General features: G+C 47.8%; 4 protein-coding genes across 7 annotated transcripts in view; all 4 read right to left on the minus strand.

The window, feature by feature from the left end:
* Positions 1–2,823, minus strand: part of ppib (peptidylprolyl isomerase B (cyclophilin B)) — a 7,796-nt gene extending 4,973 nt beyond the window's left edge. The window contains exons 1-2 of the mRNA XM_056281301.1: positions 2,653–2,823; positions 1,490–1,603 (exon numbers count right to left, since the gene is read on the minus strand). Of these exons, the coding sequence (XP_056137276.1) occupies positions 1,490–1,603; positions 2,653–2,787 (249 nt within the window). The 5' untranslated portion in view covers positions 2,788–2,823. The remainder of the gene's footprint in view (positions 1–1,489; positions 1,604–2,652) is intronic.
* A 2,200-nt stretch (positions 2,824–5,023) lies between these two features.
* Positions 5,024–23,851, minus strand: adpgk (ADP-dependent glucokinase). 3 transcript variants are annotated; one of them, XM_056281299.1, is made up of 8 exons: positions 23,731–23,851; positions 19,316–19,559; positions 18,387–18,612; positions 16,937–16,999; positions 16,209–16,329; positions 11,478–11,674; positions 10,377–10,475; positions 5,024–8,146 (listed from the first exon to the last, which is right to left on the minus strand). In XM_056281299.1, exons 2-8 carry the CDS (start codon positions 19,540–19,542, stop codon positions 7,586–7,588), a joined length of 1,494 nt encoding a protein of 497 aa, XP_056137274.1. In that variant the 5' UTR covers positions 19,543–19,559; positions 23,731–23,851; the 3' UTR covers positions 5,024–7,585. The 3 variants fall into 3 exon arrangements, with proteins under 3 accessions (XP_056137274.1, XP_056137273.1, XP_056137275.1); XM_056281298.1 differs by having other exon boundaries at positions 5,024–8,149; XM_056281300.1 differs by lacking the exons at positions 16,937–16,999; positions 18,387–18,612; positions 19,316–19,559; positions 23,731–23,851 and adding an exon at positions 16,737–16,828 and having other exon boundaries at positions 5,024–8,149.
* Positions 23,852–30,340: 6,489 nt separating this feature from the next.
* On the minus strand, positions 30,341–42,506 carry snx22 (sorting nexin 22). The gene is made up of 7 exons (XM_056282574.1): positions 42,346–42,506; positions 36,836–36,919; positions 36,071–36,175; positions 34,257–34,345; positions 33,472–33,504; positions 31,145–31,212; positions 30,341–30,761 (listed from the first exon to the last, which is right to left on the minus strand). The coding sequence occupies exons 1-7, from the start codon at positions 42,406–42,408 to the stop codon at positions 30,625–30,627; spliced, it is 579 nt and encodes a 192-aa protein (XP_056138549.1). The 5' UTR covers positions 42,409–42,506; the 3' UTR covers positions 30,341–30,624.
* Positions 42,507–51,444: 8,938 nt separating this feature from the next.
* On the minus strand, positions 51,445–58,089 carry LOC130114419 (dual specificity protein phosphatase MPK-4). Of its 2 annotated transcripts, XM_056282293.1 has the most exons (4): positions 57,741–58,089; positions 57,512–57,592; positions 55,512–55,696; positions 51,445–53,913 (listed from the first exon to the last, which is right to left on the minus strand). In XM_056282293.1, exons 1-4 carry the CDS (start codon positions 57,823–57,825, stop codon positions 53,062–53,064), a joined length of 1,203 nt encoding a protein of 400 aa, XP_056138268.1. In that variant the 5' UTR covers positions 57,826–58,089; the 3' UTR covers positions 51,445–53,061. The 2 variants fall into 2 exon arrangements, with proteins under 2 accessions (XP_056138268.1, XP_056138269.1); XM_056282294.1 differs by lacking the exon at positions 57,741–58,089 and having other exon boundaries at positions 55,512–55,767; positions 57,512–57,522.
* Between the last annotated feature and the right edge of the window lie 13,294 nt (positions 58,090–71,383).

The following is a 71,383-nucleotide window of genomic DNA, read 5'->3' on the forward strand; positions in this document are numbered from 1 at the left end:
TCTGCCTTTGTCTGCTGGAAGGATGATGATGTTCCTGTCCTTACCGAGAGTCGTGAGAGCTTTCCTCTCGTCTCTACTGATGTTGGACGGCGGAGCCTTCGCATTGTCTAAGCAGGCTGAAACTTTTGTCCGCAGTTGCTCCGCTTCCGAGTCCGTGATGTTTTTACAGATCACTGATTTCGTGGCTGTGATCAGTTCCACTAGCGGGATTTGCCTCGGCGTGACAGCGAAATTCAGTCCCTTAGCAAGGATGTCTTTCTCCACCTGGGCGAGTTGTCTGTCGGGCAGATTCTTCTCCCACTTGTCCACATCGTCGGCGTGTGTCTCCATGTCCATGTCTCCATTGAGGGCGCTGTCCGTTGTCTGCCGATGTCTCCGTCATGCAGTGAGGTCAAATTTCTTTTGCTGCCTAGTTTTGGACTTTTCGTGTTGAGCTAGACGAGCCTTACAATGCTATGATTGTAAACATTCCCAAATCCTCTGTGACTAGTGCACATGGCCATTGAAACTCTAGTTCAGGGGTGTCAAACTCCAGGCCTCGAGGACCGCAGTGTCTGCAGGTATTTGTTGCAACCGTGCAGTACACCACCTGATTTAAACCTGATTTAACTAATAAGCTCACCTCCTGGATCAAGGAGGGAAAGGAACTAGTTTAATCAGGTGGTGTAGTGCACGGTTGCAACAAATACCTGCAGACACTGCGGCCCTCGAGGCCTGGAGTTTGACACCCCTGCTCTAGTTAACGGTCACTCCTATTTGCACATGAAACCGAATGTTGTTTTAGGTCGTTATGCCACTGCATGTTTATAAGGGTGGGATACCCGCAGTCAGTTTGGACCGAAGAGGTCACTTAGACGAGTGAGGAAACGTTTCTGTCATTAAACGTTGCGTCCAGGTGAACCGATTCAACCTTCTGTGATTTTCTTACCTGGATTAGAGCATGCACAGACATATAGTCTATATGCAAATGACCATTTGTGAGTCAAAAGATGGAGTAAAGCATCATAGTATCCTCTACAGTTCGCCATTTTAGGAATTGGTTCCAATAAATTTCAACTGTTTTGTCATCCTCACGTGTAAAAGCTCCTCACACAGATAGTTCAACGGTATATCCCTCAGCCATTTGGCAGCTACATGTATTGCAAAGTGAATGCTTGCTCGATAACCCTGGCAGTAAGAAACACACGTCGCATGTACGCTGAACTATCTCCCAACCGTGCAACTCCTACTGGATCACATACACCTGGAACATAATTGTGCTTTTCACTGGTCAACTCCTGCCTCTGTTTCAGCAAGTCCACGTCTTCCACTCGAGCATGAAAATAAAATCAAGTTCATGTTTCTTTACTACAAATCCATTATAACAACACACGTGACAAAACACTTCACACATTTTGACCCATTATTCAGCCGTTAGTGACACGTGATCCCAACGTTTGAAAGAGAAGAGAAACTTATGGAGACGTGACGTCAGGATCCCAGATCTCACCTCTCCCGTTGACAGCGCCGCGAAGTTCTCCACCGTCTTGGGAACCGTTTTCCCGAATAATCCGATCACGATTCTTCCCACGTCTTCATCTCCAATTTTCATGTCGAAGTACACCTAGAAATTCACAAGTTAGTGATCTCACACCGGTGCAAATCCTGACTTTCACATCCCATTACCCCCACCCTCCACCCTCATCATACAGCTGTGTTCATCAAGTGCGCCCCGCAGTTACACTGGAAACATAACGCATGCTAATGTTGGACTTGACGACCTTGTTTGACTCGAGCTGGTGCAGATTATGAGAAATCGTTTACAAGTCTGAGCCTGGGCGGGGGGGGGGGAGCTGGCGGGTGGGGGGGGGGATGAGCTCTCTGCTGCCGGAATCCGGCTGTGCAGACGTGGCCGCAGCAGAAGCAGGGGCCCAGGCTGAAGAGGCACGGCAGCAAAGCCAGCGCGCCGGTACTTTGCCACCCCGTTGAGGCTCAACAGCCTGCAAGATGAGCAAACTGCCGAGATAGGGTCGTTCGGAAAGGACACCTGGAAAACGGGCGTCCCGGTGGCTCGGCGAAGCCTCACCGCAGGGACCTGGTGGCTCGGGACAAAGGCTGCGAGTCTCCCGCATGCTCCCTTCCTTTGTCAGCGTGCACCTTCCCGTCTCGTTTAACACTTCAAAACGTCAAAACCTGCATTAAAACAACACCCCAGAAACACCAGGCACCCGCATCCACGATTAGCCCTGCAACTCGCTAGCGAGTTGAGGGCTACCAAGGCCCCATTAGCTGGGAATGGGGAACGGGTAGCTAGCCGCTGGCAGCTAGGCGAAGGCTTCCCGGTGCACCAACAGTTGGTTGGTGGTTAGCGCTTCGCAGCTAGCTGGAGGCTAGCGGCCACTGACGTGGCTTCTCACAGTCCGAGGGTGGCTAGCATTAGCGGGACAGGGAAGACTACTGAGGCGGCCTGCCCTGGATTTTAAAGATCAGCGGCGGGGATCGGAGCCTTTATTCGTCGGGACAGATGGGAAGGAGACACTGGGCGAAGAGAGCGGGGGAGGACATGCGGCGAAGAGGGTTCCGGAGCCAGACTCAAACCGGGTCGCTACAGCTCAGGCCTGGCTGGAACCCCCGCAAGATCGTACGGTTTCTGGTCCGCAAAACTGCGCCCACCTTGGCGGTGACTTTCGGGCCCTTCTTCTTCTCGTCGGCGTCCGAACCGTTCGGGAAGAGCAGAAAAATCACCGACCCGACGATGACCGTGACAGCGACCAGGAACTTCATCTTCCTCTCGCAGATCCGAACCATGAACGAAAAAAAAAGGCACAGCGCGTCCCTGCTGCCCTTATAAGCGCCGGCAGGAGGCGCTTCTCCGGGGAGGAGACTGCGGCCGAAACTGCGCTGCGGGGGCGGGGCTACTTCCGGCCAGGGAGACGCACGCGATGGGGATTGGGCCTCACTTCGGCCCGTTGAGCCAATCAGATGCGTCCGCGTAACGCACCTCTCCTGAGCCCTGATTTTGCATCAACAGAGATTTTATTAGCTCATGTTTTACCAACCGCTTCTAGTACACTAACACATAGACTCCTGTCTTTACCAACCGCTTCTAGTACACTAACACAGACTCCTGTCTTTACCAACCGCTTCTAGTACACTAACAGAGAAAATCCTGTCTTTACCAACCGCTTCTAGTACACTAACACATAGACTCCTGTCTTTACCAACCGCTTCTAGTACACTAACACAGACTCCTGTCTTTACCAACCGCTTCTAGTACACTAACACAGACTCCTGTCTTTACCAACCGCTTCTAGTACACTAACACATAGACTCCTGTCTTTACCAACCGCTTCTAGTACACTAACAGAGAAAATCCTGTCTTTACCAACCGCTTCTAGTACACTAACACATAGACTCCTGTCTTTACCAACCGCTTCTAGTACACTAACACATAGACTCCTGTCTTTACCAACCGCTTCTAGTACACTAACACAGACTCCTGTCTTTACCAACCGCTTCTAGTACACTAACACATAGACTCCTGTCTTTACCAACCGCTTCTAGTACACTAACACATAGACTCCTCTTTACCAACCGCTTCTAGTACACTAACACATAGACTCCTGTCTTTACCAACCGCTTCTAGTACACTAACACATAGACTCCTGTCTTTACCAACCGCTTCTAGTACACTAACACATAGACTCCTGTCTTTACCAACCGCTTCTAGTACACTAACACATAGACTCCTGTCTTTACCAACCGCTTCTAGTACACTAACACATAAAATCCTATCAGATATTATTACCAACTAGTTTGTTTTACCACATAAGTTTTTAACATCAGTCTTTCACTCCTCTGATCCGTTTCTTTACCTCGCTTTTACTGCGGGTCATAAACTCCACTGAACCCAGTTTACATCAACTCATCACATTTTGGATTACTACTGGTGCCAGCGCAAAGAAGAAAGGGCTCAGAGCCGATCCTTGACGTAATCTCATCAAGGATCAGCTCTGAGCCCTTTCTTGTTTGCAGTGGTGATGGACAGGTTGACGGACGAGATCAGGCAGGAGTCTCAGTGGACTATGATGTTTGCGGATGACATTGTGATCTGTAGTGAGAGTAGGGTGCAGGTGGAGGAGAGCCTGGAGAGGTGGAGGTATGCACTGTAGCGAAGAGGAATGAAAGTCAGTAGCAGCAAGACGTAATACATATGCATGAATGAGAGGGAGGACAGTGGAATGATGAGGATGCAAGGAGTGGAGGTGATGAAGGCGTTTGAGTTTAAATACTTGGGGTCAACTGTCCAAACTAACGGGGAGTGCAGAAGAGCGGAGAAGAAGAGAGTGCAGGCAGGGTGGAGTGGGTGGAGAAGAGTCTCAGGAGTCATTTGTGACAGAAGGGTACCAGCAAGAGTTAAAGGGAAGGTTTACAAGATGGTAGTGGGACCAGCTATGTTGTATGGTTTGGAGACAGTGGCACTGATGAAAAGACAGGAGGAGGAGCTGGAGGTGGCAGAGATGAAGATGATAAGATTTTCACTGGGAGTGATGAAGAAGGACAGGATTAGGAACGAGTATATTAGAGGGACAGCTCAGGTTGGACGGTTTGGAGACAAAGCAAGAGAGACAAGATTGAGATGGTTTGGACATGTGTGGAAGAGAGATGCTGGGTATACTGGGAGAAGGATGCTGAATATGGAGCTGCCAGGGAAGAGGAGAAGAGGAAGGCCAAAGAGGAGGTTTATGGATGTGGTGAGGGAGGACATGCAGGTGGCTGGTGTCACAGAGGAAGATGCAGAGGACAGGAAGAGATCATCCGCTGTGGCGCCCCCTAACGGGAGCAGCGGGAAGTAGTAGTGGTAGTAGTAGTAGTAGTAGACTGGTGCCATTGCAACACTCAAACATCTGCTAAAGCATTTGGAGCTAATGTTCAATTTACTTGCCAAAGATGTCTTCATTTTCCAAAGACTTTTAGTCTCCCCAACGTTGACAAAGACGCACATCTGTCCTCATCAAAACACTAAACCCACATCCATCTCTTCATATACATTTTAATGGCAAACTACAAGGAACTAAACATTGACAGTTTAAACTGTTAAAATATTAAACATGATATATCAACTGATAAGTAAACTTGACAGATTGTACTTGCTAATAATAATTATTAAAAATGAATTGGGGTTTCAAATGTTAAAATATAAGGCTACATTCACCTTTTGCAGATGCCCCTTTGAGCAGACCTGCCACTTCCTAGTGCAAAGAATTGGTTCTGCTAGGTAAGATGACATACATACATATTTGTACAATAAGACTCCATCGCTGCATGCCTTCAGCGGCCATTTGAGGTATACAAACACATAGTTCTATCAGTAACACAACATCCCAAAAGTGTGGTCATTTGTCAGTATGTGTAATTTGTGATCTTGGGCTATACAAATAAAATTGACTTGACTTTACTGGAAAAAAACAAAACGGAGAAAGCTCATTTACCTCTATTACAGTACAATTACATCAAACCGGAATCAGAAACTGTGCAGAAATTCACATTAAATAACTAGCGGTACATTAGGCTGGCCAGATTATTGCATCTCTCAGCTAAAGTCAGTGTTTTACTCATTCACAATCAATTCAATTAAATATTTACTGACTAAGAGGTGGAAAGAATGGTACAAACAGCCTTGCTGCAGTGGATTTTGGCCCCGTTACGATAGTCTACACCTCGCTGATGAGACATGAATTCAACTCTTAGCTGAATTAGCCGGTTTCTAATTCAGTACTAGGTTCTACTGCATGTGTGTCTCCCATCCCACCCAGAATGATGTTTAACACTTTAATTTCTAAAGTTCCTCAGACAGATGGATCATTTCAGGATTGCATCGGAACGCACCAGGATGCTCTGAACATCTGGCCCAAAACCCACCAGGATGCTCTGAACATCTGGCCCACATGCTGCTCGTCTGTATGTTCTGCTGTGTGGACTTCACAAAACTCAAAAAAAGGTTTTTATAATGGAAGTGTTTATGGCCAAAAAGAGACAACATTAAGTTTTCTTCCCTAGTTTTCTTGTTCTTCTGAGTATTTATCTTCTGAACATCACTTAAGCCTCCTGCAGACTGTGTGATTTTAGCAATCCTATAAGTTTACTGGAAGCCACACTGTGCGATATGGATCTAATTAACTTGGGTACGACATCGAGTGTGACGTATGTAGACTGTACAATGATAACACTACTGAATCGCAGGCTACGACGCAAGTCCATAAAACGTCATCGGTGTGTGTGCTGCATCAGCGTGTCATCAATCTACGCCGCTGGTAGAGCAACATGACGCCAAGCAGGAATCGAGTCCTTTCAATAGTCGCCACAGCTTGTTTTGTTGCTCGTTTTGTTGAATCCATGACATTTGGGTCACAGATGCTAACAGTGTGTTTGTGTTTAGCACCAGCAAAGATTCTGCATCGCATTGATAGTGTGTCATTTCGTGCTGCATTTCTATTGGTTGGTCAGTAGACGTAGGTCGTAGCAGCGGTCACATTGTGAGATGGTCGTCCTAAATTTCGGACGCTGTCAGACTTTTGTCTCAGGTTGTCTTCAGTGGCAAGACCATAATAACGGCCGTCTTTGAACCTGTCTCACAGTGCGACGTAGGACCGCCGTTTTGGAGCCACGACCAAAGATATCGCCACGTTTAGTCATCTTTCATCCGAGACGGCCCAAATCACAGTCTGCAGGAGGCTTTAGAGAAAGAACAAATACATGATGTGCGGGGAGCTGATCCAGACCGGAAATTCTTAAGACGATAAAGACATTTGTTAATTTAAGCTCCCAGGTGCGGACACGGGGGTTGGACAGAGAGGAGTTTTATTCCTGGGCCAGAAACACTTTTTCAACACTTGACCTTTTTACGGCATATTTCATGTGAACGAAACAAAAGCAGTAGACAGGAAAAGTTACCGGCAAAGAAGTATTTTTACCCCTGGCATGAACCAACCACTGACTGTAGGTCCCATGACAAACAGTGACAGACTGAGGAGGGCAACACCTTGATGAGGACACAGCTATACTGACTGGGTGCTGTGGTTCCACGGCCTACAATTTACTTCAAGATTTCTGAGGAGCTGTTTGTTTCCATCCGCCATGGTACGAGCTGATGAATGACTGACTAAAACACGTTTTTCTTTTAGATGAACTTTTTCCATCAAGGCACTGCATAACGAAGATATGCAAGACAACAAAACCTAAGATGCGCCAACAAAACTCTTTGGAGTTTGTGAGAATGGCTTTAAACTGTGCCCAATGCATAGTTCCTCCCAAATGCATCGGCCCGGTTCCAGGATGTTCTGTTCTGGATTCTGTGTCCAGAGGGAAGCTCACAGGAGGAGGGGAGACCCGAGGAGATCGATGCAGGCTGGAGCCGACATCAGGCAGGATCCAAAACAGCCAATCACGATTTGAAATGCACTGGACAGAACTTTGGAAGGGAAGACAAAGAACCCGGTCGGACCCGGAACCTGCCGTACTAACTTTGCTGGGGGGAGGGAGCGGCTTTTTTTGCGCATACGTCATCTTTATAAAGAGGATCGGAGCGCAAGGTATAAACCAGCTTTTACAAATCCTGCCCTGGCTTTAACTCAGAATACACCAGTCCCTCCGCTGAGATGGCGTCCCCGAGCCCTACTGTCCGCAATGGCTGTTTACAGACCAGCACCGGCGTGAGGTGAAAGGTCACATTCCCACGCCGCCACACGGTGACGGGATCTTCCGGGTTTAACGACAGCTTCTCTCTGGGCTCGCTGTCGGAGCTGTGGAACTCCATTGGGGCTTTCAGCTCCACCTTGTAAACATCAACAGACCGGAGCCCGCAGGCCTGCGTGCTCGCCACACGCGCCCCCGCCATAACGGCCGCCGCCTGGTTTCCCCAGTAGCCATCCACCGTGGCCAGGATGTGGTACGCCAGGGTGTGGAAGTGGATCCGTGTGAGGTCCGCCTCTGAGGAAGGGTCGCTGTGGCCATGCTGATCCAGGATCCAAAGGAGAATGTCGCTGACCTGGCCCACGTCTGGGATCCCCTTCCAGGAGGTCAAGTCCGCATGTGGACCCTTTCCTGCCTGGGCAAGGAACAGCAGCTCCTGTTCATTCAGACCAATGGAGCTGACAATGGGCATGAACTGCTAACAGGAAACAGAAAACAAACAATTAAATACAGAGATAGAGACCAGTAGAATACAGACAGATACATTAAACACACAACCGCCAGTAAATCAGGTTGCTCTGATGTTTGCCCACCCTCTTCATACATGACGTCAACATGCATCCTGCGTGATCCGCAGTCTACAGGTCATACTTCATTTCAGCAGCAGATGTGACCAGAAAACGTCCTACAACTCAACATTTCAAAGACTTGTTCATAAATCCCTTGGTACAACTGAACACACCCGACTACTAAAATAACCACCAGAGAGGAGGTGGAGGTGGGTATCTTGGCATCACGCTGGACAATAAACCATGGATATTCATAGACGCTGTCAAGCAGAGACGAGCTAAGAAACTAGCCGGTCCACCTCCTCTTTCTCCTTCTCCATCATAGTACTGTTATTCTAATACTTCTCTATGGGGCCACCTGGTTTCTCAGCATGCTGACAGTAGTCAAGTGATAACATGGGAGGATGTCATTAGGAAGACCTCCATGTCATACTGCCATGTTACAAGAGAAGTATGTAGGAAGATGCAGAGGACAGGAAGTGATGGAAACAGATGATCTGCTGTGGCGACCCATAACGGGAGCAACAAAAAGTAGTAGTAGTAGTAGTAGTAGACTGTAGTACAGTACAATGTCTGATTTACTGGGTTATGTATCCCGTGACCCTGAGAGCAGGATAAGCGGTTTGGATAATGGATGGATGGATGTATCTATTGATTTATATGCACTACAGTGGGACTTGCATCAACTGTGAGAAATAATAATGTCCTCTCTGAGGACAATAATTTATGTATGATTACAAGCAGAAAAATCAAAACTATACAAATCGGAGTGTGATCTCCACAGCAGAGGGCCAGTTCCTCTCCTGTCCACACACAGTAACAACGTAAACGGAAAGAAGCTCAGTGAAACTTAAGTGAATGGATCCACACAGAAAGCAAACATAGACAAAAACATGACCGGTGATGGACAGCGTCCGATACTTTCCAGAACAAGCTAGATCAACGTGAACGTAAAGCACGTGAAATATCATCAGAGAAAGTGATACGCTGTGATCCGCCTTTAAGCGAAGGAACGAGAAAACAAATTTCCATGTTCCAGTCAGAAATGACGAGACAGTCTGGATGCACATGAACGCCAGGTGTAGTGAAGACCATCCACTCGCTATCAGAGACAATCCCAACCGCTCCATCCAGCCAGCCATCCATTATCAGAACCACTCATCCTGCTCTCAGGGTCGCGGGGAGGCTGGAGCCTATCCCAGCGGTCATTGGGTGGCAGGCGGGGAGACACCCTGGACAGGCCGCCGGGCCATCACACAGGGCCGACATACACACATTCGTACCTAGGGACAATTTAATACGGCCGATTCACCTGACCCACATGTCTTTGGACTGTGGGAGGAAACCGGAGCACCCGGAGGAAACCCACGCAGACACGGGGAGAACATGCAAACTCCACACAGAGGATGACCCCCCAAGGTTGGACTACCCCGGGGCTCGAACCCAGGACCTTCTTGCTGTGAGGCGACTGCACTCACCACTGCGCCACCGTGCCGCTATCCGAGACATGTCTGTGAATGTTCTCATTCATCCAGGTCATGGTTATCCAAAGGAATTGAATCGAGTGCAACATATATATACCAAGTCCAGTTGCACTCGATTCAATTCCTTTGGATATCCGAGACATGTTTCTTAATTCTATCACATTTGGGGAAAATTGTGCTTTTTTTCTAGTTAATGTCTTGTCATGTGACACGTGATACAGTTTTAAGACATTTGACTTCAGCTCTGGCGGCACGGTGGTGCAGTGGTTAGCACGGTCGCCTCACAGCAAGAAGGTCCTGGGTTCAAGCCCCGGGGTAGTCTAACCTTGGGGGTCGTCGTGGGTCGTCCTCTGTGTGGAGTTTGCGTGTTCTCCCCCTGTCTGTGTGGGTTTCCTCCGGGTGCTCCGGTTTCCTCCCACAGCCCAAAGACATGAAGGTCAGGTGAACCGGCCGTACTACACTGTCCCTAGGTATGAATGTGTGTGTGTGTGTGTGTGTCCTGTGTGATGGCCTAGTGGCCTGTCCAGGGTGTCTCCCCGCCTGCCGCCCAGTGACTGCTGGGATAGGCTCCAGCATCCCTGCGACCCTGACAGCAGGATAAGCGGCTCGGATAATGGATGGATGGACTACAGCTCTACGCCTCAACATGTACCTCCTTCATGATGCTGTTCATGTAGTCTCTGTCGGTCATGCTGGCCAGCTCCAGGTGGATGGGAACCTCTCTGGGGATGTCAGATACGGCCACCACAGCCTGCAGGAGCACACATTTGCACAGCATTAAGATACTACCAGACACAAAGCCCACTTGATTTCAGGCACTGCCATGGTGCAGCTCCTGAAGCTACAAGAGCGCAATCCAATGGCAAAATGGTGTTGCGCTGCCTGTCTGCCTTTAAAAATATTTTCTGTTTAAACATGACTGACTTATGTTTGTGGGTATCCAGGGAGGGCGTTTTAGATAACTGTGATCATTTTGTTATTCTAAAAATGGACAGAGTAATAAATTCCTAACAAATGTGTAGCTGATGTGCCAAAAACGTATATTCAAATTCCTATTCAAGGAACAACACTTCATTAGCTTCAAAATAAAAAATATTTTATTAATTCTGATGTGTGATGAACAATATTCACAAAAAAACTCATCTCCACAATAATTTTTTTCTTTGTGGAATTTCCCCCTCTCTTTCTCCCTAGTTGTACCTGGCCAATTTACCCCACTCTTCTGAGCCGTCCCGGTCGCCGCTCCACCCCCTCTGCCGATCCGGGGAGGGCTGCAGACTACCACATGCCTCCTCCCATACATGTGGAGTCGCTAGCCGCTTCTTTTCACCTGACAATGAGGAGTTTCACCAGGGGGACGTAGCGCGTGGGAGGATCACGCTATTTCCCCCAGTTCCCCCTCCCCCCCGAACAGGCACCCCGACCGACCAGAGGAGGCGCTAGTGCAGCGACCAGGACACATACCCACATCCGGCTTCCCACCCGCAGACACGGCCAATTGTGTCTGTAGGGATGCCCGACCAAGCCGGAGGTAACACGGGGATTTGAACTGGTGATCCCCGTATTGGTAGGTAATGGAATAGACTGCTATGCTACCTGGACGCCCTTCCACAACACTCTTTTACTTTGCTGCACACCTTCCTTTTGTCTACTGGTCACACAGGTCATGCTGATAACAGTGGCCATGCTGGAGTTTAAACCTACTCTCTGCTGAGAGGCTAGTCAAGTCTTAGACTGTAAAATGGAACGTGACCTCCTTCAGCCTCTCCTCCCAGAGCTGTCTCCCCTGGCCTTCCATCATGTGCAGGCCCGACAGAACCACCAGGTCGGGCTGGAACTCCTCCAGGCTGGCCACAAACGTCTCCAGAGGGCTCATCTCCCCGTTGGACACGTCATGAGAGAAAATGAAGCGGCTGGCCTGGGGTGCCTGAGTCGAACCCCACCGCTCACCTGAGGATGTAGACGGAGGATCAGATTCATTTCTCACATCAGGCGTCGCATCTGAGAAGACCGAGTTTGCATCTGTCTGGCATGAACACCTGTCACGTCCATGTCCACCAAGACATCTGGGCTGCTTCCTGAAGGTAGCTGTATCTTAACCCAGATTCAGATTCTCTACTGTAAATGTACTTGTACAAAGGCATAAGGCACATATCATAAGCTGGCAGTTTATGATACAATGCAAAAATAGAGAGATTAAAAAAAATAGACAAAGTGCAATGTCTCGATGCATGCTCAGTCATCCAGGTGTGGAAATGGGAATGAAATCCAGTTCATCCAGATACCAAGTTTAACTAATTCAACTTTTATGTGCAAAGTTATAAACAAGAACAATGGTGACGTGGTTTTTATTGAGTGAGGTTTAAAACAGGATGAAAATATTTGCACAAGTAAAGGTTTGGACATGAAACAGTACATAGATATGCTGCAGTAGAAATAGATTATGTAATCAATATATAGATAAATAAATATGATGGGCAAGATTCAAGCTGAGTGTTAAAATGTCCGGCCTCTTCAGAGCTCTGCCTGTGGCTCAGTTCCAGGAAGAACCATAAATCTTGATGGAGTGCCTTTGAGCCATGCAGACGTGGAAGCGCCACCTGTTAACATTTCCTGTGCTGGTCTAGAAGAAAATACTGCTGGTCTAGAAGAAAATACTGCTGGATGCGTAGTCCAGTAGATTGACCAAAGTATTTAAAATGTAGAAGGACTGAGGCAGATTTCACACAGAGAGACAGATATTCACATTATGGGAAGATTATTTCCCTCTAGAATAAAGAGGAAGCCTCCACACGGACAGTGATGGAGGGAGGAGAAAGAGGTGGTCCTCCAATTATTCAGGTGAGGAAGAAACTGTTGTGGCTGCCATGGAAACACAAACCAATTGAAAAACTGATCTGATTTCAAAAATCATACTAATAATCCAAGTTTACATATTTAAGTGAACAAGCATAATTAAGATTCATGGAGAATGCAAGCCAATCACTGGTTCTGTGTAAAAACAGCTTTAGATGTAGGAGGTGAAGCGTGACCGTCTGTCCATGTGTGTGTGCATGTGTCAAACCTCCTGACTGGATTACCGTGTCCAGAGGGATCACCACATGCGGTCAGAAACACAGAAACATGAACTTTGGAGCGTGAAATGTGCGCACACTGATGGATAGTGCAACCAGTGACAGACCGGAGAGGAGAACCGCGATCATTGCTAGAGAACTGAGAGATGCCGGATTGGCATCGCTGCCCCTTCTGAAACCTGATGGGCAGACGAAGGACAACTGAAGGAGGAGAAGGGTGGCTACACTTTCTTCTGGAAAGGAAAAGCTGCTGATGAGCCCGGGATCCATGGTGTTGGATTTGCCATCAGCAACCAGATCATCAGCCACCTATCTGAACTTCCTGTGGGGATCAGTGAGTGTCTCATGACCATCCGCTTGGTGCTTGCCAACAACCAAATGGCAACAGTTGTGAGTGCCTATGCCCCTACTTTAGACTCTGAAGAGGAAGTAAAAGAGACCTATGCCTGCTTAGATGAGACACTGTCAAGAACCCCCAAAGAGGATAAGATTATTCTCCTAGGAGACTTCAACACCAGGGTTGGCTGGGATCAACATCTCTGGAAGGGCACTATAGGAAAGGAAGGCATCGGGAACATCAACTCCAATGGAGTTCTGATTTTTAGCAAATGTGCTCAGTACAACTTCAACATCACTAACACTCTTTGCCAGAAAAACAAATTTAAGGTATCTTGGAGACATCCCCGCTCCAAATAGTCGCATCTCCTTGACTATGTCATTGTACAAACCAGGGATTGCTGTGATATGAACATCACCAGGGCCATGATCAATGCAGATGACTGCTGGACAGATCATTGCCTCATCTGCTCCACGATGTCCATCAAACTCAAGAGGAAGAGGAGGGTTCAAAAGAAGCAGATCTGGCCAAGACTGAACCATCAAAGCCTGAATGAAACTGCCACCCAGCAGCGACTTCAGGTCTCTCTAGGGGAAACCCCCCAACAGGAATATCCTGATGACACTGAGAAGCACTGGAGCCTGCTGAAATCCACCATCCTCAACACCTGCAAAACCGTCCTTGGGTAGAAATCCAGAAAAAACAAGGACTGGTTTGATGAGAATGACACAGTGAAAGAACAGCTCATCTCCAAGAAAAGGAAAGCCTTTCATGCCTGGTAAAAGGATGTAACCTGCAAAGATAAGAGTGGCTCACTCCAGAGCCGAGGTGGACGTTCAGAGACAAGTGAGGGAGCTTAAGCAGTCTTGGTGGACAGAAAAGGCTCTGAAAATCCATTTACTGGCAGACCCGGGTGACACTTGAAGCTTTTTCAGTGCTACTAAGGCTGTCTATGGTCCAAGCAACCGTGGCTTAACCCCCCTGTGCTCAAATGACAGGCAGGAGCTGCTGAAGGACAACAATGCCATTAACGCCCAATGGAAGGAGCACTTCTAAGAACTCCTCAACCGCAACAGCACAGCTGAACCAGACATTGCCAGCCACATTCCGCAAGAGTCCTATCAGAGAAGACATTGGGGAACCTCCCACCATGACAGAGGTTCACGATGCCATCAGAAGCCTTAAGAACAACAAACACACCAGTCCAGATGGGATCCCAGTTGAGGTCTTAAAGGAAGGTGGACCAGAGCTCCTGTAAGACATCCATGCCCTCCTCCTCAAGGTCTAGGATAAAGAAGAACTTCCCTCAGAGCTCAGGAATGCTCCAACAGTGGCCATATTCAAGAAAGGGGACAAGATAGAATGAAGAAACTTACACAGGCATCTCACTCCTGTCAACACCTGGCAAAGTCCTTGCTCGGGGTCTTGCAAACCGACTGTTACCACTGGCTGAGGAAGCATTTCCAGAATCTAAGTGTTGCTTCCACCCATCCAGAAGTACAGCAGACATGATGTTTACAGCATGCCAACTCCAGGAAAAATGTTGTGAACAATGGCAGCCTTTGTACATGGCTTTCATAGACCAGACAAAGGCCTTTGACTCAGTAGACCACCAGGCTCTGTGGAGCATACTATCAAGCTATGGCTGCCCTGGCAAATACATCAGAATATTGAGGCTTCTACATGACGGCATGTCAGTCACAGTGCTCAGCAACAGCAACTCTGAGTCAGAGCCCTTCACTGTGGAAACAGGGGTCAAACACAGATGCATCATTGCACCCACCCTGTTTGTCATTTTTATTGCTGCCATACTCCATCTCATTGGCGAAGAGCTGCCACAGGGGAATCCCAATCCGATACAGAACTGACAATAGGTTCTTCAACCTTAATTTGTTCAAGGCCAAGAGCAAAGTCTGCAACATCACCATCATGGAGCTTCAGTATGCAGATGACAAAATCATCGCAGCACACTCCGCAGAAGACCTCCAGGACATTCTGAATGCCTTTGCCGAGGTATACAGAGCCCTGGGTCTAGCATTAAACATCAAGAAGACCCAGGTCCTATATCAACCTCCACCCAACTAGCCATCTACCCAGCCTATCATAAAAGTGGACAACAAAATTCTTGAAAACATTGATCACTTCCCCTACCTCGGCAGCCTTCTCTCCTCAAAAGCTGACATCGACTCCGAGGTCAACCATCACCTGAGTTGTGCCAGTGGTGCTTACACCAGACTCAGGAAAAGAGTCTTCGAAGACCAAGACCTAAAGACCCAAACAAAACTCCTGGTCTACAGAGCTGTTATTCTCCCCACCTTGCAGTATGCAGCAAAGTCATGGACCACCTACAGCAGACACCCGAGAGCCCTGAAACAATACCACTAAAGATCCTTACGAAAGATCCTGAGGATCAGCTGGAAGGACAAACGCACCAACATCAGCGTTCTGGAGGAAGCCAACATGACTAGCATCACCATCACAATAACGCAGCACCATCTCCAATGGACAGCCATGTCCTCCGCATGTCCAACACATATCTCCCTAAACAAATCCTTTTCTCCCAGCTGAAGGAAGGTCAGTGAGCTCCTGGCGGGCAAAAGAAACATTTCAAGGCCAATATCAAGACCAGTCTGAAGAAATTCACATCAAAATCACATCGAGCAACTGGGAACACGTTACACTGGATAGGCGCTGCTGGAAGAAATCCGTGCAGGAAGGAGTGGTACGTCATGAAATGGAACTCCACTGTGCTGCAGAGGAAAAGCGACAGCACCACAAGGAGAGAGAAAAAGGCTCAACCACCACCACCACCACCACTTTCCCCTGTCCACACGGCACCAAAGTATGTGGATCATGGGTGGGCCTCTACAGCCATCTGAAGACACACAAGTAGACAACCCAACGGAGAGGACAGTCATACTTGCTAGGAGTGACTGCCGAGGATAATTATTTGTGTGTGTCTGTGTGTGCGCGTGGTGTGCGTGTAGGAAGACGTGTGTATGTTCATGTATGTGTTTGTGTGTGTGCGTAAGTGTGTGTGTGTGTCTGTGTTCATTGTCTTGTTGCTCTTCACCTGCTTTGTATTCCAGGATGAGGTGGTATTCATCAGTCTCTTGGAGGGACTCTGGGGGAACCACAATCTGCTCATCCAGCATCTCGTGAAGTTTGGGACCGATTGGCGCACACAACAACACCTGACGGACCAGGAGCAGTTTGGTTCACGCTGACATGGCTAAGCCGGTTCAGGACACAGACTGTTTTAGTACGTTCTTTTGTGGGGTTTATTGTATGCAAGCAGATTTAATTATGTTCTGATGGGAATTAGGCCTTTAAATTAATGTCTGGAGTTGCAAAATAATGCCCAAGAAGTTTATGGAGGATTTCGTTTCTAAAATGTAATTAGATTTGTAGTCCACAGAGGTTTTTCATGAAAGCTGAATTAACCTGTCAGACCATTCAAAAAACATTTTCCCTTGATAAAATGCAGCCTCTTTAAAAATTAGTGCAGAGATTATGATTTGTTTATTTTCACTTTTAAACAAATTCTGCATTCCTGGTTTCCTGTATGAATTATTGTCAAGTGAAGTTCTGTGAAACTTACAGGCCCCCAAACTGACGAAAGTGGCTGACTTGTACTGAAAGGCATTGTGGGTGAAAAGTTACCACATGGCTGATTCTCTGTAGAGGAAAATGCATTTCACATCCTGGCTGAATATTTAAACGGGCCTGAAAAAAGTCTGCTTACCAGCTCTCCAGTTCTCTTTGGTTTGAAGAGTTTTAAAATGAGGGTAAGTGACTCACCATTAAGTCAGGGTATGAGGCAAGTTTCTGACCGATGAGGGCGGCATTCCCTCCGACGTACAGCTGAGACAGACAATGAGAATACCAATGAGAAGCAAAAGTGAATTAAGAATCAACACTTTTGCCCCTCTTCCACAACATGGTACCGGCTCAACTCGACTCGCAGTGTCGTTTTCCATCACCGTAGCAGTACCCCCTCAGTGTAGCTGGTCTGCATTGATTTTGGTACCCGCTCCAGTTTTTTTGGAACCTTGACAAAGGCGGTACCAGAAAAGTGGTAACAGTTACCAAAATGCTGGTACTTTCCAGTAATGGAAAAAGAAAAAGTCGAGTCAAGTTGAGCCGGTACCATGTAGTGGAAAAGGGGCATTTGACAACACAGACGTGTTTTTTTAAACTTTAGTTATCCAGAGAAAGCCGATCGAGGCAATGCCTAGCTTAAAGTAACATACGGGAACACATACCACTCGATAAAACGACAACTCTGAAGCTGCTGATGGTTTGGTGTCCAGCTCAAGGGCACGTCAACCTGTTGTAGTTACTCGGAACTGTAGCGTTCTGGATTTGAGCAAGCCACAACGTCCGTCCACTGTCTGACCTTTAACCTCTAGGTCAACTCCAGAGATTTACCCAGAGCACTAACCGACATCTAGACGCCGAGAGAGGTCTATGTAGCGGCTCTGACTGAACCGGCTTGCTTAAATCCTCTAACAGCCAAACATCACTGGGCCATTTCTCGCCTACTTTCCAGTCACGCAGTTAAATGCAACATAAAAGTTAGTTCTTCTGCCTTCTACCACATTTAAGATTAAATAGATGCTTTTTTGGTCCCCCCCCCCTTTTTCTCCCCAATTGTACCTGGCCAATCACCCCACTCTCTGAGCCGTCCCGGTCTCTGCTCCGCCCCCTCTGCTGATCCGGGGAGGGCTGCAGACTACCACATGCCTCCTCCCATACATGTGGAGTCACCAGCCGCTTCTTTTCACCCGACAGTGAGGAGTTTCACCAGGGGGACGAACCACGTGGGAGGATTATGCTATTCCCCCTAGTTCCCCCTCCCCCCCGAACAGGCGCCCCAACCGACCAGAGGAGGCGCTAGTGCAGCTACCAGTACACATACCCACATCCGGCTTCCCACCTGCAGACATGGCCAATTGTGTCTGTAGAGATGCCCGACCAAGCCGGAGGGAACACGGGGATTCGAACCGACGGTCCCCATGTTGGTAGGCAACGGAATAGACCGCCACGCTACCCGGACTCCCAAATAGACGCATTTTATAAAATGTCTTTGTGCACTGGGGTAATCTAACATCTATCTACACTGAGACTACAAAGAATGCTGCCCAACACATCTGGCAAACTTCCCCTTTTCAACCAAATATTGTCCGGCTGAAGTCTAGACGCCAAGATGTTTTCCCACCCACCAGCTCGGCGAGTAACAGAGTCTCACCTTCGCCCCGGGGTACTCGGCCGCTGCCTGTGCTATTCTCTGAAATGTCTCCCGATCGCTGAAGAAACGCTCCGCGGCTGCTCCCCGCGCCATGAAATGGATGAAGGCCTCCTTCAGGTCCTCTTTTGAGTGCAAGACTTCATGATCTAGACCAGAACCGGGATCCATGGCCAAAGCCTGCAGCAGTCCAACCCCAGAGACGACCACATCCACACAGGCGTTGACCCTTCAGAAAGAGAAGAGAGACAGTTACGTAAAAATATGAAGCAAGCCGGGCACTCAGGTGACTGACCCGGCAACGTCACAATGCCGAGTTTGACTGTTCAAACCCCGGTGCTGTCTTCCGGTTCAGCCAGGCATCACACTTGTCAGTGTTCTTGGGGGGGGGGGGGGGGGGTGGTAGGGGTACTGTGTCCCAACATTGTAAATAGTGTCTCCTATAGGTGGTGGGGTATCTGTACAGCTGGTGGAGGATCTGGGGGGAATAGTGTGAACCTCCACATGTTACGTTCCCCGGGAAAAACCTGCTACTAGCAGGTGAAGAGGAGCAGTCAGCGACTCCGCGTGACTCACAAGTCACACAGATACTATCAGGATGTGAAGTGTTCCCTAGAAAGCTCGAGAATTATGGGGATTGTCGTAGCCCGTTTGTTGGCTATGCAACAGGCACAGTGTATAAGCTGTTATAAACAACTATGTCATTTGCATAAATCAAATAAAAGCAGTTCATTGTAGAATGGACTCAAGAAACTTGAGTTGGTGATGGGGAACTGGCTTCAGGCATTTGCTTACACCAGAAATATCTTCCATCTAGTTGTCACGTTCAGCGCTGAAAGAACGAGTAAGTAAATAATCAGGAAGACAGACAGACAGACAGACAGACAGACAGACAGACAGACAGACAGACAGACAGACGGACAGATATTCACCCTACTGCCACTCTGCTCCACTGCTGGGCAGGCAATTTTATCAGGGTGTCCCAGGCGGTGGAGATGACCTGCTCAAAACTGGGCTGCTGGCTTTGGTGGTCTGGGGCAGACTGGGAGGCTGGCAGGGTGATGTACTGTAGGAGCTGCTCCGGTAGTTCAGGGCTGGAGTGGTACAGAAACCCCACAGCTAAGGCCAGCAGGGCAGCTGCAGATGCCCTCCTCCACATGGTGCTGCACCACCGTCCTGAAGAGAGAAAACAACCTGGGCTCAGCGGTCAATACATTTCTACCTTCAGCAGGTTCTTCATCAACATTAAGGCCTCCTGCAGTCTGGGGGTTTTTCTTGTGGTCCTGGACATTCATGTGTAACATGAACAACCCTCCCACGGATACAAACCAAGACTCTTCAGATTCAATCCTATGATGCAGGACTGGGGAATGATACAATATGATCATTTATCATCTTTCAATGGTGTTGTATTAGGATGAAATAACGATATTGTTTTGAAATTGAAATGAAAGCCACTTTATTCGACATTTGTGAGAGCAATTCATATGTGATGTTTGCTTACATTTAATCTGTCACCATGTATGACCTATACCACCCATCCATCCATCCACCCATTATCTAAGCTGCTTATCCCAATTGGGGTCACGGGATGCTGGAGCCTATCCCAGCAGTCACTGGGCGGCAGGCGGGGAGACACCCTGGACAGGCCGCCAGTCCACCACGGGGCCGACATATTCACACCTAGGGACAATTTAGTACGGCCGATTCACCTGACCTACAGGTCTTTGGACTGTGGGAGGAAACCAGAGCACCTGGAGGAAACCCACAGAGACATGGGGAGAACATGCAACCTCCACACAGAGGACGACCCTCCAAGGTTGGACTACCCCGGCGTTCGAACCCAGGACCTTCTGGCTGTGAGGCGACCATGCTAACCACTGCGCCAACATGCTACCTGACATATACCATGTTTAATTTTGTTTTACATTGCTGAGATAGATGCTTAAAGTCCAGGTGTAGCAGAACAAAGGTAGTCTTATAAGGCGTCTCCTCCAGGTGCACAAATAAAGGCCTGCTGTTAACTGTTGGTTGATAGCAGAGGAGACTCACTGAGTGTGGCAAGTGTGTACACATTAATTGGAGAAGTGGCCTTGGTGGGATGAGAGCTGGAAGACATGAGATAAGGAGGGGAAGAACAGACAACTGCCCTATAAGAGAGACTGTGGTCTATTGATCGGCGCACATTCAAGCGTCCAGGCTTGGATGCGTCCGTTCACTGAACATAAATCAAAATCATGCGACAATACTGTAAGAGGGCAGCAGGGTGGCGCAGTGGTTAGCACAGTCGCCTCACAGCAAGACGGTCCTGGGTTCGAGTCCCGGGGTAGTCCAACCTTGGGGATGGTCCCGGGTCGTCCTCTGTGTGGAGTTTGCATGTTCTCCCTGTGTCTGTGTGGGTTTCCTCCGGGGGCTCCTGTTTCCTCCCACAGTCAAAAGACATGTAGGTCAGGTGGATCGGCCGTACTACATTGTCCTTAGGTGTGTGTGTGTGTGTGTGTGTGTGTGTGTGTGTGTGTGTGTGTGTGTGTGTGTGTGTGTGTGTGTGTGTGTGTGTGGTGGCCTAGCGGCCTGTCCAGGGTGTCTCCCTGCCTGCTGCCCAATGACTGCTGGGATAGGCTCCAGCATCCCCGCGACCCTGAGAGCAGGATAAGCGGTTCAGGTAATGGATGGATGGATGGATGGATGGATGGATGGATGGATGGATGGATGGATGGATGGATGGATGGATGGATGGATGGATGGATGGATGGATGGATGGATGGACGGATGGACGGATGGATGGATGGATGGAATACTGTAAGAGATTTTTGTCTCGCTCCTCATTTACTGTCAGAGTGGAATTAAATAATTGCCAAGACAACATTATAGTCTTACAGTGAGTTTGTCTTCTGCATGTAACCCACCCTACTGTACAGGGGCAGTGGGCAGCTGCAGCACCCAGGGACCAACTCCAGTTCTTCTTTCCATCGCCTTGCTCAGGGGCACAGGCAGGAGTATTAACCCTAACATGCATGTCTTTTTGATGGTGGGAGGAAACCCACGCAGACACGGGGAGAACGCGCAAACTCCACACAGAAAGGACCTGGGACGGCCTGGGGTTCGAACCCAGGACCTTCTTGCTGTGAGGCAACAACCACTGGGCCACCGTGCCGTGGTCTAAACTGATGATAACGAGAATCTTTCTCACACAATGAGATGAAATATCTGAGGGAGTATTAGTTTTGATTTGATATTGTACTTTACAATTCCGATCAGTTCGATGTGAAAACCATCAGTTGGATTCTTACACATGGCATCGTTATTCCCGTAAGCAGACATCCTGACATATCAGTCAAGTGCCCTGTGATTATCATCATGATATTCTCCATATTGGCCTGCATTACTGTGATGTCATCGAGTGTTTAAATCTGAGAGGAGGTGCAGCACAGACTTGGGAGCGGGAAACCTTCTACAGGTTATTTTTCTTTTTCCTATAAATACCCGAACTTACATACACACAAACCTTTTAGGTCACAACAACTCAGACAAGTTGCTGTGAATACTTCTGGTTATGAAATCTGAGTACGCTTCTTTACATCATAGTATAGTATAGCATAGTATAGTATAATCATCATAGTAAAGTATAGCATAGCATAGTATAGTATAGTGTACTAGTATAGTATAGTATCATTTTCCCTTCTACTCAAAAGAATCCCTCATAGTTTTCCCAACTACTTTATCCGTTGTTTTCTTCACTGAGACATAGTACACATTTTAACATCCCAGTTTCAGACAGCCAGTCAGCCAGCTGGTCCTGGTCCTGGTCCGGGACTGCTGAATGTACTGACTGGCTGGAGCTGCGCTGTCCACCATGGAGGGGTAGATGTGGATAAACCGCTGCTATACTGCCTCCTCTCACCGCTAACTCCTCTCACCGCTAACTCCTCTCACTGCTGCCTCCTCTCACCGCTAACTCCTCTCACTGCTGCCTCCTCTCACCGCTAACTCCTCTCACCGCTAACTCCTCTCACCGCTAACTCCTCTCACTGCTGCCTCCTCTCACCGCTAACTCCTCTCACCGCTAACTCCTCTCACTGCTGCCTCCTCTCACCGCTAACTCCTCTCACCGCTAACTCCTCTCACTGCTGCCTCCTCTCACCGTTGCCTCCTCTGAGCAGTTCGTGTTGCAGTAACAGGCTGTATTGCCTTACAGTTGTACTACAGTATTACCTTACAGCTGTACTACAGTATTGCCTTACAGCTGTACTACAGTATTGCCTTATAGCTGTACTACAGTATTGCCTTATAGCTGTACTACAGTATTACCTTACAGCTGTACTACAGTATTGCCTTATAGCTGTACTACAGTATTACCTTACAGCTGTACTACAGTATTACCTTACAGCTGTACTACAGTATTGCCTTACAGCTGTACTACAGTATTGCCTTACAGCTGTACTACAGTATTGCCTTACAGCTGTACTACAGTATTGCCTTACAGCTGTACTACAGTATTGCCTTATAGCTGTACTACAGTATTACCTTACAGCTGTACTACAGTATTACCTTACAGTTAAGGTGAGATGCCTTACAGCTGTACTACAGTACTACCTTACAGCTGTACTACAGTATTCCCTTACAGTTAAGGTGAGATGCCTTACAGCTGTACTACAGTATTACCTTACAGCTGTACTACAGTATTGCCTTATAGCTGTACTACAGTATTACCTTACAGCTGTACTACAGTATTACCTTACAGCTGTACTACAGTATTGCCTTACAGTTAAGGTGAGATGCCTTACAGCTGTACTACAGTGTTACCTTACAGCTGTACTACAGTGTTACCTTACAGCTGTACTAGTGTTACCTTACAGCTGTACTACAGTATTACCTTACAGCTGTACTACAGTATTGCCTTACAGTTAAGGTGAGATGCCTTACAGCTGTACTACAGTATTACCTTACAGCTGTACTACAGTATTACCTTACAGCCGTACTACAGTGTTACCTTACAGTTAAGGTGAGATGCCTTACAGCTGTACTACAGTGTTACCTTACAGCTGTACTACAGTATTACCTTACAGCCGTACTACAGTGTTACCTTACAGCTGTACTACAGTATTACCTTACAGCCGTACTACAGTGTTACCTTACAGTTAAGGTGAAACCCCCGGGGGGGGTGCTGGGGGGCTAGGGGCTGCAGACCTGCAGCAGTATCTTTAGCCTGCTGGGATTAGCGAGCGACCTAATCTGGAGACCAGCACTGTGAGCGTCTCTTCGGACTCGGTCGTCTTCTAAAGAGACTCTCATTTATAAAGCGGCGGCGGCGCCGCGTCAGGAAGCAACGCTACTTAACAGCACGTACCGGAGTTCAGGCTTCGGGCTGGACGATCAGGAAGGGTCCTGTTTCCTGGCGCGGCGGCGGCGGCTGCTGGTGCTGGTGCTGGTGCGGCTCCGGGACTTGGTGGCGGTGTGCGGACTGCTCGCTGCTGTTGCTGCTTACCAGTGTGGCTGAAGTCAACGAAGGTGCGCTGATTGACAGACAGGCTGCGTGGAGGGTTCAGCGTACAGGACTTCCGCCTTTCGTCCCCCTGGCGCATGCGTACTGTGTGAAGCCAATTCGAAACGTGTAGGTCCTCAGCAGCGGGCGGCGATCACCGGCTTAGTCCGGGAAGAAGCCCCGCCTTCTCCCTCATTTCAACCAATCAGCGCTATGGAAGGCTCCGTCTCAACCAATCAGACGTGTGGCAGGCTCACCGCGGTACGTGTCGGGAGTTCGAGAGCGAAGAGAAGGGAACCAAGCCACATTTGCTGCACTAGACAATATAGCGCCACTTTACTTCCTCTTAAAAACAACAAAGCTGTCAAGACTTCGAGTTACTAGGCGAATTCAGCATGCTGCATGTAACCCAAACTCTGGCACTGCAAGATGCGTTTTATTTTTATCTTTATTTTCTGCTGTCTGACTTTGTACGATTGTATATGGAAACGTGTTCCATAAAGAACGGAGAGAAAACAAGTTTTCAATTTATTTTCCAATATTTTCAGTTTTAATGCAAATGTTTTTCTTTCTTTTTAATTTTATTACTTTCTATTCAGTTTATGTATTTTTCATCATCTAGTCCAGTGTTTCTCAACCGGGGGTGTAATTGCAAGGGGTCCGTGAAAATAAAATATCTTTTAAAAAAAAGATCCTATGACATTTATAGAAATAGGATTATTTTACTCAGATGTGACCGAGACCTTTATCTACCTAAACTATAAAGGGTAACAGGACTTTTTTCTCTAATTACATCTGTTTCACAAGTGTAATCTGTTGTATTTTAATAAGAGATCTCGCTCCCGTTTGCATTGTTGAGTTACTGCATACATATTCTGTTTTGTTACATATATCTGAAAGTTACTGAATACATATTCTGTTTTGTTACATATATCTGAAAGTTACTGCATACATATTCTGTTTTGTTACATATATCTGAAAGTTACTGAATACATATTCTGTTTTGTTACATATATCTGAAAGTTACTGCATACATATTCTGTTTTGTTACATATATCTGAAAGTTACTGAATACATATTCTGTTTTGTTACATATATCTGAAAGTTACTGCATACATATTCTGTTTTGTTACATATATCTGAAAGTTACTGAATACATATTCTGTTTTGTTACATATATCTGAAAGTTACTGAATACATATTCTGTGTTGTTACATATAGTATCTGAAAGTTACTGAATACATATTCTGTTTTGTTACATATATCTGAAAGTTACTGCATAAGAATTCTGTTTTGTTACATATATCTGAAAGTTACTGAATACATATTCTGTTTTGTTACATATATCTGAAAGTTACTGAATACATATTCTGTTTTGTTACATATATCTGAAAGTTACTGCATAAGAATTCTGTTTTGTTACATATATCTGAAAGTTACTGAATACATATTCTGTGTTGTTACATATATCTGAAAGTTACTGCATAAGAATTCTGTTTTGTTACATATATCTGAAAGTTACTGAATACATATTCTGTTTTGTTACATATATCTGAAAGTTACTGAATACATATTCTGTTTTGTTACATATATCTGAAAGTTACTGAATACATATTCTGTGTTGTTACATATATCTGAAAGTTACTGAATATATATTCTGTGTTGTTACATATATCTGAAAGTTACTGAATACATATTCTGTTTTGTTACATATATCTGAAAGTTACTGAATACATATTGTGTTGTTACATATATCTGAAAGTTACTGAATACATATTCTGTGTTGTTACATATATCTGAAAGTTACTGAATACATATTCTGTCTTGTTACATATATCTGAAAGTTACTGAATATATATTCTGTTTTGTTACATATATCTGAAAGTTACTGAATACATATTCTGTTTTGTTACATATATCTGAAAGTTACTGAATACATATTCTGTTTTGTTACATATATATGAAAGTTACTGAATATACATTCTGTTTTGTTACATATATCTGAAAGTTACTGCATACATATTCTGTTTTGTTACATATATCTGAAAGTTACTGAATACATATTCTGTTGTGTTACATATATCTGAAAGTTACTGAATACATATTCTGTTGTGTTACATATATCTGAAAGTTACTGAAAACATATTCTGTTTTGTTACATATATCTGAAAGTTACTGAATACATATTCTGTTTTGTTACATATATCTGAAAGTTACTGAATACATATTCTGTTGTGTTACATATATCTGAAAGTTACTGAATACATATTCTGTTGTGTTACATATATCTGAAAGTTACTGAATACATATTCTGTTTTGTTACATATATCTGAAAGTTACTGAATACATATTCTGTTTTGTTACATATATCTGAAAGTTACTGAATACATATTCTGTTTTGTTACATATATCTGAAAGTTACTGAATACATATTCTGTTTTGTTACATATATCTGAAAGTTACTGAATACATATTCTGTTTTGTTACATATATCTGAAAGTTACTGAATACATATTCTGTTTTGTTACATATATCTGAAAGTTACTGCATAAGAATTCTGTTTTGTTAACTATATCTAAGTTACAACTGAAAGCTCTTATTTTTGCCCCAAAGAGTGAATAAATGCTATAATGCAATTTAAAATGCAGTTTCTACTGTTTCTATCAAATTGCAACCCCCCTCCCCCAAGATCAGGTGGAGGGGTCCTCAGGGTAGATCAAAAATACGCAGGGGGTCCAGGACCCCAAAAAGGTGGAGAACCACTGCTCTAGAACATTGCTGTGTTTTGAATGGGGAGTGTTTTGTTAGTTGTGAGTTTCTGTTTACTGTTTGAAGTTGTGTGTACATTGTTGTTATCCTGTATGTGTATTTTTTGCAATTAAAAAAATATTGAAAAAACCCCCCAGTAAAACAAAGAAAAGAAGTAGTGTTCAGTAATATTTGGCACACACCGGTACAGAACTACACGTAGCTTTAGGTTGAGGGGTGTGATGATTTGGCAGGGGGGAACTGGCGTGTCACTGGCTGAGAGGAGGCGGAGCAGTTTGTCTACGCCCTTACAAAAAATAGTCTGCTTCAAGTTTATCTTACCAAGCAAACTTCAAGTAAAGTTGAAGTATATGTACTAGCAGTATACTTGTAAGTACACTTAATAGATTTTGGTTAGTATATCTCTGATTAGTACTTAGAAAGTAAAGTGAAAGTACTCTCAGTGATCTTTAGTTTAAATAAGCATACTAATAGCAGAGGGGAATGCTGGAAGCTGTGCTGGAAGCTGGGGAGAGTCTGCAGCGGGGTTGGGAACACCGGGAGCTGTGAGGGGGAGTCTGCAGCGGGTTTGGGAACACCGGGAGCTGTGAGGGGGAGTCTGCAGCGGGGTTGGGAACACCGGGAGCTGTGAGGGGGAGTCTGCAGCGGGTTTGGGAACACCGGGAGCTGTGAGGGGGAGTCTGCAGCGGGTTTGGGAACACCGGGAGCTGTGAGGGGGAGTCTGCAGCGGGTTTGGGAACACCGGGAGCTGTGAGGGGGAGTCTGCAGCGGGTTTGGGAACACCGGGAGCTGTGAGGGGGAGTCTGCAGCGGGTTTGGGAACACCGGGAGCTGTGAGGGGGAGTCTGCAGCGGGGTTGGGAACACCGAGAGCTGTGAGGGGGAGTCTGCAGCGGGGTTGGGAACACCGAGAGCTGTGAGGGGGAGTCTGCAGCGGGGTTGGGAACACCGGGAGCTGTGATACAGCAGAAAGGGTCCCCGTCAGCAAGCAGCCTTTCTGCTGACTTGCCCAGCCGACGCTGTGTTGTTCCACTTGCACCGGGACCGAGTGCAGCGGGGGTAATCTTACAGGCCATAACGAGGGAGTGGACTCGGCCTGTGTGAGACCTGCAGAGAGGCCAACGCAGACCGGCCGCCTGTCTGTGCCTGCACAGGTATGTGGCCCCAGGCTGTCTGGCTGGGAAGGACTGCAGAGAAACGGTCTCGCTCAACTGTGCACTGAAACCTCTTCATACCAGTCATCCATCAGATCTGCACCCCAAGTAAAGACCGCCCCATCTTCCTGTACCCACAATCAACCTTTAAACAGTTCCCACAGTTTCACCTTTTGCTCAACAAGTTGCCAAATTCATTTTGCCTTAAAAATGTGCGCAAGGTTTTTTTCAAATGAACTATATCACTGAGTGAAAATCAGCAAACCTCCCCCAACTACCGACAACTGCACCACTTAAAATATTCACACCGCCCATCCCGCTCTCAGGGGGGAGGGGATGCTGGAGCCTATCCCAGCAGTCACTGGGCGGCAGGCGGGGGGAAACACCCTGGACAGGCCGCCAGGCCACCACAGATACCCTGGACTACCTAGTGCTAAACGACTGCAGACGTGGTGGCCTAGCGTGGTGGACTGACTCTACGAATTCAATTGCACTATGAATTAACATTCGTCACTCGTGTGCTTCCCCTCACTACATGCACTCCAGCAAAGGCCAAAAGTCACCAAACCTGTTTCAAATGAATGCTCCACCTAAGGCGCTCCGTCACAACAACAAACAAAGGGTCTCCCGGCTGGCTTTACCTTGGGCACATACGCCAAGGCTGAACAGATGTTTAAAAAACCTGCGTCATGTTAAAGGAATGTGGCACTGGTAGCCATCCACCCATCCATCCATTCATCCATCCATCCACCCATCCATCCATCCATTCATCCACCCATCCATCCATCCATCCATCCACCCATCCATCCATCCATTCATCCACCCATCCATCCATCCATTCATCCACCCATCCATCCATCCATCCATCCATCCATCCATCCATCCACCCATCCATCCATCCATTCATCCACCCATCCATCCATCCATCCATCCATTCATCCACCCATCCATCCATCCATCCATCCATTCATCCACCCATCCATCCATCCATCCATCCATCCATCCACCCATCCATCCATCCATCCATCCATTCATCCACCCATCCATTCATCCATCCATCCATCCATCCGTCCATCCATCCATCCATCCGAACCGCTTATCCTGCTCTCAGGGTCGTGAGGATGCTGCAGCCTATCCCAGCAGTCACTGGGCGGCAGGCGGGGAGACACACTGGGCAGGCTGCCAGGCCATCACACACACACACACACACACACACACACACACACACACACACACACACACACACACACACACACACACACACACACACACACACCTAGGGGCATTGTAGTACGGCCGAGTCACCTGACCTACAGGTCTTTGGACTGTGGGAGGAAACCGGAGCCCCCGGAGGAAACCCACCCAGACACGGGGAGATCATGCAAACTCCACACAGAGGACGACCCGGGACCACCCCCAAGGTTGGACTACCCCGGGGCTCGAACCCAGGACCTTCTTGCTGTGAGGCGACCGCGCTAACCACTGCACCACCTGGAATTGTTATGTGATGGTGAAACCGTATTTAAAACCCTTCATATCACCTCCAACCCTTTACAAGGCCACCGGCCTGTCTCGCCACATGACGGCTGAACTGCTCCACAAACTGCCAGGCTGAATCATGAAGGACTAGCCGGCACATCGGTACAAGCAGGATATAGTTTGGCTTTGGGATCCAAGAATCCCAACACTCGGGTGGTGGAATTACCTTTCCAGTACAGTAAAAACAGTGGTATGGTTTGTCTACAGCACCCAGTGGGTTTGGAGCTGCGGTTACAGCTGGACTGGGCCATGTAACTGGACTACCGTCGTTGTGCCAGTACACAAATCCACTTTGTCCAACATCATGTAAAGGCAGTGACTCGCTGTCCTCCCGTGAACTGCCGAAACCCTGAAACCCGGACATGTCCTGCGGGGCGACAAGGTTGACCCGGATGGTTCAAGACAAGAACAGTTTTCCTCTTTATTGAAGTTTCATAACAGACGAGTCCAGTAAAGGTTCTGTGTCCATCCATACACCGACAACACACATTCAGCAAATCCTGAACCTGTGGACTGTTTGGCACCGTGGAGGTTTACATCCGGCTATTAGGTGACAAAACTCCCAGAATTCACATCACAAAGCATTTCACAAGGGGGTTTCAAGACGGGGGAAGAGTCACTCGTCCATCACACCGCTCAGCAAACGTGATATGAAGAACATGTCGGACATGGCCGCTTCCTGCCAAAACCAGCTGTTTCTAAGTCCCATGACACGCCAATATAAATCAAACATGATTACTCGATGTGGGGAATGCTGAGGTCTTCTGCCTCTTGGTGGTCCTGATGAGTAAAGAAACAGTGTGAGGACTTTCTACAAAGTGCCAGCATGTGAACACGTTGTGTTGCGTTTCTGCAGCAACGACGAGAGAAGCTGAGGAGGAGTTCCTCTGGAGACAAACCCAGAAGCTTCCATCAGTGGCTCAGTGGAGGAGCCATGAAGTGCCGCCTATGGCCGGGAGTCTCATATCACACACACACACACACACACACACACACACACACACACACACACACACACACAGTATTCTGGGTAAAAACATGTGAACAATGGCGTATGAAACAACATTCTCGGGTAATGGCTTTTCAATTAAAAATATTATGGGACATTTGACAGCATGGCTCAGTCAGACTGGGGGGACTGGGTTCAGTACAGCTTCACTTAGACTGGGAGGACTGGTTTCATTACAGGTCCAGTCAGATTGGGAGGACTGGTTTCATTACAGGTCCAGTCAGACTGGGAGGACTGGTTTCATTACAGGTCCAGTCAGACTGGGAGGGCTGGGTTCGGTGCAGGTCCAGTCAGACTGGGAGGACTGGGTTCGGCGCAGGTCCAGTCAGACTGGGAGGACTGGGTTTGGTACAGGCTGTGAAGCGGACTGTGGTGTCTCTGGGGTAAAATCCCTGAAGAACTCCATCGACCACCACGTCTGGGAGATCTGGGACATAAAGAAAACAGGATATCAACCAACTCTCCCATGTTAAACACATGTATTTACACATGTAGTATGCATGTACTTCATACAGCACTCTGTTATCATGTCTTTATGTAATAGTAACTTGGATAACCGGATGAAAAAGACCACGTAGAACCGTTTTGTTCAAGTACTCCATGCAGGTATCTCCTCATACTTGGAACAGAGAATGAAAACGTGTTCTGTGTACGTCTGTGTTGGTAAAGCGCTCTCTAACAGCGGTCTGGAGGTCAGGTGACGCGTTCCATCTTACTTTAACCACCGCCGGTATACTTCGGTAACAGTATTTCAAGTACACAGTGAAGCTACGGACTCTGAATGGAAACCTTGTCTTCTTTTGGACCTACCTGACGTCCCGTCTGAGATGTACGGGTCTGCAAAATATCCCATCACGCGCTGATGTGGTGACTGATACCTGGAGACAACAGGAAAGCACCAAGCAGAGAGGAAGACAGAAGTACTTTAGTGCTCTTCTGGGAGACGTCTGTTTAGGTCCGTCCCGGTCTCTGCTCCCCCCCCTCTACTGATCTGGGGAGGGCTGCAGACTACCACATGTCTCCTCCCATACATGTGGAGCATCCAGCCGCTTCTTTTCACCTGACAGTGAGGAGTTTCACCAGGGGGAGGTAGCACGTGGGAGGATCACGCTATTCCTCCCCAGTTCTCCCTCCCCCCCCGAATAGGCTCCCCAACCGACCAGAGGAGGCGCTAGTGCAACATCCAGGACACATACCCACATCCGGCTTCCCACCCGCAGACACGGCCAATTGTGTCTGTAGGGACGCCCGACCAAGCTGGAGGTAACGCGGGGATTTAAACCGGGATCCCCCAAATCAAGTGGTTCTCAATCAGGTCCTCAGGTGTGGTTTTCTTCTCTGTCATGTTAGGTTCATTATATTCATCTGTTGTGTCAGGTCTAAAAACCGATTAGACATGTGACAAAAAAAACCCCAACACAGAGCCAATCTGAGGACCTGATTGAGAACCACTGGCCTAATCCTTTCTCTAAACAAACTGAATGAACTGAACACATAAACCGATAGCATTACCCCCATATCAAAAATGCCATGATAAATTAAACTTCTAATACCAATCTGGTCTAAACTGAGCAGAGGTTGCTCCTGGTGCAGAAAAGTAAAGGTCTGTGTATTTCCTCCACCCATGTAGTAAACCAGCTCATGTCTTTAACTGGTTTAATCTACCAAGCTGAAGAGTGCCCGCTGGTTTAGTACATGGGTGAAGCAAATACACAGTTCAGACCTGGTTTCTGGACCTGGTTTTGCTGTCTCTGCTGAACCTCAGCTCATGTTTTCCCTCTCTGCATGGAGCCAACAGCGACACGGCACCATGTGGAGTCCTTCCGTTTTCTGCTCCCGTTACCATATCGATAAGCGACCCAAACGTAGATGACGACAACCCAAACTCAGAACAAGTCTTCATGACGTCACACCAACATGACCCACCCGGCTCAGCCTGCCAGAGCCACAAACCAAATGATGCGGACATTGTACCCTGTACCCACACAGTATGGAAGGCCGTTTCCGCCACATTAAAAGAAAAAAAGTTTGCTTAATTGCGACCTTATTTCTCACAGTCGAGCCTTTATTCAAAGTCAGAATTATGAGAAATAAAGTCACAACTGCAAGAAATAAAGTCACAACTGCAAGAAATAAAAGTCACAACTGCAAGAAATAAAGTCACAACTGCAAGAAATAAAGTCACAACTTAAAGAAATAAAGTCACAACTGCAGGAAATAAAGTCACAATTGCAAGAAATAAAGTCACAGCTGCAAGAAATAAAGTCACAACTGCAAGAAATAAAGTCACAACTGCAAGAAATAAGTCACAATTGCAAGAAATAAAGTCACAACTGCAAGAAATAAAAGTCACAATTGCAAGAAATAAAGTCACAACTGCAAGAAATAAAAGTCACAATTGCAAGAAATAAAGTCACAACTGTAAGAAATAAAGTCACAACTGCAAGAAATAAAGTCACAACTGCAAGAAATAAAGTCACAACTGCAAGAAATAAAGTCACAACTGCAAGAAATAAAAGTCACAACTGCAAGAAATAAAGTCACAACTGCAAGAAATAAAGTCACAACTTAAAGAAATAAAGTCACAACTGCAGGAAATAAAGTCACAATTGCAAGAAATAAAGTCACAACTGCAAGAAATAAAGTCACAACTGCAAGAAATAAAGTCACAACTGCAAGAAATAAGTCACAATTGCAAGAAATAAAGTCACAACTGCAAGAAATAAAAGTCACAATTGCAAGAAATAAAGTCACAACTGCAAGAAATAAAAGTCACAATTGCAAGAAATAAAGTCACAACTGTAAGAAATAAAGTCACAACTGCAAGAAATAAAGTCACAACTGCAAGAAATAAAGTTACAACTGCAAGAAATAAAGTCACAATTGCAAAAAAAAATAAAGTCACAACTGTAAGAAATAAAGTCAGATTGTAAGAAATAAAGTCACAACTGCAAGAAATAAAGTCACAACTGCAAGAAATAAAGTCACAACTGCAAGAAATAAAGTCACAACTGCAAGAAATAAAGTCACAATTAAGAAAATTTGCTTTTATTAATGTGGCGGAAATGAGTTTCCATACACACGGAGTACCTGATCTGAGGGAAACAGCTTCGGGCTGTTACTGGGAAACATCTCACCTGTAATTCTGACTCTCCAAATCATCCAACGATCTGAAAACAAAAAACAGAAAAGAAAAAGAACTGATGAATATCAGACAGATAAATAAATAAAACACAGATAAATAGGCACATTTTAACACGTGATGTCAACACTGCTACAACAGCCACGCTTCTTTTAACCCAGATCCATCCATTATCCAGACCACTTATCCTGCTCTCAGGGTGGCGGGGATGCTGGAGCCTATCCCAGCAGTCATTAGGCGGCAGGCGGGCAGACACCCTGGACAGGCCGACAGTCCATCACAGGGCCCATACACACACACACATTCACACACACACACACACACATTCACACCTAGGGACAATTCAGTACGGCCGATTCACCTGACCTACATGTCTTTGGACTGTGGGAGGAAACCGGAGCACCAGGAGGAAACCCACACAGACACGGGGTGAACATGTAAACTCCACACAGAGGACGACCCGGGACGACCCACAAGGTTGGACTACCCCGGGGCTGGAACCCAGGACCCTTAGGCGGCCACGTTAACCACTATGCCACCATACCACATAAACCCAGATAACATCGCAGAGGACACCTTTCTGTCCCAGTTACCCATTTAACTCATACTGGTGTGTGTGTGTGTGTGAGAGAGCGAGCCAATTAGAAAAGCCGAAACGCCATCAGACTTCAGCCTCTCACTCTTCAAGACGATCAGAGGAAATGTTCATTGATGGTTCTTCACCTCCACAGCCGGAGACAGCTGGAGACAGAGGCTGTGAACAAGTTAAAGAGGACTTACTCCAGGCTGCTGATCTTGCTGTGGAAGTGTCTGACATGGAGGAAGTCCAGCAGAACCTGCGGCACCTCCTCATTCTGGTCCAGGACCTCCTGCCAAAACAGACCAAAGCCACCATTGAAAACAGATCGTCACACTGATGGAGGAAAGCCGACTCAAGTCAGCCAACATGTCTGCATTCGGGTTTCCCGTGTCTGCTGTAAACCATACTGTACATGTGTATATGACATCAAAAACTGTGAAACGGGAGTGAGTCGCCTTTCAGTCATTATGAAGAACCTGCCGTACCGTTCCTCCAGATGTGGAGACACAACAACAAACTGAGCACAAGAGAACAAAATCATTTCTTCTGGTTTATTTCAGTCAACATTTACATGCCTGTGTCTTACAGGCTGTTTTACTGCTGTGTGGCTTTTGTACTGACATATCCATTTCTCATTTCCCAATAAATTATTATTTTTTTCCTTTTGTACCCCCCCCCCTTTTCTCCCCAATTGTGTGCAACCAATTACTCCACTTTTCCGAGCCATCCCGGTCACTGCTACACCCCCTCTGCTGATCCGGGGAGGGCTGCAGACTACCACATGCCTCCTCCCATACACGTGGAGTCACCAGCCACTTCTTTTCACCTGACAGTGAGGAGTTTCACCAGGGGGACGTAGCACGTGGGAGGATCACGCTATTCCCCCCAGTTCCCCCTCCCCCCATGAACAGGTGCCCTGACCGACCAGATGAGGCGCTAGTGCAGCGACCAGGACACATACCCACATCCAGCTTCCCACCTGCAGACACGGCCAATTGTGTCTGTAGGGATGCTGGAGGTAACACCAGGATTCGAACCGGCGAGCCCCATGTTAGGCAACAGAATAGATCGCTACGCTACCCAGACGCGTAAAATGTCATTAAAAAAAAAAACATGAACTGTTATTTATGGGCGCGTCTAGCATGTAATCTATGTATTCTTTTAACAATAAAGGCAGAATAAGAAATGTATGAATAAATTAACTTTTGATGGAGGATGTGCTGGTGCTCAACTCCGCCTAATGACACGTGAGATGCTATGTGGCAGTACTGAGACCCAGACTGCCCCAGCCCGATCGAACCCCTGTTTATTACCCATGTAAAAAGTCAGCTCCTCTGACAGCCGTGGTATAGTTCAGGACCAAGTCATTGCTTTCCGAGTCACAAACGAGTCTCAAGTCTTGTCACTCAAGTCTCAAGTCAAGACTGACAAGTCCCGAGTCCTAAACTTTGAGTTTCAAGTCCTATGCGCTCCTCATCAAACTTACTGCCATTTAAAACTTAACTGATTCATATTTAATATACTGAATTTATGCAAATCATGAACGCTTTTTAAATTGTGTCTTTATTTGGGGCTCATAAGAGTGGACAAGTGGAGCTGATCTAACTGATCTAACGATTTAGGCCTTACTCCTTCATTCTGGTCTCGCCGGTAAACTGAACACAACGGCCATGTTTGGACTCAAGGATGGATGACTTCCTCGTTAGAAAGACACTGACGGGGCGTCTTGGTGGCGTGGCGGTCTACTTCGTTGCCTACCAACACGGGGATCACCAGTTCGAATCCCTGTGTTACCTCCGGCTTGGTCGGGCGTCCTACAGACACAGTTGATCGTATCTGCGGGTGGGAAGCCGGGTGTGTGTGCGTCCTGGTCGCTGCACTAGCGAGCCATGTCGTTCCCCTCCCTCCCTCCAAAGAGGTCAGATGTCAGATTTGTCCCCGTCTTTGCTCAAGGGCACATGGGCCTGGTCAGGTACTGGTTGCCATAGTGACACAAACCATTCTGAAGCCTCACCTGGACGTAGTCCTCCAGGTCCTGTCTCCTCTGCTCCTCGGGTTTGATCCTCAGGTGAGGGCTCCGCTTGCTGGGGAAGTCCGGAGTCGACACAATCTTCCTGAGCTGGCGAGAAAACAAAACAAACCTGACAGAATGAGGACGAGTCCCCTGCAGGCCTCGAATACACAGATGTTCTATGACTGACAATTTGCTAATAATGAATTGTCAGTCACAATAATGACTGACACAGCTATCCACCAATCAGTGCTTAGTCTTCACTTAGCGGCACGGGGGCCCAGTGGTCAGCACTGTTGCCTCACAGCAAGAAGGTCCTGGGTTCGAACACCAGGCCGTCCCACGTTCTTTCTGCGTGGAGTTTGCATGTTCTCCCCGTGTCTGCGTGGGTTTCCTCCCACCATCAAAAAGACATGCATGCTAGGGTTAATACTCCTGCCTGTGCCCCTGAGCAAGGCAGTGGAAAGAAGAAGTGGAGCTGATCCCCGGGTGCAGGATGGGTTACATCAGAGCACATGGCAGTGTAACCAAATCACTGTACAATGACAAAAATAAAGCGGCTTTCTTTCTTTCTCGTCAGCCTCCGCCTCCTCCGACATCAGAGATTCTATTGGTTGTTGAACGCCATCCTGCGATCGCCGCTCACTTGCAGATGGTGAGAAACCCATCTTTTCATGCAATAACGAGATGTACAACGTTATCCAACATGTTGGAACAGGACACGTTGCTAACCAGAGCACATACAGACGACAGGTGTTGTGCGCCTACCTTCCTGTGGAGGTCCTGGAATTTGCCGTGGCTTCTCAACACATAATGTTGTCTTCCATTGTATAAGACCTCCACCTTGTAGAGCTGCAGAGGAGAAGGAGGGAGGGGGAGAGAGGAGAGCAGATATACCGTAAAATGAGCTACTTTGAATTCTCTAATTATGATGAAACAAGGTTTGCTGGGCGTCTGGGTGGTGTGGCGGTCTATTCCGTTGCCTACCAACACGGGGATCACCGGTTCGAATCCCTGGGTTACCGCTGGCTTGGTTGGGCGTTGACTACAGACACAATTGGCTGTGTCTGGGAAGCCGGACGTGGGTATGTGTCCTGGTCGCTGCACTAGCGCCTCCTCTGGTCAGTTGGGGCGCCTGTTCAGGGGGGAGGGGGAACTGGGGGGGAATAGCGTGATCCTCCCACGTGCTACGTCCCCCTGGTGAAACTCCTCACTGTCAGGTGAAAAGAAGTGGCTGGTGACACCACATGTATGGGAGGAGGCATGTGGTAGTCTGCAGCACCTCCCCGGATCAGCAGAGGAGGTGGAGCAGCGACCGGGACGGCTCAGAAGAGTGGGGTAATTGGCCAAGTACAACTGGGGAGAATAAGGGGGGGGGTTAAAAAAACCCCAGAAACCCCCCCCCCCCAATGCTTTAACAGATGCAGAACAGATGGAATATAAAGAAAAAGGATGAAGGCGATTTTGCTGTCATTCTCCTATTCAGCCACTAGAGGAACCACTGATTACATGAATAACCGTGGGCCAACTTGGCAGGTCAGGATTATTCCTTTGTTTTAATATTTTTTCTTCCTCTCCTGGCTGGAACCTTTGCTTCGTTTTATCCTATACTCTTCATTTGTCTTTCCTTTTTTTACTGAGAGCAAGGCAGACGTGACGGACGTGCAGAAAAACAAAACAAAACAAAACATGTCTTTCCATTTTTCAGAGAACGTACAAACCCCATCCTCCCAAATCCTGGGTAGCGCATCCCAGTCTGAGAAAAATACATAAATATTAACGACGGCGATGATAATAATAATAATAATAATAATAATAATAAACAAATAAGTAAATATTTAAACAAGAGGAAAAGGAAGTGGAGTTCGTTTCCGAGTGAGTTTCCTATAGAACTAAATGAAGTGGTCATGTTGGACGGAGCGTCATCAGGCAACACTCGTCAGGGAGGGGTTTTAGTCTGCTGAGGTAAGACATGACTGGGTGTCAAGTGCAGTAAGTCTTGACACTTTTTGGTCCAGTTCTGGAGACCCTTGCTGAATTCTCTGAAAACTCCGGCCACACAAAACTTGAAGCCAACTCTCTACTTCAGCAAATAGAAACGGACAAAAAAACCCAGTGCTTCTTCCTTTCACGTTCAGCAAATTGCTGTAAATGAGCGACTGCACCTCTAAGGCCTTGCAGTCCTCCATCATATCAGGTACAGAAGGCACTGATCTCACTGAGCGTCTTCGGGAGAGCGACAGTACGTCCAGGCACACAGAAAACGGCTTTGATCTGATGAAGAAACATGGAGCTCTGAGCTGGGTCGTCACGGAGTCTTGGAAGAGGAACTTGCCAGCTAGACTGGGAGATACGCAGGTGGAATCCACCGTGGGTGAAACAGCACGTGTACAGGACAACTCAGACCTGGAAAATATGTGGAGTGATACACTCGTCAGGCAGATCATGGAACTGAACACCCGTTTTAAGGTGGACACGTACGGGTTTATGAGAGCCGCTGCTGCTTGCTGGCCTTGGTCCAACGCCTTTGGTGACAAGGCAGTTTTCCATCTGATAAAAACATATCAGGGTATCAATGATGACATAAAGACTGAACCGTTTGTCCCTGCTCTGCTTTGAAAGAGAACTAACTGACTCATTGACTTGTGGATTGTCACCTTGTCGTGGTGGAGAAGCTCGCATGCTCCTGAGATCCCGAGAGCATTGCCATCTGGAGCAATGCTCTTGGTGGTGTCACCCATGGCGGTAAAGTCAAGAGGGAGGTCCCTGACAAGAAGCAATCCAACCAAGACCTCAACAATCCAACCAAGACCTCAACAGTGCAACAGCGTCCTCCATAAAGGGAATGTGCTTCTTAGCAAATGTGCTCAGTACGACTTCACCATCACTAACACTTTTCGCCAGAAAAACAACCCCGCCCCCTTTTCTCCCCGATTGTACTTGGCCAATTACCCCACTCTTCCGAGCTGTCCCGGTCTCTGCTCCACCCCCTCTGCTGATCCAGGGAGGGCTGCAGTCTACCACATGTCTCTTCCAATACATGTGCAGTCACCAGCCAATTCTTTTCAGCTGACAGTGGAGTTCCACCAGGGGGACGTAGTGCGTGGGAGGATCACGCTATTCCCCCCAGCTCCTCCTCCCCCCGAACAGGCGAAAGTGCCACCCAGCAATGACTTCAAGTCTCTCTTGGGGAAACCTCCAACAGGAATATCCTGATGAGATTGAGAAGCACTGGAGCCGAAATCCACAATCCTCAACACCTGCAAAACTATCCTTCGATAGAAGTCCGGAAAACACCAGGACTGGTTTGATGAGAACGCCACAGTGAAAGAACAGCTTATCTGCAAGAAAAGGAAAGCCTTTCGTGCCTGTCAAAATGATGTAACCTCCAAAGATAAAAGAGTGACCCACTCCAGAGCCAAGGCGGACATTCAGAGATGGGCGAGGGAGCTTAAGAACTCTCGGTGGACAGAAAAGGCTCTGAAAATCCAGCTACTGGCAGACTCGGGTGACACCAGAGGCTTTTCCAGGACTGCTAAGGCTGTCTATGCTCCAAGCAACCATGGCTTAAACCCCCTGTGCTCAAATGACGGGCAGGAGCTGCTGAAGGACAACAAGTCCATTAATGCCCAATGGAAGGAGCACTTCCAGGAATTCCTCAACCGCAACAGCACAGCTGAACCAGACATTGCAGGCCACATTCCCCAGAGTCGCATCAGAGAAGAAACAGGAACCTCCCACCATGACAGAGGTTCAAGATGCCGTCAGGGGCCTTAAGAACAGCAAGCATGCCAGTCCAGATGGGATCCCAGCTGAGATCTTAAAGTAAGGTGGATCACAGCTCCTGTACCACATCCACGCCCTTCTCCTCAAGGTCTGGGAAAAGTAGAACTTCCCTCAGAGCTCAGGGGCATCTCACTCCTGTCAACACCAGGCAAAGTCCTCGCTCACGTCCGCACAACCCTACTGCTACCACTGGCTGAGGAAGTATTCCCAGAATCTCAGTGTGGCTTCCACCCATCCAGAGGTAAAGCAGACATGATATTTACAGCACGCCAACGCCAGGAAAAATGCCGTGAACAAAGGCAGCCTTTGTACATGGCTTTCTTAGACCGGACAAAGGCCTTTGGCTCAGTAAACCACCAGGCTCTGTAGACCACCACGGCCCCTGCCTGGAGCTGTGCCCGAGGAGGAAACGCCAAGGGCGGTCCGACAGGACGTGGAAGCGTGGACGGGCTAAGCTAACTGCTAGCCCACGCAGCTCGCAGTTCCGACTGTCATCCTGGCTGGCGTTCGTTCCCTTGCACAAGGATTTTTTTGTTTAGTGTGGATATGTGTGCTAGTTTGGATATGTGTGCTAGTTTGGATATGTGTGCTAGTTTGGATATGTGTGCTAGTTTGGATATGTGTGTTAGTTTGGATATGTGTGCTAGTTTGGACATGTGTGCTAGTTTGGATATGTGTGTTAGTTTGGATATGTGTGTTAGTTTGGATATGTGTGTTAGTGTGGATATGTGTGCTAGTTTGGATATGTGTGCTAGTTTGGATATGTGTGCTAGTTTGGATATGTGTGCTAGTTTGGATATGTGTGTTAGTGTGGATATGTGTGCTAGTTTGGATATGTGTGCTAGTTTGGATATGTGTGCTAGTTTGGATATGTGTGCTAGTTTGGATATGTGTGTTAGTTTGGATATGTGTGTTAGTGTGGATATGTGTGCTAGTTTGGATATGTGTGCTAGTTTGGACATGTGTGTTAGTTTGGATATGTGTGCTAGTTTGGACATGTGTGTTAGTTTGGATATGTGTGCTAGTTTGGATATGTGTGTTAGTTTGGATATGTGTGCTAGTTTGGATATGTGTGCTAGTTTGGACATGTGTGTTAGTTTGGATATGTGTGCTAGTTTGGACATGTGTGTTAGTTTGGATATGTGTGCTCTTGTAGTTTTTGGGTGTGTTTTCGTCTTTGTGCTGTGCTGCTGTGGGTTGGGGTAAACGACATCGTTTCATTTCATGTGCACAAGTACGTGAAGTGAAAGGACAAAGTTCCCGATCCCTGAAGAAGCAGAAACCTTGTATGAGTGAGCCGTGGGGCCCTCAGCCAGGTATGGGTGTAATCGCCCATGTCGGCTAACGTAAGTGCTTCAGAGCCTAGTAAGGATGGCTGACAGGTCTTGGACGGGCTGGGCCCACCTGGTTTTCTCTGTGCCCAGCCACACTGGGATTTCTGCCTACGCCACCCTGACAAAAAATAGTACACTTGAAGGAAACTTCACGCAAAGTTGAAGTTCAAGTAAAGTTCAGGTATATGTACTAGCAGTATACTTCTGTAACCGGGTATTTTCTTGCCCGGTGCGGGATTCGATACCAAGTGTATTGCACCACGAGGCGACGTCACTAACCGCTCGGCTAAAGGGTCAGGCCCGTTAGCTAGCTAGGGGCTAACGTGTCTTATTAGTAGTTTACACATGTAAGTATACTTAAGTATAATTTTGTTTAGTATATCTCTGATAAGTTCTTAAAAAGTAAACTGAAAGTATACTCACTGATTTTTTTTCTTTTAGTTTAAAATGAGTATACTAATAGCACACTTCAATAAACTACTTATTTGTAAGGGTACACACACACACACACACACACACACACACACACACACACAGACAGACACACACAGATACTCACACACACAGAGACACACAGACAGACACACTCACACACACTCACACACAAAGACACACACACACACACAAAGAGACACACACACACACACACACACACAAAGACACACACTCACAGACACAGACACACACACACACACAAAGAGAGAGAGACACACACACACACACACACAAAGACACACACACACAAAGACACACACACAAAGACACACATACACACACACACACTCACAGACACACTCACACACACACACACAAAGAGAGAGACACACACACACACAAAGACACACACACACACACACACAAAGACACACACACTCACAGACACACTCACACACACACACACAAAGAGACACACACACACACACACACACACAAAGAGACACACACACACACACACACACACAAAGAGACACACACACACACACACAAAGAGACACACACACACACACACACAAAGACACACTCACACACAAAGAGACACACACGCGCGCGCGGCGAGTCCGCGACCCAACTGGGAGGACTTGGCGGAGAAGCGCGAGAAAGGCGTAGTGAAGAGGAGTAATGCCCGGCGGAGCCGGTGCGGTGGAAGTGGAGCCTCACCTTTCTCAACTTCCCAGACTCATCCACCTCCCGCTGCAGCGACGGAATCGACACCTGGATCATGGGGAACTGATTCCTGTAATTACGCTAATTAATCCCGGAGACGCGTCAGCGGAATTAAACCTGTTCACAGACGAGTCTGCAAGTTAGACCAGGTCCGTTTCCCCACGCATCACTTGATTTGAGGCGGTGTGTCCGAGTGTGTTCTCCATTAGACAGTCAGTCACCCCGCGGAGCTCCGCCCCCTCACCGACTGTCAGTCAGCCCGCGGAGCTCCGCCCCCCTCACCGACTGCACCTACCAGAGAGCTTTAAAGGTGCAATCCGTAATCCATATCGCAACCAAAAGCCCCCCCCGCCCCCCTCATCACCAAACCACAGCACAGGAAGCTGCTGTCATTCCCAGATTCCCAGATCCTGTAAAGGCGCTGACACAGAAGATGATCCCACCTCTCGTGAGCTGGACGCTGCTCTTCATCTCGCCTGGACGGTTCGGTCTCTGAGCCGAGGGCAGTTACCGGAGCAGAGAAAGCCCCACTTTCAAATCCAGTTTCACTGCAGAGAATCAGGATGTAGGCCGTGACCATGATGTACATGTAAACTGCAGGCCGGAGTCCAGTATTTACTCTGTAGTCTGCGAGCCTCCACCTTCCCAGATTCTCCGGTCAAACGGTTTCAGACAAACTAGTAGTTTCGCTCAGGTAAAATACCAACCGGAACCAGAAGAGGGTTTCAGTTCAGCTTCTCTCAAGTGAAATGGAACCAAAAGTATCTCGTTCGTTTAAGACGGTGCAGGAATGTCACCCAGGGTGGTGCAGGGTGACAGACGAGCAGCCGCCACGTTTCAGCTGCCTCATCACAATGACTCTTCCCCCCTGACCCGAGTCACATGCTCCCTCCTGTGACCCGTCACCTGACTCCCATCTTCCCACGTCCGTCCATTCATGCTGTTTTTAATCCCAGCACCCATTAAAGCTGACTACTGCAACTCTAATCAGGGATGTGTGACCCTCCACCCCCCTCCACCCCCACCCCACCCCCGTCAGGCCCTTTACTGCACTTCCTTTGTTCCAGAGGCTCCATGAGTCAAACTGCAAACGGACCAAAGAGGAACTTCTGTGTTTTTTGTTCCTGCAGCATTCTTGAGGCCTGTATACTGTATTTCACACACACACACACACACACACACACACACACACACACACACACACACACACACACACACACACACACACACACACACACACACACTTGTTGATATACGCTTGTGGCGACACGAATTTAAAATCCTATTTCCCTATAACCCCAAACGCTAAAATTAACCCCCAACCTTAACCACAAACCAGATGTAATGTAATGCCTCATTTTAACCCCAGTCCTAACCCTAACCCCTAACCCAGTCCTAACCCTATCCCCTAACCCAGAAATAACCCTAACCCCTAACCCAGAAATAACCCTAACCCCTAACCCAGAAATAACCCTAACCCAACTCAGAAATAACCCTAACCCCTAACCCAGTCCTAACCCTATCCCCTAACCCAGAAATAACCCTATCCCCTAACCCAGAAATAACCCTATCCCCTAACCCAGAAATAACCCTAACCCAACCCTAACCCTATCCCCTAACCCAGAAATAACCCTAACCCCTAACCCAGTCCTAACCCTATCCCCTAACCCAGAGATAACCCTAACCACTAACCCAGAAATAACCCTAACCCCTAACCCAGTCCTAACCCTATCCCCTAACCCAGAGATAACCCTAACCACTAACCCAGAAATAACCCTAACCCCTAACCCAGAAATAAACCTAACCCCTAACCCAAAAATAACACTAACCCAACTCAGAAATAACCCTAACCCCTAACCCAGAAATAACCCTAACCCCTAACCCAGAAATAACCCTAACCCCTAACCCAAAAATAACCCTAACCCCTAACCCAGAAATAACCCTAACCCCTAACCCAGAAATAACCCTAACCCCTAACCCAGAAATAACCCTATCCCCTAACCCAGAAATAACCCTAACCCCTAACCCAGAAATAACCCTAACCCAACCCAGAAATAACCCTAACCCCTAACCCAGAAATAACCCTAACCCCTAACCCAGAAATAACCCTAACCCAACCCAGAAATAACCCTAACCCCTAACCCAGAAATAACCCTAACCCAGCTCAGAAATAAGCCTAACCCCTAACCCAGAAATAAGCCTAACCCCTAACCCAGAAATAACCCTAACCCAACTCAGAAATAACCCTAACCCCTAACCCAGAAATAACCCTAACCCCTAACCCAGAAATAACCCTAACCCAACTCAGAAATAACCCTAACCCCTAACCCAGAAATAACCCTAACCCAACTCAGAAATAACCCTATCCCCTAACCCAGAAATAACCCTAACCCCTAACCCAGAAATAACCCTAACCCCTAACCCAGAATAACCCTAACTCTGAACCCAGAAATAAGCCTATCCCCTAACCCAGAAATAACCCTTTTCTCCATAGGCGCCCAATTCATGTCCCAACAAGGAAGATGCTCCACACTTATGTTTCCTGATGGGGACATTAGCTCATCCTGACTAGATAAATTAAACCACACACACACACACGTGCAAACATACACACACAAACATGCAAACACACACACACATTCACACACGTGCAAACATACACACACGTGCAAACATACAAACACACACACACACACACACACACACACCGAGTGTGTTCAGACTACACTTGCTACTGAACACTAGTTTATACTTGGAAGAAGCCAACATGGTAAATCCCTCAGCAGGATCTGAAACAACCTGGCCCGCGGTGTGAGTAACTTTTACGTTTTGTTTCGACTGGGCTCTACTTCCCAGTAGAACAGAGAAGATGTGACGTCAACATGTGTGTTGCTTTTCATGTATAAACTCTCGCGCTTTATTTTCGTTCATATTTTCTATCCTGAAAATCTGATCAGGTCATAGAATCAAGCACAGCAATTTTCCTGTAAATGAAGGTCATTGGTAGTTTGTTGGTGGTTTGTTGATAGTATGTTGGTGGTTTGTTGGTAGTATGTTGGTATTATGTTGGTGGTTTGTTGGTAGTATGTTGGTGGTTTTTTGGTAGTATGTTGATAGTATGTTGGTGGTTTGTTAGTAGCATGTTGGTAGTATGTTGGTGGTTTTTTGGTAGTATGTTGGTGGTTTGTTGATAGTATGTTGGTGGTTTGTTGGTATTATGTTGGTGGTTTGTTGGTAGTATGTTGATAGTATGTTGGTGGTTTGTTGGTAGTTTGTTGGTGGTTTGTTGGTATTATGTTGGTGGTTTGTTGGTAGTATGTTGGTGGTTTGTTGGTAGTATGTTGGTAGTATGTCGGTGGTTTGTTGGTAGTATGTTGGTGGTTTGTTGGTAGTATGTTGGTAGTATGTCGGTGGTTTGTTGGTAGTATGTTGGTGATATGTTGGTGGTTTGTTGGTAGTATGCTGGTAGTATGTCGGTGGTTTGTTGGTAGTATGTTGGTGATATGTTGGTGGTTTGTTGGTAGTATGTTGGTGGTTTGTTGGTGGTTTGTTGGTAGTTTGTTGGTGGTTCTGTCGGCTTTCTTTCAATCTTCTCACATCCACGTGCTGTATTCTCCAACTTCTCATCAACTTTATACCATTTTATACCATTCACAGTAGCTTTTAAATGCAGTATTACAGCACTTATGTCAAAATTATGTCATTTCCTGTTGGTTAGTTATCAGCAAAGCAGGGTTCCATCCATCCATCCATCCACTATCCAAACCACTTTTCCTGCTCTCAGGGTCACAGGAATGCTGGAGCCTAGTCTGCAGTCATCGGGCAGCAGGCGGGGAGACAACCTGGACAGGCCGCCAGTCCATCACAGGGACCACACACACACACACACACACACACACACACACATACACATTCACACCTAGGGACAATTTAGTACGGCCGAGTCACCTGACCTACATGTCTTTGGACTGTGGGAGGAAACCGGAGCACCCGGAGGAAACCCATGCAGACATGGGGAGAACATGCAAACTCCACACAGAGGATGACCCGGGACCACCTCCAAGCTTGGACTACCCCGGGGCTGGAACCCAGGACCTTCTTACTGTGAGGCGACTGTGCTAACCACAGTGCCACCACAAAGTTATTAAACTTCAAAAATCCAAAACATCAAAGTTGACGGCCTTGGTCGCTCCGACTGGCTGACACCAACGTGTTTGCAGGCCTGGGTGATACTTGTTGCAGGGGGTAGACAACAGATTTCAGAAGAGAAAGGAGCTACAAATAACCATAAGGCTTTGCTGCCATCTGGAAGACCTACGACAAGACTAAAGAATCCGTCAGCGCTGAAGAACAAATTTGTGCATAAGAACATGTCATGAATGACGCCCATGGTGAGGGACCTGACCTACGCATGAAAACCTTTTCTCCAAAACAAAAAACCTGAGACCTGTTTCATACCAGGGCTTCAGTACATCTTTAATATTCACTCAGTACAAATATATATATATATATATATATATATATATATATATATATATATATATATATATATGACTTAAAAACATGGACACAGGAAATACATTGCTTCACATACTTGAACATCGTATTCATTGCGAACATTCCTCTGGGCCATTGAGAAATCACCTGAGAGATCAAGTTATAAAACCAAATGAGATGAGATGGACCGCCGCTTCGTGACCTCCAGGACTGAACAGACTGCCTACGACCACGAGATCAACACCAACACGCCCAGAAATCACCCAACATTCAAATACCTGTCAGGAAATACACGGAGCCTGTGTGAAAATCTTCACGTTTTACCAACTCATCACTACAATAAATTATTACAGCAACGCCCAGTCTACGCTCACCCCCACCCCCCCCCCCAAAAAAACACATGAACAGCATCACCAGGCACCATTTTACATCGTACCAGAAATGAAATGAAATGCCCAATAAACTGCATATGAAGTGTGCAAATTTCACTTTACTTCACTTTACATTACAAGAGATCAAGTCTACCAAAGGCACCATGCTGAAGCCCCCCCCCCCCCACACACACACACACACCAGCACCGCCGCTGGCCTACCGGAGGTTCCATCATCCATTTCAGCCTACGGGAGACCAGGGGCCTCATGTATCAGTCGTTACTATGGGCAAATCTGTTTATACACACCCATGGACTTTTTCAGCCCTTAAGATTGTCTGGCAGGCAGCAGCAAAGCATGATGGTTATATGCAATTCCTTCCTCCTAACATCTATTGTCTACCTCCTGCAATGAGCAGTCACCCAGGCCTGCGAAGACCTCAGTGTTAGCCAGTTGGTGTCTACATCCAGGGGTTAGCCAGGTTCTACACTGGTCTCTGAGACTAACTTCAGGGCTAAAAATTCCCATGGGTGTGTACGCACAAATTTGCGCATAGTATTAATTGATATGCGAGGCCCCAGGACCGTCACCGGCCGGCCGGAGGTTCAATAGTCCATCTTAGCCTAGAGGAGAACCGGACGCTCCCAAAGGTCAGAGTTCAACCAAACACAATCACACAGACGGCGTTGGGCTGTCTCTTCTCAGGCCCGGTTACACGTGCTGCTTGATTCCACACGGTATTTACAAGGGCTGAACGACACCGGAACAAAATAAAATAAATCAACATTGCGATATTTCTGTTGTTTTGCGATATGTATTGCGATATCAGAAAAATAAACATTTTCCTAAGTTTACTTGTGCAGCTTTTTCCAACTCTCAACGCTCCATTTACAAATAATTTATCACTCGCGGCGAGTCGGGTGGTTTCAGAAATTAAAGTTGACCTACTAGTCATGAAATCAACATTATCTGTCAGATGTGTGAGAATATTTTCCCTCAAGGAGTCAAAAAAAGGCCTCATTTTCTGCCAAGTAGGAAGTACAGAGCTTCTGCCAAACACAGACAGATCAGATTTGCATCTTTTGCCATGTGAGTACTGCAGGAGTTTCTACTGCCATGTTGATTCTCAAACTAAATACTGTCCAGCCCGAGTCTTCGCATGTGTTACTCAAACCGTGTGTCTCGCCGCACAAAAATGTGAAACTCTCCCTGAACGAAGGCGTGTCTTCACACCGTCCCACAGACAGGTGTGTGTACACCGAGGCAGACAGGATGCCAGACAGGATGCTGTGACTGACAATGTGACCAGCTGGCACCGCCACACGCCACGTCAACCCCACAGTAAACAATGTGACCAGCTGGCACCGCCACACGCCACGTCAACCCCACAGTAAACAATGTGACCAGCTGGCACCGCCACACGCCACGTCAACCCCACAGTAAACAATGTGACCAGCTGGCACCGCCACACGTCATGTCAGCCCCACAGTAAACAATGTGACCAGCTGGCACCGCCACACGCCACGTCAGCCCCACAGTAAACACGTAAACCACTTCTTTCCACAACTCACACCACAAAGCAATAGAAAAGACCGGAACTCATAAACCAAAACCTTGCAAAACATGACTTGGCCAGACTCGGCTTACAAAATGATTACGGTTTGCAAAATTCTCTCTTCAAAAGGTGGCATTGTGTAAACATCAGGTCATTTTCTCCCCAATTGTACTTTGGCCAATTACCCCCCCTCTTCCGAGCCATCCCGGTCGCTGCTCCAGCCCCTCTAGCTGATCCGGGCGAGGGTTGTAGACTACCACACGTCTCCTCCAATACATGTGGAGTCACCAGCCACTTCTTTTCACCTGACAGTGAGGAGCTTCACCAGGGAAACGTAGCGCGTGGGAGCATCACGCTATTTCCCCCAGCCCAAACAGGCACCCCAACCAACCAGAGGAGGTGCTAGTGCAGCGACCAGGACACATACCCACATCCAGCTTCCCACCCACATACACGGCCAATTGCGTCTGCAGGGACCCCCGACCAAGCCGGAGGTAACACAAGGATTTGAACCAGCGATCCTTGTGTTGGTAGGCAACGGAATAGACCGCTACACTACCCGGATGCCCCCAGGTTTCTTTTCTTACCATAAGGCTAGGCTGGTGGAATTTATCAATGAATTAATCTCAGTACAGATAGAATGGCTGTGACAATACACCACATACACACCAGTGCAAACATCTATCCATTCATCCTTTATTCGAGCCACTTATCTGAATTCGGGTCATGCGATGCTGGAGCCTATCCCAGCAGTCATCGGGTGGCAGGCGGGGAGACACCCCGGACAGCCCGCCAGTTCATCACAGGGCCGACACATTCACACCTAGGGACAATTTTCAGTTTGGCCGATTCAGCTGACCTACATGTCTTTGGAGTGTGGGAGGAAACCGGAGCACCAGGAGGAAACCCACACAGACACGGGGTGAACATGCAAACTCCACACAGAGGATGACCCCGGATGACCCCCAAGGTTGGACTACCCTGGGGTTCGAACCTAGGACCTTCTTGCTGTGAGGCGACCATGCCAACCACTGCGCCACCGTGCCGCCCAGTGCAACCATAAAGGACATGATGTCTCTGCACTCGCTTCCATCCTTCATTCAAAAGTTGGAGAGCAACGTCGTTCACTTGTTCCGTGTTGGGAGTCAACCACAACGCAGGTTTCTCCGTCTGCCACAATAAAACACACACCACCGAGTCTGAACGCCACATCCCCCTCGCTAGACTCAGCAAAGTTACAACACAGGAGTGTGTACGGGAAGTGCGACGGTGTTCTGTCCAGCTTTGCAAAATCTTTCTACTCAACTCCCCAGACTCGGATGTTTCAGAAGTAGAGATGACGTTCAGGAGAAAACCCACAGCCATGTATCTCACACTTCCTCCTGAGGAAGAGGAGCAGTCACAGTAGAATCTGTTCTCAGCGACTCTGCGCTGCATTTACACCTGAGCTTTATGTCAGATTACTGTCTAATCATCCAAGACACGGGGTGTCAGGCCTGTTACATGACATCATTACAACAAATACATCTAGCATTCGGAGGGCAGAAATAAAACGTGTCACTGTAAAACATGTTTGTGGGGACATTCGAGGGCTGTGGAAGACAATGAATTGCAACACAATACATTCAGAATAGACAGCTTTAAAAACGCTTTCTACTTTTCACTTTTTCTTTCACATTTATATATTAACCCCCCCCCCACACACACACACTACATCTCTGCCCCATACCTCACAACCTCCTTGTTAGTACACCTCTGGAAATAAACAGATTCCTGAAGTTACAAGCCTGAATATTGTCGTTTCACTGGACCGGTGTGTCTCTATGTAGGCGTTTGAGCTCCATTCCAAAGGAATGAGAGTCAGAAGGGCTGTTGTGTCAGAAACAGACCAGAAAACCTGGTTGAACCTGAGTTGTACTTATGGATGTAGTACTATGTGTTGGTAAAGGTCTTCTACCAGCTTGTTCTGTCATAACTGCTGGTTAGACACAACACCTTCACTTCTTCTAACTCAACACTACCTGCCATCTTTTTCCTCATCTGGCTGCTGTGATGAAGATGGAAAACACTATGCCCCTGTCATTTTTCCTGGCAAAGTCCTTACCAGACACCAACCATCCTTATCACACACCACTACAGTCTGCAGGATGTGGAGATTCGTGGATTAGTTAGTCTTATATGTACGAGACAGAAAGCATCTAAAATGACAATTTTTTGGATACAGGCTTGTAGCTTCAAGGTGAACTAAACATTGTGTGACTGCAGGTGTCGAAATTTGAGAGACATCAGCAAGTGAACGGGTCTGTATGTGTGTTGTTCAACTAAAGATAAGACAAGGGGTGACTTGGTAAACATGCCTGACGGACCGACACTTAGTGCCAAGGATTTTAACAGATTTATCAGGTCATTAACTTATATTACTGACAATGATGACTGGTCAGTAGTATAATCAAATTGGCAAATGAAACGCAAAGTAATGCACAGGTTTTGGAAAACAGGGCAGTTGGTAACCTGCAGGAGTAGTTCGTAGAGAAGTCAAACTAAGCAGCCAGTATGAGGAATGATCATGTAGGGACAATTTTTTTTTAGAAACTCTTCTGAAATGGAAACAGCAATTTCACAACCCTGCCAGTAGTGCAATGATCTCTTGCAGTGTCAGTAGTGAACCAGCTCAGTGAGATGTAAAACTGATATCTCACAGATCCATGTCGCTCAGCTCCACTATATCACACAACCATGGCCTGTGCCCCATCTCAGTGGTCTGAGAGAGTAGGATAAAAGAAAGGATGTCAGGAGGGCCAAGTCTTCCTCATAGAGGACAGCAAGGAGTGCTCATCTTCCATCACATATAACCATGTAGCACATTGTCAGAATAGATTGGTCAAGTTGTAGGCCACATGGAACAAAGGTGTACTCGGATATAAACCAGTTATCCACTACATGCAAAGACCACTCATAAGATGGCAGAGGAATCAGTCTGGAGAAGTCTACAGTCTGGTCCAGGTAAAGGTGTGACATCCCATTAATCCTCTGTTCTTCAGGGTTAAAAGCAGCAGAAGGTACATTGGATAAGGGTTGGAAGTTTGTGTTTGTCCACTGGGAACAATGCGAGTTAGAATTTATGAGCCACGATTTCACTTTTTAAAACCAGCCAGTGATTTACGGAAGAAAAACTGAGCTCCTCATGATGGCTGATAGCTCAACACCCCGTCAATAGTGTGATGACATCAATGTTCTCCTGAGACCTCCCAGTAAAATTCCCCGATAAACACCTTCACATCACCACTGCACACCACGTTCAGCATGACTACACTTACTATACAGTCTAGACTATCACATTTTCATACTTAGATGCTGATTCATGAAGTCTACGGAGTCTCTTTAAGATGAGTTGGGGGGGGGGAGGGGGGAATCACTGGTCACACTGAGGTTACATGCAAACCAATATCCCCGATTACTGGAAGTGATCAGTTTAAGGGATATTTTGGTTAAAACATTTCACATGGATTCTATCAGAATTTGGTCTATGGCACTTCGGCTCTTTCAATACCTCCTGTTACTGCCCAACGGTGACAGTGACAAACTTCAAGTCAGCCTTGCACTGTTAAGACGTTGTTATCCAGTCCAAATATTTTTGTTTGAAGTTGGACAGCCCTTCAGTAGCACAAGTTTGCTTTGCCTTCTGGTTTTAAACCCACAGCCAGGATTTCTCTTAAAGCCCTGACATCAGTTTCTGCCAGAATATCAAGCATGAGGTCACTTTCAGTTTCCCCGAAATGTTGAGAATTCTTTTATTTCACTTTTCTTTCGACGTATAGGAAAACACCACGAAGACCAGGGTGACATCTGCCTGGCTGTTATAAAGCGTTGTGAAAACGGAATTAGAGCAATCATGTGATTAAAGAGTTTACCAGATAGAAATCAGAATATTCCATGTTTTAACCAAAAAACGCTTACCCAAATAAGACTTCATTTGGACCACGGTAATAAGACAAAAAACAACCTGATTAACATGGTTATGTCTTAATCAGAATATTTTCTTAATCAGATTAATATTAGAATATTGGTGTGCATGTGAAAACAAGTCATTGCTAGGCTATATTTTGCAAATAACATTCACAACCACTGAACGCAGGTGGAAACATCACAATATCCAGTTGACCAATCTAAGAGAAGAGGTACAGCTGCCCTTAGATAATCATAGAAAAAGATCTAAAGCCATGACAGGGTAGAGAAATTAAGCATGCCATAAGTAAGAGATGGCCAGGCGGGGAGCAGTAACAGAATCACGTCCAGGCCACTCTGCGGGAGATGGCCTGTTTAAAGCACTCCGGGTCCACGTTGCCTCCAGGCCGTAAGGCTCTTTCCAGGCTCACCAGAACATTCTGGTGACACTCCTTGATGTTGACGGGGTATTTGGCTCTCAGCAGCTCATAGGCAGCGATGAGCCTCATGTTCTGTTTCACCATCAGGTACTGTATGATACAGGTGGGCGCCAGGGAGAAGCCGTCTCGACAATGGACCAAGACTCGCTTCCGTTTTACAGTGGACGCGTCAATGCACTCATTTATGTCCTCAAAGCAGCGTTGCTTCAGGGCAAGCCCCCGGCCCAGCACATCGGGTCCTTCCCCAAGATCGACCTTCAGGCGGGACCAGCTGTGGCGGGCTCCCCGGGAGCAGGTACAGGGAATGAGGCAGAGGTTAGGGCCCGGTTCCCCTGGGAGGCTGCTCATATCGATGATGCTGTCAATGTTGTTTCGACACAGGGTACGACCGCTGTATGCTGCGTTCAGGTTACCCACATAAATATAGTCTGTTACCTTGGAGATGACCGGCTCAGAGTACTGGAAGTGTTCAGGCCCGCTGGGCTTGATTTCGGGGGTGTCAGGGCCCCTGACATAGTTGCGTAGCTTCTTGGAGCCTGAGCGAGAGGGGGGGTTGGAGTCAGACTCAGAGCTGCTGTTCCAGGGTGGGGAGAAGAGGGAGAACCGGCTGGAGGACTTGCTCTTGTTGAGGAGCTCCACGGGACTGGAGAGACCAGAGCTGGACGCTGTGGGGGATGCAGAGGCACAGAAGAGCGAGGCCCTCTCCAGGGAGCCCGTGCTACTGGCTGCTCCTGCACTGTGGGCCTGTTCCATCTGGGAAAACATATATATATACACACACACACACACACACACACACACACACACACACACACACACACACACACACACACACACACAGCGCTGTGGATCAGAACCTTCACCAAGGCACTTCCCACCTCCATGGTTTTTAAATAGATCACCATCTCCTTTATGTCTCATCTATATAACACTATTTTCACTTTATCTTTTATTTTTCAGGGTGTCTGCAGGTATCAGACTTAAACTCAATACTTTTTTGTTTTAAGACCAAATATAAAGACATTTTAGAACAATTTTAGGACAAACCATGCCAGAAGGTTTCAGTTAATAAAAGTAGGGCCTATTCTATTTTTGAAAAAAAAAAAAAGAGACAGGGGTGATTAAGTGGCTGTAATTTGATGAGAGGGGTCAATATTTGCTCTAATACAGTCAGGCCCCTAAAGACTACACAGATGAAAATATTTTTTGACTCTTTTCCCACTTATACTGTCCACACCCATTCGCTTTTATCGTAGGGTACTGCACATGCTGCCTGCTATGGTGGTGCAGTTGCTAAAAACATGGGAAGCAGGACAACCAATGCATGAGCGGGATTGGTTGTCTCAAACGAGAACGTCAATGAGTGACTCGAGTCTAGACACTCTGGCAGCCACTCACTGAATGAGATCAGATGAATCGTTCTCTCGAACTGGGGCATATGAGTGAAGGAGAAGCGATTGATTTGGACACTGGTCGAGACAAGACGGCAGGTTGAACTGAACAAGCTCTCTCGAACTGGAACGTCTGCTACTTGCCCCTCAAAAAGAACGGCAGATCTTTGGTCAGTGACGTTTCTCTAAAATCATATTGAGCTTGCGGGTGGCACGGGGACGCAGTTGTTAGCGCAGTCGCCTCACAGCAAGAAGGTCCTGGGTTTGAACCCCCGGGGTTGTCCAAACTTGGGGGTTATTCCAGGTTGTTCTCTGTGTGGAGTTTGCATGTTCTCCCCGTGTCTGCGTGGAATTGTCCCTAGGTGTGAATGTGTGTGTCGGCCTTGTGATGGACTGGTGGCCTGTCCAGGCTGTCTCCCCGCCTGCTGCCCAGTGACGGCTATGATAGGCTCCAGCATCCCGCGATCCCGATTGGGATAAGCGGCTTGGATAATGGATGGATGTATTCAGCTTACTTAGCCTACATGCACACAAGTGGGATGCTGAATCAATGCATTAAAATTAATACTTCATGTTTTAGACATGATGGGGCGGGGCAGCATAAGCTGTCAAACACGCATGTACTACAATGGCGTGTCACGCAGAAACTGACGCCATATTTTGCAACAAGTATCAAAACGTGAAATGTTGAAAAGGTTTGACACATTTAGATATGCCATCTCGAAGGAACAGATTCTCATAAATTCACATTAAAGGCAATTTAATGAATTTAAATGGGTAATTGAATTTCAGACTTTTTAAGAACCTGTAGACACCCTGCTTTTATCTCAGCTCTGTCGGATTTCATTTCATTACTCTTGCTGTGTTGGATAGAAGACAACTGTGTGTGTGTGTGTGTGTGTGTGTGTGTGTGTGTGTGTGTGTGTGTGTGTGTGTGTGTGTGTGTGTGTGTGTACCTACCTGGGCTTTCAGGTTGTTCTTCCACTCGTGTGTCTCCAGAGCCTTGAAGCGGCCACTGCTGTCAGAGGAGACGGACATGCAGAGTGGCCTGTGGGCTCTGGGGGGAAGCTGGGGGGTGAGGGTGATGGGGGTGGGCCGGTGATCAGCCTGCTCGATTCGACTCATCATCAGATTAGGACAGGATCCTGGATCACACACAAGGAACCATGTGGAAGGTATCTTGTTGATGTAGCAGACAGTATATTTTGGTGCAGCTCTGCAAATTTTGGACAGCAGATACTGTTTTTTTTTTTTTACATTATTTTTTTTTTTTTACAAAATGGTCTCTTAATTTTTTTCCCTTCCCAATTGTATCTGGCCATTTACCCCACTCTTCCGAGCCGTCCTGGTTGGCGCTCCACCCCCTCTGCCGATCTGGGGAGGGCTGCAGACTACCACAAGCCTCCTCCCACACATGCGGAGTCATCCGGCGGTTCTTTTCACCTGACAGTGAGGAGTTTCACCTGGGGGACGTAGCATGTGGGAGGATCATGCTGTTCTCCCCAGTTCCCCTCCCCCCTGAACAGGCGCCCTGACCAACCAGAGGAGGCACTGGTGCAGCGACCAGGACACATACCCACATCCGGCTTCCCACCCGCAGACACAGCCAATTGTGTCGGTAGGGATACCCAACCAAGCCGGAGGCTAACTTGTGGATTCGAACCGGCGATCTGTGTTGCTAGGCAACGCAATAGACCGCTACACTACCTGGATGCCCACAAAATGGCCTCTTATAAAGTGGTGGATCACAGCGTAATGGCTAACATGATGATGGTAAATAGTGTTGGCTATAATAGCGCTTTGTAAAAATTACTGTATACCATCACCATCTTGCCGACACCCAGTTGGCCAAGAGTGTCTGTCAAAAACAGATTTTAATTTCTTGTTGGAGCAAATAACTATTTATAAATAGTTTTACATCTACCAAAGTAAAAGTACAATGTGTAATTTTACTCAATTCCCAACCTCTACTATTCAAACAAAGCTAATTCAAATATAACGGTACTGAGTACACAGCTCTTTTCCTGACATCTGCCATTTTCATACTCCATCAGTAGAAATCAGTTTACTGTGATGGCTGTGATTTACTGAGGACTGTGAGACAAACAACAAGAGAACCAGTCAGCCGGTCCGGCTCCTGTGTTTTAAAATGGAGAAATCTGATGAGTGGGGGGGGGGGGGTTGACTAATTTGCTTTGCCTCACTACCATTCAGCAGCCCCTGCTGCTATTTAATAGTCATGTTATGCATCAGGAAAGCAGCAGGATTACACAAAGATGCTTTAAAGCGGATATCCAAGAACCTGGAAACAAGTCTTTATGGGAGAAGGGAAGCACCAAAAAAGATTTTTTAACATTCCTCTGTGAAGGCCGTTCAGTTTGGAGAATTGAGGATTATGCCCTGAAAATGTGACTGACAAAGTAAAATTATTTCTGTACAGTAAAAAAGTCCAATAGGGGCGTCCGGCTGGTGTAGCAGTCTATTCCGTTGCCTACCAACAAGGGGATCGCCAGTTCAAATCCCTGCGTTACCGCCCGCTTGGCCAGACGTCCCTACAAACACAATTGGCCTTATCTGCGGGTGGGTAGCTGGATGTGGGTATGTGTCCTGGTCACTAAACTAGCACCTCCTCTGGTCGGTCGGGGCGCCTGTTCAGGGGGGAGGGGGAACTGGGGGGGAATAGCGTGATCCTCCCATGTGCTACGTCCCCCTGGTGAAACTCCTCACTGTCAGGTGAAAAGAAGTGGCTGGTGACTCCACATGTATGGGAGGAGACATGTGGTAGTCTGCAGCCCTCCCCGGATTGGCAGAGGGGGTGGAGCAGCGACCAGGACGGCTCCGAAGAATGGGGTAATTGGCCAAGTACAACTGGGGAGAATAAGGGGGGGGGTAAAAAAAACCCAATGCTTTAACAGTCACGAACATGAGATTAAACCTTTACCACAGAGAAGCGCACTTACCAGCACATTCTGAACGACTAGTGGACTGAATCTGCGAAGTACTGTGGGTTTTGAATATGCTGTGAAGAGCCTTTGCAATGCCTGTGGATGACAGCATGAGTCAGACACTGTGCGAGGTAAACAGACTCGCCCTGAGTGTAAAGCTGTCTGGAAGAATTAATTACCTGTACAGTATTTTAATCAGACGTATGCATGAATTACCAAAGAGGAAAATCACTTTCTCTCTCACCGGGTTTTCCATCCTGTCTGGAGATCTTGTTGTCCAGCAGTTTAAGTGCATTCAAGCCTCCGTTTCCCTCTTTCCTTCTTTCCATTTTCCACCCCCTGTTGGCGGAGACACGAGCCGGACAGGTGAGGACAGGTGGGAGCAAGCGGGGGCAGGCGGGGACATGCGGGAGCCGGCAGGGACATGCGGGCCATCGTCTCCTTGTGGAGGGCAAGACAGCACCGTCTGCGTCATCAGTCAAGACATCCTGCAGTTTCACTCTCAGAGGAGGCTGGAGCTCGGCTAGGCTGACGAGCAGCTAGCTAAACAGTCCGCTAATGAACCATTTCTGGGATGTGCAGGTGGGCGGTACGGCTCCGGCTAGAACGTGATTCAGCCGAAGACGAGTGCGAGAAACGACACTGCGAGTTGGACCATAGATAAACGACCCACATCGATAAAGCACAACATATACGCTAGCTGTTACGTACGTTAGCTGTTACGTACGCTAGCCGTGGATTGACGTTAGCGAGATAGCGGCGGTTTCAACGTAGATTAGCTTAGCTAGACGTCCACCCCGCGATAGCTGACGTTACAAAGCTAATCGCCTGTTAGCGGCTTTAGCATAAGCGCCTTCTAAGCGTCGATAACAAGCTACACCCGCGGTGCAGCAGACACCCGCTCACCCGCCGCCTTGCAAGACGAACGCTCGCTTGACAAACCGGGACGCGTTAAAAGACAACAACCCATTTAGCTCGTCAGCTAGCCTGGCTAGTCCGCGCGAGCCACCGGAGCGTTCTTCTTCGTCTCGTATTTAATGGCGGGGGGGGGGCAACTGGCGTTTAAGGCGCATTACCGCCACCTACCACGCTGGCGTGTGGGCCGGAGTATTAAAAGATGAGGGCGAGAGAGAGAGAGAGAGAGAGAGAGAGAGAGAGAGAGAGAGAGAGAGAGAGAGAGAGAGAGAGAGAGAGAGAGAATAACGGCACTAGATCCTCTTCATTACGCCAGCTCCTTTTAAGACCACAAATAACGGTTTATATCGCTCCCCCTCAGTACCGAATAAGTTAAGATTGAGTGCGCAGCCAGAGCGCAGGCGCTGAACGGAACGAAACTCCCACGAGCGCTCGATTCATTACAGCCTGTAAATCAAGCGAGCGGAGTTTTTGCATGCAGCGAGGGACCAACGCAGGGCTCCGACCTCCGGGGGATCCGGTGCAGGCAATGCAGCGCTTCAACGTTTGTAATAATTTGAGAAAAATCCGGTCCGCCCTGCCCCTCATTATTATTCATGACGTTACGACCCAAACTCCCACGGCAAGACGTTATAAGCATCTGTCGTATCCTCACACAGCATGTGCTATCTCGTTGGCTGTGTCCTAAACTTCATCAACTTGATCAAAAAGGCCCTGCATGTTTTGCTTACTTTTTTTTAATCAGTCAGACGCAAAGACAGTGCAAAGGGCCGATATGGCCAATAAAACCGGTTCTGATTCTGGTTGTGATTCTGCAAAGGGAAACGCGGTGGCCATGCGAGAGCTACAGCTCTGACAAGAGCAACGTGTTAAGGTCAGCTGAGAGCAGGACATTTCACACATGCGCAGATCAGCTTTGCGTTCGATACGACTGAAAACGAGAAATTGCAGAAATATGAGCGAACGTATCCGTCTAAGCCGGTGCTCTGACGTCACTCTGCTCGTTATATCCGCAGTTTGCCCTTTTCCCCACTTACCTTGCGGAAGATGCTGAACGGGGCGGCCTTGCTCTCTCTCGCTGCTCCGGGTCCTGCCCTGGTGCAGAAGAAGAACTGCGGTTAAAACCCATTTATTTGAGAGATGATGTGACGACTGGTTTTAATGGGATGGGTCTCGTGATGTCACAGCTCTGCAGGAGCAACATAAGGAGGGGACTTTACCAGTGGCGGCTGGTGCTAAAAATGTTGGGGGGGGGGCGCAGTTTACCTCGGCACAGCACACCTGACAGCTGCTTTAATGTCCACACAGTCACAGAGGTATTAAGAAGGACCATGTGGCCTATAGAGTTTATCAGGGTTGGTAGACGGTGGATGATTGACAGTCGACACGAGGCGTCGCGGTGGATGTGAACATGACTGACAGCCATGAGAATCGTCCAATCACATTAGATCAAAAAACATTAAACCAATACCAATTCGCTGCCAATAAAAGTGGGCGTGTCTGGGGCGCACAGAACTGCGCCCCCTGGAAAATCTGAAGAAACCAATCAGACAGCAGCCTCAGGTCACCTGCTCGCCACAAGTTCGAGGGCTTGCATAAGGTATGGTTTGGCCGGCGCCCCTCACCCAGGAAGTATATGTCTTCAGACAGGAAGTATATGTCTTCAGACAGGAAGTACATGTATTCAGACAGGAAGTATATGTATTCAGACAGGAAGTATATGTATTCAGACAGAAACCAACCAAACACCATTTGAACCAATATTTAATGCTGCTCAGACTGAAAACACCTTTATTTCATCATTATTTGCATTATACAACTAAATTAAATTGAACATGTTTAAGTAGATTTTCATCTCTTGATATTTGAAGGGGGCGGCGCCCCAGCGCCCTGTACTGGCCAGCAGCCACTGGCACAGATAGGAGTGACAATGAAGGCGGTATGTAACATGCGATGTACACGTCAATTTGATAAATCCTGCTGTGAAAACTCAACTCCACGACTTGATTACCGCCGTCATCACACATTAGGTAGGTATTTTGTCATGAATACCTACTTGTTCAAGCCCACGGTCACTAGTGCAGTATTTATCCAGTCAGCCTGTGATAGGGAGGTCAATCCCAAAAGCCATGTAATGAGGGAGGCTGGGGGAGAAAAGGAGAACCTTTTGGAGGGTTTTCATGGTACTTCTGGGTTGCATAGAGATGAATATGAAGCGGCTGGACGGAGCATTAACACCTCAAAGAGCTTTTTATTGCCAGGTAGCAAACCTGCATCAGTCAGGTCGGTGTGACTCCTGTCTCGAGACTTTCACCTTGACTCCTTCCTCCTTCTGATGGCCTTCAGCCTCTGACTGAGGCCCTTTGGAGAGCTGCACCACCACGCCTCTCCACAGACACACTCACAACCACAGACAAGATATCATCCTTGCAATCAAAATGACACTTTTACTGAAAATGGCAGCAAAGCAGTTTTTCCAAGAAATGTCATAATTTTTGTAAGAAAGGTGACTTTCGAGTTATGAATGAGAATGCATTTAATAGAATAAATAAATAAACTGAACATCTCCAAAGACCTGATTCTGCACAGCTGATGATGAGCAGGCTACAATAAAATGACTTCCCATGAAACCTTTCTTCTGCTATCTTCAACAGTGCATGTTAACATTGTTGGAAATTTCCCGACATTTAATGGTGTTAGATTATGAGGGGCCATGAGGGACATTATTCAGAATGAACCCTTTCACATACTATACTGAACCCCCCCCCCCCCCACACACACACACAAAGTGAAACGCTTTTACGTACACAACTGAAACGCTCTCACATAAACAGTGTATGAGAGGATTTCAGTTAAACCGGAAGATCTTTCAGATGAACCGGAAGGCATTTCAGTTAAACCGGAAGTCGTTTCATGTGAACCGGAAGGCGTTTCAGATAAACCGAAAGTCGTTTCGGGTGAACCGGAAGGTATTTTAGTTGAATCGGAAGGTGCTTCAGAAAAGAGCACAAATCATAATTGGGGCTCGTGAGTGGTGTACTGGTGTTGGTTTGTTCGCTACGCTGTCGTCTGCTCAACAGCCTGCAAGCAGCCTTACCCGGCGAGGCCAGTACAGTGTTAAGTAAAGCTGCCGCTTCGGTAAGGCTGCTTGCAGGCTGTTGAGCAGACGACAGCGTAGCGAACAAACCAACACCAGTACAGGGTGTTGGGTGTGTTTGAATGCTGGTCTCGGGGAGCGCTCCTGGTGGTGTTAGGGTGTTTGAATGCTGGTCTCAGGGAGCGCTCCTGGTGGTGTTAGGGTGTTTGAATGCTGGTCTCGGGGAGCGCTCCTGGTGGTGTTAGGGTGTTTGAATGCTGGTCTCGGGGAGCGCTCCTGGTGGTGTTAGGGTGTTTGAATGCTGGTCTCGGGGAGCGCTCCTGGTGGTGTTAGGGTGTTTGAATGCTGGTCTCGGGGAGCGCTCCTGGTGGTGTTAGGGTGTTTGAATGCTGGTCTCAGGGAGCGCTCCTGGTGGTGTTAGGGTGTTTGAATGCTGGTCTCGGGGAGCGCTCCTGGTGGTGTTAGGGTGTTTGAATGCTGGTCTCAGGGAGCGCTCCTGGTGGTGTTAGGGTGTTTGAATGCTGGTCTCAGGGAGCGCTCCTGGTGGTGTTAGGGTGTTTGAATGCTGGTCTCAGGGAGCGCTCCTGGTGGTGTTAGGGTGTTTGAATGCTGGTCTCAGGGAGCGCTCCTGGTGGTGTTAGGGTGTTTGAATGCTGGTCTCGGGGAGCTCTCCTGGCCTTCCCAGGCCCTTTTGATGCTCCTGTGCCGGCAAACATGGAGGTGCCTCCCTGCAGATCCACACCTAAGAGGTGAGCAAGAAGTCCCATAGAGAAGATCAGAGAGGGGGGCAAGAGAACAGACCCCCCCCCCCCAGCTGAAGGTCCGACCCAGGCTGTGTCTGTCCGTATACATCTGCTCATACTATCATGCATTGGTTTTTGTTGGCTTTGTTCTCCTCACGACATGTTGTATCTGTTTGTATGTATTTGCCTTATGTGTTCTGAGGAGTGTTTGTGTGTTTGAGTGTTGCTGCTGCTACACAGCAATTGCCCCTCTGGGGACAAATAAAAACCTGCTTTGCTTTGCTTTGATATCACACTGTACAACACGGCTTCCTCCCTCCAGAGGAATTAAACGTGTGTTGGTGCTGACACAGAGAGAACGAAGCACACCCAGTTTAACTCCGCTCATTAGGCATGAAGGGACATGTCCCGAGGACTGACACCAGGTTACTTCCCTCCCCTCCAAGCCTCACATGCCACCGGGGAGAGACAGGATGCTGCGCTCATCTTGATTATTATCATTATTTCCCAACCCTCAAAGGAGTTTGAATAAACACAACCTCATTCATTCGTGTAGTTAACACACATTTCCCCCGCGAGCTGCCCAGTACAACCACAGTTCCCACTGACCTGTCCAGTAGTAGCTGCCTACTACTGGACAGCAGTGGGTAGCTGCCTACTACTGGACAGGTCAGTGGGTAGCTGCCTACTACTGGACAGGTCAGTGGGTAGCTGCCTACTACTGGACAGGTCAATAGGTAGCTGCCTACTACTGGACAGGTCAATAGGTAGCTGCCTACTACTGGACAGGTCAGTGGGTAGCTGCCTACTACTGGACAGGTCAGTGGGTAGCTGCCTACTACTGGACAGGTCAGTGGGTAGCTGCCTACTACTGGACAGGTCAGTGGGTAGCTGCCTACTACTGGACAGGTCAGTGGGTAGCTGCCTACTACTGGACAGGTCAGTGGGGAGCTGCCTACTACTGGACAGGTCAATAGGTAGCTGCCTACTACTGGACAGGTCAATAGGTAGCTGCCTACTACTGGACAGCAGTGGGTAGCTGCCTACTACTAGACAGGTCAGTGGGTAGCTGCCTACTACTGGACAGGTCAGTGGGTAGCTGCCTACTACTGGACAGGTCAGTGGGTAGCTGCCTACTACTGGACAGGTCAATAGGTAGCTGCCTACTACTGGACAGCAGTGGGTAGCTGCCTACTACTGGACAGGTCAGTGGGTAGCTGCCTACTACTGGACAGGTCAATAGGTAGCTGCCTACTACTGGACAGGTCAGTGGGTAGCTGCCTACTACTGGACAGGTCAGTGGGTAGCTGCCTACTACTAGACAGGTCAGTGGGTAGCTGCCTACTACTAGACAGGTCAGTGGGTAGCTGCCTACTACTAGACAGGTCAGTGGGTAGCTGCCTACTACTAGACAGGTCAGTGGGTAGCTGCCTACTACTGGACAGGTCAGTGGGTAGCTGCCTACTACTGGACAGGTCAGTGGGTAGCTGCCTACTACTAGACAGGTCAGTGGGTAGCTGCCTACTACTGGACAGGTCAGTGGGTAGCTGCCTACTACTAGACAGGTCAGTGGGTAGCTGCCTACTACTGGACATGTCAGTGGGTAGCTGCCTACTACTGGACAGGTCAGTGGGTAGCTGCCTACTACTGGACATGTCAGTGGGTAGCTAACTACTACTGGACAGGTCAGTGGGTAGCTGCCTACTACTAGACAGGTCAGTGGGTAGCTGCCTACTACTGGACATGTCAGTGGGTAGCTGCCTACTACTGGACAGGTCAGTGGGTAGCTGCCTACTACTGGACATGTCAGTGGGTAGCTAACTACTACTGGACAGGTCAGTGGGTAGCTGCCTACTACTGGACAGGTCAGTGGGTAGCTGCCTACTACTGGACAGGTCAGTGGGTAGCTAACTACTACTGGACATGTCAGTGGGTAGCTGCCTACTACTGGACAGGTCAGTGGGTAGCTGCCTACTACTGGACAGGTCAGTGGGTAGCTAACTACTACTGGACAGGTCAGTGGGTAGCTAACTACTACTGGACAGGTCAGTGGGTAGCTGCCTACTACTGGACAGGTCAGTGGGTAGCTGCCTACTACTGTCCAGTAGTAGCTGCCTTGCACGTCACCAGTTCTCAGTTGTTGGTCACTGGCGAGATTCCTTGCTCAATAGCACATAAATAACTGTTGAGGAGGTAAATGCCACTGGTCTACCTACCCTGACCTCCCCACCAAAATTGACCCTTGATCTTTCAGATGTGCCATTTTCAAAACCTTTAGACTGCTACCTGCTCTCCCCTCACACTGACGAGCTAGTATCTATATGTTCAAATAATAACAATACACTTTATTTATATAACACTTTTTTTTTCCTTTTTCTTTTTAATTTATTTCTAGTTTTTCCCCTTATCCCACCCAATTAACCCAATGGCATATGTCCGGAACTCTTGTAGAATAACTCCCCTGGCTCACGTTTCTGCAGGAAGGAGATAGTCGTAACACCAGCTTCCTTCAAACTCGTGTCGGCTGCTCTCGCTATTTCACATGCTGAAGCCTCCTCGCATGGATCGCATCACCTTCAGGGCGCGAAGGAGACATAGGGAGAATGCTTCCGGTTGCTTGGCTGCAGGCGCCCGCATGGGCCAGAGGGGTCGCTGGAGAACGACGAGTCCCCGAACACTACACCGAGCTAGACCCACTATCCCTCGGCTAAGGGTGGCCTAATGAATGCCTTACCCCCTGGACGCTCTGGCCTTGACGTGTTACGGCGAGTCTGGGATACGAACCTCCCAGCCACGTGACGAGCGGGTTATTCCACTCGGCCATCAGAGCGGCCCTATATAGCACTTTTCTAAATATACATATGTAGAGTGCTGTGAAAAAGTATATAACCCCTCCTGTTTTCCTCTATATTTGTCACGCTTAAAGACCCCCTCCAGCCACGATATATGAAATGATCGTCGTACAAAGTGTAATATAAGACAAAGAGAACCCGAGTGAACACAGAATTCAGTTTTCAAATGATCATTTTATTTATTGAAGCAAAAAAAATTATCCAATACCAACTGACCCTGTGTGAAAAAGTAATTGCCCCCTCAGTTACTCAACAAATGAACCAAATTTAATTGATCATTGGATTCAATAAACCTGTAGGGTGTCTGGGCTCAGCCTTAGAGATAGGGTGAGGAGCTCGGACATCTGGAGGGAGCTCGGAGTAGAGCTGCTGCTCCTTCGCATCGAAAGGAGCCAGTTGAGGTGGTTCGGGCATCTGATGAGGATGCCTCCTGGGCATCTTCCTTTGGAGGTTTACCGGGCACGGTCAACTGGGAGGAGACCTCGGGGTAGACCCAGAACTTGCTGGAGGGACTACATGTCCAATCTGGCCTGGGAACTACTTGGGATCCCCCAGGAGGAGCTGGAGGGCGTTGCTGGGGAGAAGGACGTCTGGAGTGGCTTACTTAGCTTGCTGCCACCGTGAACCGACCCCGGAGAAGCAGCTGAAGATGAATGAATGAATGAATGAATGAATGAATGAATGAATGAATGAATGAATGGATTCAGTAAGAGCAGACAGACCAGGCCTGATTGCTGCGAGCCCTGCTGAGTCTACACATGACTTATACAGAACCTTACCATCAATGTGAAGCAGGCTACAAGGTCTCAACCAGCAGCACACTATGGTACACCTCCAAAGAAACAAAGGAAGACATGATAGAAACAAGGTGTTGAGATAAATCAGCCTGGAAAGGGTTACAAAGCCATTCCCGAGGCCCTGGGACTCCAGCGTCTCCAAATGGAGAAAACTGGGAACAGTGGGGAATCGTCCCAGGACTGACCGGCCGACCGACATTCCTGCAAGGATGCAGTAACGACTCATCCAGGAAGTCACCAAAAAAACCCAGGACAACATCTAAAGAACAGCAGGCCTTGCCAGCAGAGACTCCCTGGAGTCTTTTGGTAGGTTACAGTGACCCTCATGAATACGGGCTGAACTGATGTGTGTTGGACCTTCTGGACCTTCTCACCGAGCATCAGTTCAGGAACCTCCTGGTCAACCTGTGACTTGGTCAACGACGTAACTGAATTTAACGGAGTAAGGTCGACAGGCTGATTCAGGATGGCTCTTGCATCTCTCTTTTTATCCACCAATCAATCTCTCTCCCTCTCACCCACTTCCAACTCACTCCCTCACGCCCTCTCATTCTCTCTCTCCCTTATCCCCCTCGCTAACATTCTCTCTCTCTTTCTAATACTGCTCTCTCTTTCTCTTTTTCTCTCTCTCAAACCCCTTTTTCTCCCTCTCTCTCAACCCCCCTTTTCTCCCTCTCTCTCAACCCCCCTTTTCTCCCTCTCTCTCAACCCCCCTTTTCTCCCTCTCTCTCAACCCCCTTTTTCTTTCTTTCTCTCTCCCAACCCCCTTCTCTCTCTCTCAACCCCTTTTTCTTTCTCTCTCAAACCCTTTTCTCTCTCTCTCTCAACCCCCCTTTTCTCCCTCTCTCTCAACCCCCTTTTTCTTTCACTCTCTCAACCCCCTTTTTCTTTCTTTCTCTCTCCCAACCCCCTTCTCTCTCTCTCAACCCCTTTTTCTTTCTCTCTCCACCCCCGTTTTCTCTCTCTTCTTCTCTGAGCCCCCTTTTCTTTCACTCTCTCAACCCCCCTTTTTCTGTCTCTCTCAACCCCCTTTCTCACTCTCTCTCTCCCCCTTCTCTCTGTCCCTTTCACACCCCCCATGTCTGTCACTCTCACCCCTCCCCTCTCCATTGGTGTATGGAGGTGTGTGTACATAGAACAGGTGTGTATGATTTAGTTTCGGGGAGACTTCATTAGCAGGTAAAAGGTGTATATCATCTGCAGGTGTGTGTTGTGCTGTATAGTGTCTTTGGAGGCCTGTGTGTATTAAAAGTATATCAAGGTGTGTATTGGAGGTGTATACAGCGGACACGGTTGGAGTTGGGACTCAGACATGAGACGTGTAGTAATTACAAAACTGAAAAGACGTTTGCTTGGCAATGTCAAAGAGAATACAAAAATAAAGCAGAACAGCCGAAACCAGCATGGCAGCTGTTGCATGCAGAAACACTTCAGACCAGGCAAGGCAAGGAGCTGGGAGCAGGACTGGACAAGGAGCTGGGAGCAGGACTGGACAAATTGCTAGGAGCAGGACTGGAGAAAGAGTTGGGAGCAGGACTGGACAAGGAGCTGGGAGCAGGACTGGACAAGGAGCTGGGAGCTGGACTGGACAAAGAGCTGGGAGCAGGACTGGACAAAAAGCTGGGGGCGGGACTGGACAAGGAGCTGGGAGCAGAACTGGACAAAGAACTGGAAGCAAGACTGGACAAAGAGCTGGGAGCAGGACTGGAGAAAAAGTTGGGAGCAGGACTTGAGAAAAAGTTGGGAGCAGGACTGGACAAGGAGCTGGGAGCAGGACTGGACAAGGAGCTGGGAGCAGGACTGGACAAGGAGCTGGGAGCAGGACTGGACAAAGAGCTGGGAGCAGGACTGGACAAGGAGCTGGGAGCAGGACTGGACAAAGAGCTGGGAGCAGGACGGGACAAAGAGCTGGGAGCAGGACTGGACAAGGAGCTGGGAGCAGGACTGGACAAGGAGCTGGGAGCAGGACTGGACAAAGAGCTGGGAGCAGGACTGGACAAGGAGCTGGGAGCAGGACTGGACAAGGAGCTGCGAGCAGAACTGGACAAAGAACTGGAAGCAGGACTGGACAAAGAGTTGGGAGCAGGACTGGACAAAGAGCTGGGAGCAGGACTGGACGAAGAGCTGGGAGCAGGACTGGAGAAAAAGTTGGGAGCAGGACTGGACAAGGAGCTGGGAGCAGGACTGGACAAAGAGCTGAAGAAGGATTGGACAAAGAGCTGGGAGCAGGACTGGACAAGGAGATGGGAGCAGGACTGGACAAGGAGCTGCGAGCAGAACTGGACAAAGAACTGGAAGCAGGACTGGACAAAGAGCTGGGAGCAGGACTGGACAAAGAGCTGGGAGCAGGACTGGACAAAGAGCTGGAAGCAGGACTGGACGAAGAGCTGGAAGCAGGACTGGACGAAGAGCTGGGAGCAGGACTGGACAAAGAGCTGGGAGCAGGACTGGACGAAGAGCTGGGAGCAGGACTGGACAAGGAGCTGGGAGCAGGACTGGACAAAGAGCTGGGAGCAGGACTGGACAAGGAGCTGGGAGCAGGACTGGACAAGGAGCTGCGAGCAGAACTGGACAAAGAACTGGAAGCAGGACTGGACAAAGAGTTGGGAGCAGGACTGGACAAAGAGCTGGGAGCAGGACTGGACGAAGAGCTGGGAGCAGGACTGGAGAAAAAGTTGGGAGCAGGACTGGACAAGGAGCTGGGAGCAGGACTGGACAAAGAGCTGAAGAAGGATTGGACAAAGAGCTGGGAGCAGGACTGGACAAGGAGATGGGAGCAGGACTGGACAAGGAGCTGCGAGCAGAACTGGACAAAGAACTGGAAGCAGGACTGGACAAAGAGTTGGGAGCAGGACTGGACAAAGAGCTGGAAGCAGGACTGGACGAAGAGCTGGAAGCAGGACTGGACGAAGAGCTGGAAGCAGGACTGGACGAAGAGCCGGAAGCAGGACTGGACGAAGAGCTGGGAGCAGGACTGGGCTGAACCACAGACACATGGCCCCGGCATGAAAGAGCCACTGCAGAACCTGGCAAGGAACCAATGAAAGAGCGGGTTTAAATGTGGTGCAGTGATTAATCCTGATGGGGAACAAGTGATGAGAGGTGCAGGACGAGGATCAGCCAGAGGAGGGAGGCACAGAAGACATGACTGGGACAATAGGTGTGTGTGTATTGGGGTGTATGTAGATGTAGATGTGTGTGAGTGTGTGTGTGTGTGTATTGGGGTGGATATAGGTGTGTGTGTTTGTGTGCGTGTATGTGTGTGTATTGGGGTGTATGTATAGGTCTGTACATAGGTGTGTGTATTGGGGCATATATTGGTATGTGTGTGTGTGTGTGTTTGTGTGTGTGTATGTGTGTGTTGGGGTGTGTGTACATATGTGTGTGCATTAGGGTGTATATAGGTGTGTGTGTGTATTGGGGTGTATAGAGATGTGTGTGTCTGTGTTGGTGTGTGTGTGTGTGTGTGTCTGTGTGTGTATTGGGATGTATAGAGGTGTGTGTGTGTATTGGGGTGTATAAAGGTGTGTGTGTGTGTCTGTGTGTGTGTGTGTATTAGGTGGATATAGGTGTGTGTGTGTGTGTGTGTGTGTGGGTGTATAAAGGTGTGTGTGTGTCTGTTTGTGTGTGTGTGTATTAGGTGTATAAAAGTGTGTGTGTGTGTGTCTGTGTGTGTGTGTATTAGGTGGATATAGGTGTGTGTGTGTGTGTGTGTGTGTGTGTGTGTGTGTGTGTGTGTGTGAGTGTATTGGGGTGTATAAAGGTGTGTGTGTGTGTGTGTGTGTGGGTGTGTGTGTGTGGGTGTATTGGGGTGTATAAAGGTGTGTGTGTGTGTGTCTGTGTGTCTGTGTGTGTGTGTGTGTGTATTAAGTGTATAAAGGTGTGTGTGTGTCTGTGTGTGTGTGTGTATTAGGTGGATATAGGTGTGTGTGTGGGGGGGTGTATTGGGGTGTATAAAGGTGTGTGTGTGTGTGTGTGTGTGTGTGTGTGTGTGTGTGTGTGTGTACATAGGTGTGTGTACTGTATTGCGCGGCTCCAATAGAAAGGCTTCCAGCAGCGCTTTCCAGAACGGAGACCGCAGACGGACACCTCCGAGGAGAACCCCCCCCCTCCTCCTCTCCCTCCTCCCCCTCCTCCCCTTCCTCTCTCCTCCGGATGCGTTGAGGCGGCCGGAGTGTGAGCGTCCCCGGGCAGCGCGGACAGACGGGGCCGCTGCATGGAGAGAGGCTGGTGACGGAGGGAGCGCCGGTCCCCTTCCAACACTGCACCAAAGCGAAAGTCCGGGTAAGGAAGAGAGGCAGGACGCTTCTCTCACTCATTCACTCCGACCGCCCCACGCGTCGTTTAGCGCATTTCTCAAGTCCTGCTTTAACCAGATGACACGGTCACACGGAGCTTTTGGTCCGTCAGCAGAAACGTGCATGAAACCAAACGCGCTGCGTCGCTGCAGGACTCGGAGCTGCATGCGTCGCTCTCCGGCTGCTGCATGAGGCTTTCAGCCGCCGCGGGCAGATTCAGTCACACGGCGGGGCATTAGATACGCCTGTCGCTGCGTGTTGACTGGATGGGATTACAAGACTATTGCAATTCCACGACTCCTCTTCTCCCCCCCCATCGAGCGAAATATTGATTTGAATCGTAAGTCGACTCTGAAGTAGAGGCAGCGGACGCGAGAGCGAACCCGCGACGCGTGATTCAGTTTGATTTTCACGGCATCGTTTGGTCCCATTCAGCCTCGTCCAGAGGGAAACGATCCAGAAGCACGACGAGGCGACGCGTCCTAACCTGCAGCCACACGCAGATGAGTGCTATAACCTCCCATTCCACCGGACTTCTGCGGAGATTCTTAAGGTCTTCGGAAGGTCTTAAGAAGGTCTTAAGAATGTCTTCAGAAGGTCTTAAGAAGGTCTTAAGAATGTCTTCAGAAGGTCTTAAGAAGGTCTTAAGAATGTCTTCAGAAGGTCTTAAGAATGTCTTCAGAAGGTCTTAAGAATGTCTTCAGAAGGTCTTCAGAAGGTCTTAAGAAGGTCTTCAGAAGGTCTTCAGAAGGTCTTCAGAGGGTCTTAAGAAGGTCTTCAGAAGGTCTCAAGAATGTCTTAAGAAGGTCTTAAGAATGTCTTCAGAAGGTCTTAAGAATGTCTTCAGAAGGTCTCAAGAATGTCTTCAGAAGGTCTCAAGAATGTCTTAAGAATATCTTAAGAAGGTCTTAAGAATCTTAGAATCAGCTCGTCAGTGCGCCTGGTGATGATGTTTCTGGTTGCTTATTTAATGTAAATAGAAGCTCGGCATCATGGCACCGACTGTCCGCACCAGCACACCAGAGCCAGAGCCATGCTGTGTGCCTGTGTGTTATTAACAATCACACAGGCATTATAAGGCACTTATTAATGTTTGGAACCTGTCTGCTAATGTTAACAAGTGTGTTGCAAGGCCTTCTGGGTGTGCTGTGACTCATTTATTGATCACTATTTACAGACACACTG

This window comes from Lampris incognitus, chromosome 6 (genome assembly GCF_029633865.1).
Source record: "Lampris incognitus isolate fLamInc1 chromosome 6, fLamInc1.hap2, whole genome shotgun sequence".
Classification (NCBI taxonomy): domain Eukaryota; kingdom Metazoa; phylum Chordata; class Actinopteri; order Lampriformes; family Lampridae; genus Lampris; species Lampris incognitus.

Coding starts and splice junctions, on each gene's coding strand:
- adpgk (XM_056281298.1), bottom strand. CDS start 19,542: ATGTGGAGGAGGGCATCTGCAGCTGCCCTGCTGGCCTTAGCTGTGGGG. Junction 17,000..18,386: donor CCGAGTACCCCGGGGCGAAG/GTGAGACTCTGT, acceptor TGTCTGTCTCAG/CTGTACGTCGGAGGGAATGC. Junction 16,330..16,936: donor CCTCATACCCTGACTTAATG/GTGAGTCACTTA, acceptor CTGGTCCGTCAG/GTGTTGTTGTGTGCGCCAAT.
- snx22 (XM_056282574.1), bottom strand. CDS start 42,408: ATGATCCAGGTGTCGATTCCGTCGCTGCAGCGGGAGGTGGATGAGTCT. Junction 33,505..34,256: donor AGCAAGATCAGCAGCCTGGA/GTAAGTCCTCTT, acceptor TTTTGTTTTCAG/ATCGTTGGATGATTTGGAGA. Junction 31,213..33,471: donor TTGGAGAGTCAGAATTACAG/GTGAGATGTTTC, acceptor TGTTGTCTCCAG/GTATCAGTCACCACATCAGC.
- LOC130114419 (XM_056282293.1), bottom strand. CDS start 57,825: ATGGAAAGAAGGAAAGAGGGAAACGGAGGCTTGAATGCACTTAAACTG. Junction 55,697..57,511: donor TAGTCGTTCAGAATGTGCTG/GTAAGTGCGCTT, acceptor TGTGTGATCCAG/GATCCTGTCCTAATCTGATG. Junction 53,914..55,511: donor AGAACAACCTGAAAGCCCAG/GTAGGTACACAC, acceptor ATGTTTTCCCAG/ATGGAACAGGCCCACAGTGC.